This window comes from Pelobates fuscus, chromosome 5, assembly GCF_036172605.1.
Source record: "Pelobates fuscus isolate aPelFus1 chromosome 5, aPelFus1.pri, whole genome shotgun sequence".
NCBI classification, from domain to species: Eukaryota; Metazoa; Chordata; class Amphibia; order Anura; family Pelobatidae; genus Pelobates; species Pelobates fuscus.
The window spans coordinates 284,351,628-284,423,716 of NC_086321.1; the positions used below are offsets into that span (position 1 = coordinate 284,351,628).

The following is a 72,089-nucleotide window of genomic DNA, read 5'->3' on the forward strand; positions in this document are numbered from 1 at the left end:
TAACCAAAAAACGTTAATTGATCTAAAATACACAATATAAAATAACCATTACGCGTTTCACCAATATAGGCTTTCTCAAATTGTATATTTTTACATTACGATCAAAGCAGAGTATCTACCAGGCATCAACAACCTCACTGCGTTGCACTGGCGAGACAGCAGCGACTGGCGTCTGCACACATTGGTATTTGCCAGGCTGAGGGGGAACACGGGACTGCTACACATAGATCTTTTACGCACGGACGAACACAAACTGCCGAGGTACTACAGTTGGCTCCCAAACACACGTTGCAAGGCGATAGATGCTTTTCTTCAACCATGGCCACCGGAAGGAGCATATGCGTTCCCACCATTCTCAATGTTGGGGAGAGTCCTTCATCGTCTTCATAAAACCAGGACTTCAATGATGCGCATTACACCGTTATGGAGGAATCAAGCATGGTTCCTGGATCTGTTGGCCCTAGCTCAGGACCACCCGCTACTCTTTCCATCATTCCCCCGCCTTCTAATGAACACAAAAAGGGAACCTCCTCCACTGATCCTACAAGAACATTTGGAATTGGTGGCCTGGAGTCTTTGAGGAGAGCCTGGTCCGTCGAGGGCCTATCGCAATCGACTAGAGACCTACTATGGGACTCGTGGGCACGAGGTACTAGACGTAGCTACATATCAGCATGAATTACTTGGAATGGCTGGTGCATGGAAAGGAACTACGATCTCTTTATAGCACCTGACATTTTTTTGTCACGCCTTTTTTCATTGGGTCTGTCTTATCATTCCATTAAAGTGATACGTTCGGCGATCTCGGCGGCCCATGTTCCGTTTTGAGGCACTTCAGTCAGGCCCTCTGATATGTCGCTTATTGTGGGTTATCAAACTATCCAGATCCCCAGCTCTGAGGTATAATCGATTATGGGACGTAGATTTAGTTCTTCGTTTCCTTCGAGATTGGCTGGATAATTCGGATCTTTCACTCCGACAATTCTTGACCAAACTCACGTTGCTTCTATGTCTGGTGTCCTTTCGTCGAGTTTTAGACGTTCATGCGTTCGATGTGGATGGGTTTTCGGTATCCCCAAAAGGAGTCTCTTTTGCAATATCTCGTAGAACCAAAACGGACTCATCATCTGTGTCATACCCGTTTTTCCCAGTGGTACACCGTCTTTGCATAGTGAATACTTTGCTTCGTTATGTGGAAGTTACTACACCCCTTCGGTCTTCACTATCTGGCCAACTTCTGGTTTTCTATACCAAACCTTACAAACCAGTGACGACGACCACACTAGCTAGATCGGTACGTTGGCTGTTAGATCTGGCGGGAGTGGAAATGTGTTTTGGCACTCACTCTGTACGGGATGCGGCCACTTCTCAAGGTTTCACGGCAGGGGCCTCTCAATCAGATAATCTACGTACGATGGATTGGACGCGGGAAGACACCTTCAGAATCTTTTATTTCCACCAGACTTCACACGTGTCTTTTTCTTTTTTGCCACAGCGTTAAAATTGCAAAATAGGAAGCCTCCTGTCATGTAGTAAAATTGTAAAATTATGTTAATAATGTCATGAGGCGAGTATTTTCCCTCCCTGGATTTCCTTCCCCATACTCTTGTGATATTTGGAATCCATTGTTTCAGTTTATCAAGTTACTGTGTATTATTCTGCTAGTAAGCTTCTATAATGATAAGGATTCTGTTTTTGCTCAGGTTGCATATATTCTTAAACCTTTTATGTGATTTGGTTATATAGTTTAGTATTATTCGAATACGTTTTATTATAAATGCTCTAATATTGACAATTTAAATTACAATCAATATGTGGACAACATTTTATTTCCACCAACTTTCACTTATTTCTGTTCTTTTCAGTGTTATCTTCATTTGTAGCTCCGGAACTGGACAAGATGGACTCTTCCGTTCGAAGTTATGGTTATCACGTTATTCAAGACTTACGTTATGTTTCCTCATGTTTTCATAGACTCTTTTCTCATCAAAGAAAGAGGATGCCTATGTCAGGGCTTTATGCCTGCTATGCCTGTCAGGGCTTTATATGGATATGATACTTGTTTCTGATTGGTTTGTGCTGCTGGAGGCATTAATAAATAAAGTTATGCAAAATACTCACCTCCTGTCATTATTAAAATGAAGATTATAGGTACACTACATTCGCATAATCTACAATTCTGTGCAAATTCCAATGCACAGAATGGCAGTCATTGGCTGAGAGTGATCAGCTGATGCCAATAGCAACAGGATGGGCTTCCTTTTTCTGCAGCTCTGCTGAAGCTGGATGTGTGTTAATTGCCACCCCCAGCACCCTGCATTACTGGGAAACGGCACCAGGGTACTCCTAGCATCATAACCACTAGAGTGGAATAACCCTTTAAGTTTGGTTACTGCTTTGATCAAATTGCTTTATCCAAGTTGTGTGCCGAACTTCTTGAATTTATCACAAAATTAAAGTATAGATTTAATCACAGCTGTAATTAAATGGAAATTGTTATCCATGCTCGCAAAAACAGGTACAATGATGTAAAAATGACAAATGCAGTTGAGAAGAATGGGTAAATGGGTTAAAGTTGGTTGAGTAATGTAAAAAGGGTTGGTTTGGGTTATATGATTACACAAATCCTAACCAACATCAAATGTACCTGTTTGTGCACTGTCCTTATAAAGTTTAATAAAGTAGAAAACAACAGGACAAAATGAATGTAAATGAGTGCACAAAGTAATCTGATTTGGGTTCTAAAAGCAATGCACTGAATTGTTAACCTCCAAAAAAAAGTAATCAAACAGCAGTGCAGGGTTTAACATTTTCTATCTCTCTACTGGTTTTCCTTTATTAGCATTACTTTTTGTGTAGTGCATTCCACTTATTAATATTTCTGCCTTTTTTTGCACCTTAAAAGTATTCTAGAGTCTGATGTGCTCACCATTTTTTTTTTTTTTTTGGTTTAGAAATCAGAGCATTGATTAAAGGGTGAGAGAGGCAGCATAGCTTGTATAGATTTATTGTAAAAGCTATGATGTAACTGTGTACATTGTGCATTGTTTATAGAAATTCTATTAGCACAATGTACACAGTTACATCAAGTACAACTTTTCTTACATCTGTATTTGCTATTGATCCAAAAGAAGGCTAAAAAACAGTTTGAGGTACTTTACAATTTTGCAACAAACTACAAAAAAATTATTCTTCACCCCAGAATGGAAGACATTCTGATCTCCTTGGATCAATGAGCTGTTACCTCTCCTGTATGTTTTTGCAAGTATTTATCCAATTGCAGTTTAAACATCTGTAGAGACTCTGATAACACCACCTCTTCAGGCAGATAATTCCACATCCTTATTATTCTACTATATACTGTAAAAAAAACACTTTTCTTTGTCTTAGCCTGAATCTCCTTTCTTCCAGTCTAATTGCGTTACCTTGTGTCCTATGTATAGTCCTGTCTATGAATAGATTTCCAGACAGTGATTTATATTTTACAAAAATATTTGTATAATGCTATCATATCCCATCAGGCACCATTATTCTAAACTAAATAGATGTGAATTTGCTAACCTTTCTTCATAACTAAAATGTTCCATTCCTTTTATTAATTTTGTAGCTCTCCTCTGCACTTTTTCTAGTTCCATAATACCCTTCCAGGTGCCAAAATTTACACTGCATTTTCAAGATTTTTTTTTCTAGTTTTACTAGTGATTTAAAAAAGAGACAAAAATTGAATTTTCATCCCAAGAAAATATGCCACTATTTATACATGACAATACATTACTGGCCCTAGCAACTGCTAATTGACATTTGACATTGTTGCCCGGTTTGTCTATATCAATTCCAAATTTCCATGTATATATGGAATTAAATGTCATTTTTATGCAAAGTTGTGTTTTACGTAATAAAGGATCACTATAGGGTCAGGGCCACAAACATGTATTCCTGACCCTATAGTGCTAAACCTACCATTTAGGTGGCTTTCCCCCCCCCCCCCCCCCCCCTTAGCCCCATAGGCAAAGCATTGGATTGGCTAAAATCAGCACGGGGGCGGTGCCAAATGCCATTTTGGCCAATCAGGACCTCCTCATAGAAATGCATTAATTCAATGCATCTCTATGAGGAAAATTCAGCATCTCCGTGCAGAGCGTGGAGACGCTAAAAGGCACTGCGGCTTGCTGTGCAGCACTGAGCCAGGAAACACCTCCAGTGGCCATGTGAGGAGTGGCCACTTGGAGGTGTCCCTAGGGGCAATGTAAACAATGCCTTTTCTCTGATTTCGTACCCATACATTCTGCAGTGTTACACAAACACCTTGCAGTCTCACACATACTTATCTCAGTCTTATCCATACAGCTAACAGTCTCACACATACACCGTCCAGCCTCACCAATAACACCTGCAGTCTTACCCATACACTGCAGTCTCTCTCGTACCTCCTACGGTCACCTGCATACACCTTGCAGTCTCACCCATACCACCTGCAGTTTCATTCATACCATACATTCTGCAGTGTCACACAAACACCTTGCAGTCTCACACATACTTATCTCAGTCTTATCCATACAGCTAGCAGTCTCACACATACACCGTGCAGTCTCACCAATAACACCTGCAGTTTTACCCATACACTGCAGTCTCTCTCATACCTCCTGCAGTCACACCCATACACCTTGCAGTCTCACCCATACCAGCTGCATTCTCACTCATACACCATGCAGTCTCACCCATACCTCCTGCGGTCATTGCACCTATACCTCCTGCTGTCTTATCCATACCTCTTACAGTCTGAGTCTGACAATATGCCTTCAGTCATACCCATACACCTGCAGTCTTACCCATGCACCTTGCAGTCTTACCCATGCACCTTGCAGTCTCACCCATACACCCTGCAGTCTCACTCATACCACCTGCAGTCACACCCATACCACCTGCAGTCTCACACATACTCCCTGCAGTTTGCATAACACCTGCTGTTTCTCTCATACCTCCTGCAGTCTCACCCCTGCATGCATACAGTAAGCTCCATCCCGCAGTGAATCAGGGCATTGACTGCAGGTTACAGTCTCTTCCATAATGGTAACATTGTATTACTCTAGACACAAAGCAGGTCGGCAGTTCCTATTTAACACAGCTGATCACCCGGTCTGCTCTAATATTGGGTCCTGCGATCCCACGTGTACCCAGCCGCTGTGTGCGCCCCCTGCCTGGCGGCCATTGGTCACTGAGTGACCCTCTCCTCCCCCTCCATTCAAACGTGCTGTGAATGTCTATGAAGGTTGGACCATCACCCTGCCTGCCATCTGGGGCTATTCCTCTCCCAGGGACAACCTGCCACCGCCCCCCCCCCCTCCTGCCCGGGATGTGACAGTGTGCCCATGCTGTGCCAGCCTTGCTGTCTGCTCACATTCCCTGCACTGGGGATAGCTGTCTGACTGCACGCACAGAGCTCCTTCCAATGAGGGTTCACTGCCCACCCCTTCTTCCCAGGGAGACTGAAGACCCCACACCACCGTAGTGCTCCCCCCGACCCCCCAATGACAGCATCAGGATCTCCTTCCGTCTCAGCCACAATAATACTGCATCATCTCCCCAGAACCAGCACTGGAGAGGAAGGATCGGGGAGGGGCAGCACAAACCGCAATACTATCTATGCATCATTTAGTGTATGAATTGACTCAGTAGGAGCAGGTCTGAGGAAGGGCAGCTATTGACATGCAGTGTCCTTAAATAATCAGTGCAGTAAGTTTGACATACATCTGCATCATTCATTACCCCTCCTGCCAGTGCCAGGCCTTTTTTTCATGTAAACATAGACTTGTTATAACCATCTGCTTGTGAATATTTCCCTTTTTCAAGGCACCAAAGCACCAGCAAGACTTCACTTTAGCTGCTCATACAGGACGGTGCCAGAGATGGAGGCAGAGCAGAAGGTCCAAATTATAGGACTGTCCCCTTCCTTGGGTTACCTGGATCTTTTGCAGTTGAGTGGAGAAAGATTCCTTAATGCCCTGCGAGAATGCAAGGACTGTGGCTTGGGGTTATCCTGGAGTACACTGTGTGTACATGCCAGTATCACATGGACAGAAATACTGTACCTGTTACTGTGTACCCTAACATGGACTTACCTACGAAAGGCATTCACAACTTGGATTTTCCAGGTGAGTGCTACCAATCCCATGGGCAATATATGAATGTATAAGAATGGGCACCTCACAGATATAGAAAGACATAATAATACGTAAGATTTTAATACACAGGAATTACTATATATATATATATATATATATATATATATATATATATATATATATATATATATATATATATATCTCTATCTGTACTATTTAGCAGGTGTCAAATATATGGAGCTCACTTTCTCCAAACAGATTATGTCTTAATCTTTCTCTAAATTACTCTGGATGAGGGTTCTCTCTCTCTCTCTCTCTCTCTCTCTCTCTCTCTCTCTCTCTCTCTCTCTCTCTCTCTCTCTCTCTCTCACTCCATTTCCAGTGTTCTGGTTGACTGATGGTAGCACTCATGGCACAGGTAACATTGTGCATAATACTTCAATGCACTGGGAGATTTCACGGACACTCCAAGCCATGCTAGTTCATGGGAACAGGCTTAAAACCCAAATATATTGTAATCTACAGAATGGATAAATGGAGTTCTGAGCGATAAAAGCAAAACAATAGTTTGTATTGTAAAGCAGTGTAACTGTAGAAATCCTTATAATACAATCAGTTTAAGGTATCACTTTAAAGTATGTCATTTGATATCCAGGCACCCTGTAAGTACTTAGTAAATTGCACGATGAAGGATAGGCCCTGCATTTTCTAAAGCCAGGCATAGGCAACATTTGGCACTGCAGATGTTTTGGACTGCACCTCTCATGATGCTTTGCCAGCACTATGGGTGTAAGAGCATTATGGGGGATGTAGTCCACAACATCTGGAGTGCCGAAGGTTGCCTACCCCTGTTAGACAAACATAATCCCAGGGACATTTACATGTGAAATTCTTTATCCACATCCTTTAATATGTATTTAATATCTATCTATTCAGGTGACTCGTCTTAGTATAAGTCTTTGGAAATGTTTTGCAGTTTATGGGTAGTTGTTTACCTTAAAGGGATCCTATAATGCCAGGAAAACAAACCCGTTTTCCTGGCACTATAGGCATTTGGAGTGCCGCCCTCCCTCGTAACCCCCCCCCCCCCCCCGACCCCCCCACAATCCTGCGGGTTAAAACTCCTTCAGCATCTTACCTAAATCCAGAGCAGATGTCCCTCGGCACTGGGTCAGGCTCCGCCCACGCTCACGCATTAGACCTCCCCATAGGAAAGCATTATTCAATGCCTTCCTATGGGGAAAATCTGACGCTGGAGGTCCTCAATGAGAGCGTGAGGACGTCCAGCGCCAGATAACCGACCAAAAGTCTGTTTGGATTTCGTAGCCCTCGAGTGGCTGTCTGTTAGACAATCACAGAGGGCAGACTTAGAGCTGCAATGTAAACAATGTTTTACATTGTTTTACATTGCAGCACTAAGTGCAAAAGGGTCACAGCACCCAGACAACTTCAATTACCTGAAGTGGTCTGGGTGCCATACTGTCCCTTTAAGTCTTATAACATTCTGCGTGAATACTTTTATTTTTGCTCTGCAATGTCCTATTCTTCATGTGTATTTATACTGAAGTGGATGGGGAAACATTTCCCCTGTTTCCCTTTTTATTCTGTGTTCTGTTTAGAAATGTTATGAAAAATGTCCAATAAAAATAGTTAGAAAAGAATACGCACCTTACATGGTGCGGTCTTGAGTGAGACCGGCAAAGCCTCAATGTCTCTGAACGTTATCCTTCACTATTTCTAGTTGTACAGTGGAAGGTGCTGTGAAGATCAGGTTTGCCCAATTTAATGGTACTCAGTTTATCTATCTGAGAAGGATAAAGGGCTGAATCAACCCTGGCAGGATTTAAACCCGTGGAACTGATTCTTTTGTTGAAGCATTAGCTCACTGAGTTATCTTACCAGCCTTCATTTCTCTTTCATCGACACCAGTCACCTTCATTGTTTTCACAAACCATTGTGTCCCCGTATTCTGCTCTCCCTGTAAACCAGCATTTATAACTGCTCTCCTAATATGCCAGTCCCATTACCCTTCCCTCCTTGCATGCTAGACTCCTTTTCATCCCATCCCACCTTCTCAGTTCCCTTTTACCCCCTTCCTTCCAAGAAAGGTTCTTTATTGCTTTCCTAAAAGGAAATATACCAGTTCATTGTCCATGCCATTTCCCCTATCGTCTATAGCACGGGTAGGCAACTTTTGCCACTCCAGATGTTGTGCACTACATCTCCCATAATGCTAGCAAAGCATCAGGGTAGATATAGTCCAGAACATGTGGAATGCCAAAGGTTACCCACCACTGTCACTGTATGCGAGTTTCCTTATCTTCTTCTAATATATCTGTCACCATCCATGTTTCCATATATTCAGTTCTGTTTAGGGCAGCCCACCTTACTATGTTCACTCTGCATATCAGTACTTTTTCTCCCATTCAATTGGCTTATTTTTCAACCCTTACACTGTGCCTGCGTCTCATTCCACCCATCCATTTATTTTCTCCCTTTTCCACTCATTCCCTACTTTCGAGTACCCTTATATTTCTTCTCAATGATCTTACGATAAGAGTACTCTCCTACCTTCCTAAATAGAATCAGAATTGATACCCACCACCTCTCCCCCTAAATCCAGTATGTGTTCCTTCAGTAATGCAGGTGGCCCAGAAACTATATGACCTCTGTGTACTCACATGCTTAATTGTCTGCTTGCAGCTGGAATTCGGTTTTTACAATTATACAATATATTTGACATACTTCTCACCTAATTCACACAGATGCATAACTCATATTTTTCATTAATACTAAGACATGAATACATGTCTCAGAATGCACAAAAGACATGCACAATGTTTCCAATTTAACAAAGTTAAGCATATATGTAAGGTTGTGTCTGGCAGAACTGCATGTAATTACTGCAGTGTGTTTCCAATAGTTTCTTCTAATGTTCTTAATGGCCATTATACATCACTGTCTGTGTTTTATTATTAAGCCCCACAGGAAAAAAATTTTTTTTTAACTAAAACAATCTACAGTATTGTTTGCATAATATTCTCAAACCTAATGAAGAAAATGTTTTTAGAATGTAAGGGTAATTGGGGACACTTGTCTTTTTGGGAGGTTGGATAGAAGCAGAAGAGTTGCAGCTGCAAAATAGTTGCCCATAGCAACATCAGTATCCTTCTGTGTCTCCATAGCAACGACATCTCATTCTCTTGGACCACATTAATTTATCAAAAGAGTGGTTCAGTGTAACTATTTGCTAAACCTGTAAAAATGGACAATTCACTAGGCAATTTAAAATTGGAAGAAAAAGGGGTACAATATACCTCTAAAAATATATTCCCTTATTATTTCTTAGTCTAAGGCAGGGGTGCCCAAAAGTTAGAACACTCGATGTTGTAGAACTACAACTTCCATGATGCTTTGTCATTCTAAAGCATTCTAAAGGCATGCAAAGCATAATGGGATTGGTAGTTCTACAAACTCTGGGAATATACTTTTTGGGCACCCCTGGTCTAAAGGATGACAGAATAAAAGAAATGATAAAATAGTGTAAATCTAAATCATTTTCTTTTTTCACTATCTCAGATCAGCAGTTTGTGTACAAAACTGCCGTTTTAAACAACATATTTTTTGCTAGTTTCAAATAACTGTTATTCTAATACTGTATTTTGTAAAATAAAAAGTGATTGGCAGTGAAATTGTTAATCTTTGCCAACTTTGTACTTACCACTTCGTACAAACAGTACCTAATCAATTATTGCCGTCTCGCTAAGAATCATGTTACAGTACTGTGAATTTATGGAGATAACAGGGAAACGTTCTAGGGAGTTCTGTTTCAACATCAAAATCATTTGCTCTAAAGGGTTTTGGAATAGAATGCTAAGTTTCTAGAGCAGTGTTCACTTCCCTTGGCACTGGAGTGTCCTAGTACTCTGACATAATCCTGACATAATCTCACATCCATCAATCTCATCCCACCTTGGCCAAACTGTACTCTTGGTAGGATGTAATCACTAGGCTGGTGTTTGGAAGGGCCGCTAATTCAAGGACATTTTCTGCACAGAAATTCGGTTGGAAGAAAGTGATACATCATGTTTATTAATTGTTTCTAAACATAATATATTTCTGCCCCATTTTTCTTTTTTATGAATGGCAACACTGCTGTTATTTGTCCATAGATACCTGTGCTGACACATAACCGCTGCAGGTCTGCTCTGGGCATCCCAAAAAAGTGAAGCCTTTTCTTATTAATTTAATGATCGTTATAGTTCTTGTAGAAAATCAAGCCGACACTTGATTTTTAATCCACTGGCTGAGGCTCTTGTAAATTATTGTCATATATACTTTATCTAATTAAGATATTTCCTGAATTTTGGTTGAATCAGGAGGCAACATCATTTTGCGGTACAGCAGACAGGTTTATGGATTCAGTGTCTGAGTAAGAATAAGACTTCTGGTACTTCCATTGAGGAGAACAGGAGGGCCAGGATTGACTGATATCATACCTCCCAACATTCCAAGTGGACTTTAGAGGGACACTATAGACACCAAAACAACTTTAGCTTAATGGAGCAGTTTTGATGTATAGATCATGCCCCTGCAGTTTCACTGCTCAATTCTCTCCCATTTAGGAGTTAAATTACTTACATTTCAATTTACAGAGCAGGAGATAAAAACTTTTAAAGTACCGTATTTATCGGCGTATAACACGCACCGGCGTATAACACGCACCTCATTTTTAGAAAGAAATTCCAGGAAATTTCCCCCCCTCCCATAGTATTCCCCCCCCTCATCCCATAGTATTCCCCCTCATCCCATAGTATTCCCCCTCATCCCATAGTATTCCCCCCTCATCCCATAGTGTTCCCCCCTCATCCCATAGTATTCTCCCCCCCTTTCCATAGTATTCTCCCCCCTCCCATAGTATTCTCCCCCCTCCCCTCCCATAGTATTCTCCCCCCTCCCCTCCCATAGTATTCTCCCCCCTTCCATAGTATTCTCCCCCCTCCCCTCCCATAGTATTCTTCCCCCTCCCATAGTAATCTCCCCCCTCCCCTCCTATAGTAATCTCCCCCCTTCCCTCCTATAGTATTCTCCCCCCTCCCATCCCATAGTATTCTCCCCCCTCCCCTCCCATAGTATTCTCCCCCCTCCCCTCCCATAGTATTCTCCCCCCCTCCCCTCCCATAGTATTCTCCCCCCCTCCCCTCCCATAGTAATCTCCCCCCTTCCCTCCTATAGTATTCTCCCCCCCCTCCCATAGTATTCTCCCCCCTCCCCCCCATAGTATTCTCCCCCCTTCCCTCCTATAGTATTCTCCCCCCTCCCCTCCCATAGTATTCTCCCCCCTCCCATAGTATTCTCCCCCCTCCCCTCCCATAGTATTCTCCCCCCTCCCATAGTATTCCCCCCCTCCCCTCCCATAGTATTTCCCCCCCTCCCCTCCCATAGTGTATTTCCCCCCCTCCCCTCCCATAGTGTACTTTCCCCCCTCCCCTCCCATAGTGTACTTCCCCCCCTCCCATAGTGTACTTTCCTCCCCCTCCCCTCCCATAGTGTACTTTCCTCCCCCTCCCCTCCCCTCCCCTCCCATAGTGTACTTCCCCCCCTCCCCTCCCATAGTGTACTTTCCTCCCCCTCCCATAGTGTACTTTCCTCCCCCTCCCCTCCCATAGTGTACTTCCCCCCCTCCCCTCCCATAGTGTACTTTCCTCCCCCTCCCCTCCCATAGTGTACTTTCCTCCCCCTCCCCTCCCATAGTGTACTTTCCTCCCCCTCCCCTCCCATAGTGTACTTTCCTCCCCTCCCCTCCCCTCGTGTACTTTCCTCCCCTCCCATAATTACTTACCTGTCCTGAAGCGTGGGCCGGCTTCACAGCGCGCACCGCGGTACAGGAACTTTAATTTAAGGTTCCGGTTTCCGGCGGGACTGAAAGGAAGTGTGCACACTATTGTGCACACTTCCTTTCAGTCCCGCCGGAAACCGGAACCTGAAATTAAAGTTCCTGTACCGCGGTGCGCGCTGTGAAGCCGGCCCACGCTTCAGGACAGGTAAGTAAATATGGTATATCGGCGTATAACACGCACCCACGATTTTCCCCCTATTTTCAGGGGAAAAAAGTGCGTGTTATACGCCGATAAATACGGTAAGTTAACATCTGATTGAAAATTAAACCATTTTGTTTTCATTCAGGCCGTGTCAGTCACTGCCAGGGGATGTGTGGCTAGGGCTGCATAAACAGAAACAAAAGTGATTTAATTCCTAAATGGCAGTGAATTGAACAGCATGAGCTAAACACAAACACTGCTTCATTAAGCTAAAGTTGTTTTGGTGACTATAGTGTCCCTTTAATATTAGGGGTGTGAGTGGGGAAGTGGCAAGGGGGAGGCTGTTGTGAAATAGTTTAGGCGACTCAGTAATAACAATTTATGCTACTAACATGTAATTTAGAACATAAATAAAGTATCTTATATGAGCAGACTGATTTCTACACACATTTTTTTATTTTATTTTTTATTTCATTTTAATTTGGTTTTTTTTTTACAAGAATTAGACATTTGGACTCAACAACATCATTCAAATTACAACAAGCCACAAAAAGTATTAAGACATTGTAATTTAATTCCCCACTAATATTCCTCAAAATGGTAAACTTAAGTACCAGTATCTGATGGATTAATATATTCCCAAGATGAGTTGCTTATCCAAAGTTAAATCTACAGAAATAGATAATACATATTCTATACTACATAAATAGCACAATCTTGGCAGGGAAAAGATTTACCCAGATCGGCTTCCCACTTAGTAACAGTGTTAAGTTTTACACCCTGGTTTAAAACATCCAAGGCTCTTCTGATGGTTGAGGTTTTATGATAATTCTCCCCAAAAAGCATTTTGTCAAAGGGTGAATCTCTAATTATAGGTGTCTTATGGGGAAAGTCATGTATTCTTAGGTATGTAAAATACTCTGCATTTGATATTCCAATTTTTTCCTGCAGGGACAAAAAGCTACTAATCTCGGAATTACCATAAATATCTTGAATGTTTTTTCCCCATCTTCGACCAGCCAACCAATTAGGTTGAATAAATAATTTCAAGATTTTCAAAGGAGCATTTAAGGAGATTTGATTTTGGGAAAATAAATGTTTCTTTATCGGCTTTATAGATTGAAAAATATGAAATATGAGTGGGTAATCAATAAATATATTTTTTAATGGTTTCTTATCTACCCAAAAGAGGTCATAAGGATCAAAAGTACTAAACACTTTCCTTTCATATATATACACCATGCTTTCAACCTTGATTGACTGTTTTCCCATTCTAAAAAATGCGAGAACATTACAGTATCATGAGTATAAAAAATGTTCGGAAAAGATAAACCTCCTTCCGTTATTCTAGCTGACATAATTCTAAGGGCAATCCTTGGTTTCTTGTTGCCCTAAACGTAAGATACAAATAAAGAATGGAATAATTGAAGGATCTTTTTGGGGACTCTAAGGGGAATTGTGCGAAAAAGATATTCCAATTTTGGAAGTAAGTATGCTCTTACAGTGTTTATTCTTCCAAGCCATGATATTTGAAGTTTAGACCATTTTAAGATAGTGTTTCTAAATTCTTTAAGCAGTGAGTTGTAATTGTCAAAAGTCCACTCATCAATATTGAATTTGATAATTATTCCCATAGAGAATAAACAAAAAAAGAAAAAAATGCCATTCTACCTGTGTATGATTTACTGAGAAGATTATAGGCTTAAAAAGTAACTTTTAATAAATAAATCTAAAATAAAAATATATTAAAGAAAAATCATATGAACAACAAGAGTGGGTGGAGACTATACATGGGGGTAAAACTCTGACTACTTATACAAGCTATAAAAGTGTATACATAACACTAATGCTGAAGCAATACTGTTTTGCTACAATATAACATCAGTGTATTCCCAAGTAATAGAAGTGATACTATATTATATATCACTAATAGCTGTAACACGAGGTGGGGGGGAGGGGGATAAGACGACTGCTAAACCAGTGCTGTCAATAGTTAAAAGATTTATGGATAAGTAAATCCCTACATGATAGTACAACTAACAACATGGGTTAGCTCCACATACAATAATTGATAATGTTCTATGGTGCTTAACCTCAGAAAGATCCAAGATAATGGTTCAGCTAAGACAGATTTCTGACAGACGGCGATTAGCCAGTTAAATATCACAAAAGCTGCCTAGATCATAGCAGCGTATTGATAATAATTAAAGGTTGCTGTCAAGCAGTAAAGTGTAAAATAAGGGGTTGCTGACCTGGCTCCGTTTTTTCTGCAAGATACCTAGCAGTATATTCTAGTGTAACAACGGCTGCCTGCACTGAGTTATCTTATGCTTTACCACAGTGGAGCACAAAGTAGTAGCTCACCTGTGAAGGACTGCTGACAGGCAGCAGTTAACCGGTTAAAAGTTAACCGGTTAAAACCCTAAGGGGCGCTGGACACATACTGACACATTATTGGTGTCGGCACCTAACTCTCTGCTTATCAATTGCTAAATTACCTACATCAAGTTCTTTCATGTCCAGCATTTCAGGAGTGCATATTGGAGACTCTTAACCCCTTAAGGACCAAACTTCTGGAATAAAAGGGAATCATGACATGTCACACATGTCATGTGTCCTTAAGGGGTTAACATTAATTTAAGTGCTCTGTACATACTTTATTTCTCTTTCTTTTTCCTTTATTATGTTCATGGGGGGAGATTGATAAGACCAGGCATTTTATTAAGGGGTGCCCTCGAAGGCACAAGACTCAGGAATCTTTATTCTATACGCCTTCCTCTGTCACTGTCTGTATATTTTCTACTACCTAGGCAACCTGTTCAAAACTGTTTGCAAACCCTCTCTTTGACCTATTATTTAGATGCAGCTAGCACTTAGGCAACTTGTGTGACTTTTAACCGGTTAACTTTTTAAGCCTATAATCTTCTCAGTAAATCATACACAGGTAGAATGGCATTTTTTTCTTTTTTTGTTTATTCTCTATGATATTCACCATTTAGGGGTTTACCCCCCTTTTTTGTGCCCTCTCCCTTGTGATATCTCAATTTTGGCCCTAGATTAATTCTTTTCATTTTCTTTGTATAATGATAATTATTCCCATATAACAAAAATTTCCAATTTACTCTGTCAAAAGCCTTTTCGACATCAACAGCTATAAAAACTGTTTAATCTTCAAAATTATAATAGAAAATGAAATTTGGAAAAAAAATAAAACTGTACGGACAGATTTTTTAACAACTTCAATCATCATATTCAGAATTTTGCGATATTATCACTAGCTGATCTTCCTCTCGGGAAGCCAGATTGACCTAGATGGATTAGATCTGAAATTATCTGGGAAAGTCTGTCTGCTAAAATTTTAGAATATTTTTATGTCTAAATTAATAAAAGAGATCGGACGGTAATTGGATATATAATGTAAGTCTTTCCCAGGTTTAGGGATTGGGGAAATCGTAGCTTTTAACATTTCAGAAGAAAAGCTTTTGGAAGTTGTTTTATCTAAGAATGTTTTTAGTAAAAGAGGAGTTATCACGGTTTCAAAGGATTTATAGAAATAGGTTGTAAAACCATCTGGTCCGGATGCGTTCCAATTGCCAAGCTTAGCAATTGTTCGCTTAATTTCTTCAGGTTAACTAGGTTTTATTTTAATTTTCCAATTTACCAGTCTTTAGTTTAGGAAGATTAAGTTTATTAAGGAACGTTTTTAATTAGTTCTGAGAGAAACCATTTTCTTTTAAGTTGTATAACAATGTATAATATTTAGCAAAAGGCCTTGCCAATACTATGAGGGGATAGACAAGTTTTATCTCAATCTATGATTTTTTTTATTGAGTGCTTTATTCTGTCTGATATTAATTTTTGGGACAGACTTCCCTACTCTGTTGTTACTGTTATACCAACTTTGATTCAGGGATATAATTGTATTTTTAATTTTATCTTCTAAGATTGTCTTTGTTGTTGAAGTGTTTTAATTTGTGTTACAGATGGGCTATTTGAATTTACTTTATTACTAAGTTCAAGTTTGGAAAGTTGTATGTAAAGGTCTGCTAAGTTTGCTCCTCTAGATTTCCTAGTTCTTGCCCCCAATTGAAATTAAGTCTCCCTAGATACTTGTCCGTTATCATTTATCTTAACAAATTCTTTTGTCAGATTTTCGAGATGATTTCTGTTTTTTCGGATGTTATTATTGATTCGTCTAAACGCCACTGAAGTTTATGATTATATTCTTGATTGTTTTCCAAAACTACACTAATGGGGGCATGATCTGACCAAACAATAGGACCAATTTCAGAGCTTACAAACTTTCTCAGATTTACCATATCCGTTAGAAAAAAATCTATTCTAGAGTAGCTTAGATGGACTTTAGATAGAAAAGTAAAATCTTTTTCATTCGAATACTGTACCCTCCAGATACCAAATAACCTATATTCCGCTAGAAGATCTTGGAACCATGTATACCGCGTCTTATAAGGATTGCCTAATTTGTTAAGATCCCTAGATCTTCTATCTATTTTTGCATCCTGGATGGTATTCCAATCCCCTCCAATCAATAGTATTCCTTTTTTAACTCTTTCAATCTTCCTAAAAAGTTTCCTATAGAATGTTTGTGAGAATACATTAGGGGTGTATAAATTGGCCAAAGTGTAAATAATACCATTCAGTTTACAACCAAGGATTAAAAACCTTCCTAGTGGATCTTTTTCTATGTAAATTTGTTCAAGTTTGTTCAAAATAGCAACTCCTCTTTTCTTTTTATTTTCCATGCTAGCGTTCATAATACAAGAGAATCTAGAGTATTTCCAAAGATTTTTCTCGTTCTCTTTCCAATGTGTTTCTTGTACCAAACACAAGTCTATCTTATCCTCTAACAGCATTCTGTAAAGAAGTACTTTCGGTAACTAATGTCTTTTTTTAGAAAGTGGTTCTAACATTTTTAAATGGTCACGTCCCATTCTCAATGCATGACCCTACACATACTACAGAAACCACAATATAACATAAAGCAACAGCAATACACACCATAACAAGAGACACATATTTGCAGATGGCTACCCTGAGAGGTCTACACATACAAAACCTTAAAAAAAAAAATAACAAAAACATTTATCTCAGGGATAAGCAGTTGCTGGTGGCTGCCAGGAAATTAGATATTAATCCAGCCAATATTTCAATAAACCATAAAAGGAACAACTTCTAATTGCGATAAGGGCCCCTTAGTTATGCTGATATGTAAATATAAAATTATAAGAATATAAGAAGGAGAGAGAAACCTTGGGTAGACAATAAATATTGATATACTTTTAACTCTGTAGGGAGATGCACCATCCTCGAGAATAACCCGAGGGGTTCTTGAAGATATTTATATTAATAAAGTTAACAAATAAACTTGAGTATGTATCCCACCATTATCTAAAGTGGATAGTTTATATAGCCAATATTCAATAATATGAGTGAGTAGTTCCTCTAATTCGGTATTCAATCAGCTGTGGCTAAGTATATGTTTGTGCAAAAGTGTTTATTTCGAATTAACTTACTGATATATTTAATTGTGAAGTATTCTTCTTCTTTTTTTTTAATATACTATTCTTATTTTCTTGACAATCTTAAACGTGTTGAGTGCTATGTTTTATTTAATCTAGAAGTATAACAATTATTCAATTAGTGATATATTTAAAAATTTCCTTTAAGTGTATACTTTAAGTGTAAAATTTAGAAAAACTTTTTTATTTAGTGAATAGCAGTATCTATCATAAATTATTAAATACTGCACGAGTATTAGCTACAAGGATAAGTGGAAATTTTACCATATTATAAGTCTCCCAAAGATTTTCTATATTATTGTTTTATTTTCTCTCTCCTTCATGGCCTATATTTCATTTTCCTATTTATGTGAAGTTATTTACCTTCATCAATTAGACCAATATTCTTCAGTTTAGAAAGATCGTCTGTGGGGTCTTTAATGAAAAAACTTTTCCCATTATGGGAAATTACCAATTTGGTAGGTAAGCCCCATCTATAGCTGATATTTTTAGCTCTCAATTGTAGGTCTATATCTTTAAAACGCCCCCTGTTTACTCTGGTTGCCTGGGAAAGATCAGGAAAAACCAACAAGTTCTGAAATTATTTGAGTTTGGGTTAAGTCTAAGTTGTTTCATTAGGTCATCTTTTACTGAGGAGTTTAGAAATCTTCTCATTACATCCCTAGGAGTTGGGTTCTCGGTTTCTCTGGATCTAAAGACTCTATGACATCTCTCTATTGGGGAAGGCATTAGAAATGAAGGATTAACATATTGAGAGACAAATTCCGTAACATAATAGGTTAGGCTTTCTTGTTTAATATCTTCAGAGACACCTTTAAGTCTTACATTATTTCTGCGGGATCTATCCTCAAATTCAGTTCATTTTTGTAAAAAAAATTTTTTTTTAAAATTCTTTATTTTTGCAGTGCGTATATTGGTCACAGGCATACATATGGTACCCCAACGGCATTCCATATGCAGGTTTCAATACACTTTTTTTTTTTTATACATATCACGTAAAGATATCAAGCTAATAGATGTCGCTTTATGGCTCAACATGCGAGGTCAGAATTGCGAGTAATTATATTACAATAACAGGTTAGACAAGACATAGCAATGACATAGTCGTGTTCCATGCTTGAGGAGGGAACGAGTGTGCTGCCAAATACTGCTTGCTTGTTAAAGGCATGCAGCGTTGTTAAAAGAGGAAATTAAAATATTACCCAGGTCCCACCTAATAAGATGTGCTGTTGTTTGCTACTGAACACTATAGTGTGAGTTATTGATTAAGCACTAGAAAACAAAGTGAAAGCAGTTAGGTCATACACTATATTATCTGCAATGTAGTTGCTTATCCAGGAGTATTCTCAGGTTGCTCACCCGAGAAGGCAGGCTACATGTTACAGGTACAGGCATAGTGGGAGAACACATAAGTAACACTAAAGATTAAAAACATTTCAGTTGCAGGTTATGCATGAGTGAAGGTAGGTTAACTAACTCTGCTTTGTTAGGGTGCTAGCAATGCTATTAATTTTGTGTGTTATAACGAAAGGGTTTGAGATGGTAAGGCTCAGTGTCTAAACTTAAGCATGCCAAGGTCAGACAGCAATCTGCAAGCATAACATCACCCTGGCTGCTCAAAGTTCGTAGGTCTGCACACACTTCAGGGTCTGTCGGCATGGTGGGTCCGCTGCTTCGTGGGTGGTAGTGTACACATGGTCAGCCATTGCCTGCTCCAGCATGTCGGCGTGACCCGGTGTTAGCATCATTTTTGCTCTAGCAATGTCTCTCCAGGTGCATCTCAGGTGCGTGCCTCTGTTGGGCATCGGGAGGAGTGTTCTCTGAGGTTAACACTGAGTGTTGCTTATACTGGCGTGCTGCTGGGTGTCACTGTGTGGCTCTCATCGCTCGGCAACTGGTTTGTGAGTGTGACGCTGGTGTATCCGTCGCCTTGGCTCCAGCGGGCCTCCGCTGCTGCTCGCCAGCCTCGCGGCCAGCCGCCTGCACAGGTAGGAAATTGCTTGGTGAGCTGTGATGAAGTGTAGTAGCCAGCTTCTCTGACCCTGTGGGCCCTTATCTACCAGCTTTGCTGGGTGTTCCGAGCTCTGCTATTATGTGCTTCCCTCTGCTGACTCCAGCGCACGTGGCAGCCGCCATCTTAGGTGCTGGAACATGCGGTCGGGCCCTCGGGTGTGGCGGTGGTGCCCCTGTGTTCCGGCTGCCATGCCTCCGGGTGAGGGCTGCCTGGGCTGTGAGGCAGTCCTCCCAAAGCGGAATGCCGGGTAGGTAAGTATCCCGGGCGCTCCAGGGCTCAAAGCCGTTATGGCGTTCTATGCCGCTGCAACGGCTTTAAAGCCCAATTAAAGCGGGATGGCATAGAACGCCTTAACGGGTTAAAGGAGTTTAGTATTGAGAGTAGATATCTCTCTAATTACTGTAGAGATATTTTGATTTGGAAAGAAGAAATGAAAATAGCCCTCTGTAAGGGATAAATTGGAGAGGCAGGGAGAGCCACAGTAACCCAATGCCCTATGTATACACTTCAGTCCATCTGAGTAACTATTTATCACTGATCCAGCAATATCCTCTAGTGTAGCCACTTCTAGGAGCTTTAGTGTCTCCTTATTACATTTTGGCCTTTTCTCACTGGGGATATATTTGCACTCAATAATCAGTTTGAGCAACTAGTATACTCTATTGGTACTATTTACTGGGGTACGCATTCTTCCTCATAGCTGCCTCTCTACTGAATATTGATGCTATACTTATTAGCACACGCATTCTTCTTCCTTAGCTTCCCGAGCTTCGTTAGTCTCCTCTCCCCGCTATTTAAATGTGTGCATTTCATTTTATTATTATATATATTTTTTCATTTATTATTTCTCTTGTTCATGGTTATATATACCTATTAAAGATTACCTACTTTTAACAGACAACAGAGATTCATATCTCACTGGTGTTTCCCGGACTTTTTGTCCGTGAGTTACACCTCTCCTTTTCGTTGATATTTTGATTTGTCAGTCACAGCCAAGGGATGTGTGGCTAGGGCTGCATGAACCGAAACAAAAGTGATTTAACTCCAAAATGGCAGTGAATTGAACAGCATGAGCTATATACAAACACTGCTTCATTAAGCTAAAGTTGTTTTGGTAACTATAGTGTCCCTTTAATATTAGGGGTGTGAGTGGGGAAGTGGCAAGGGGCGAGATAGTTTAGGCGACTCAGTAATAACAATTTATGCAACTAACATGTAATTTAGAACATGAACAATGTATCTTATATGAACAGACTGATTTCTACAGACATTTATTGTAGTTTAAAGGGACACTATAGTCACCCAGACCACTTCAGCTCAATGAAGTGGTCTGGGTGCCAGGTCCCTCTAAGGTTAACCCTGCCTGATGTAAACATAGCAGTTTCTGAGAAACTGCTATGTTTACATCTGGGGTTAAGCCAGCCTCTAGTGGCTGTCTTCCGGACAGCCACTAGAGGCGCATCGGCAATGATTGAGGCATATTATGCCTCAATCACGCAGAGCGTCCATAGGAAAGCATTGAAAAATGCTTTCCTATGGACACTTTGAATGCGCGCGCGGCAGTGCCGCGCATGCGCATTCGGCGCCGGTGACGTCAGACAAGGATGCTGATGTCGGCGGGGGAGGAGAGGTAAGGGAGCCCGGCAGTGGGAAAAGGGTGAGTAGCTGAAGGGGTTTTAACCCCTTCAGCGCCGCGGGAGGGGGACCCTGATGGTACTATAGTGTCAGGAAAACCAAGCGGTTTTCCTGACACTATAGTGTCCCTTTAACCCCTTAAGGACCAAACTTCTGGAATAAAAGGGAATCATGACATGTCACACACGTCATGTGTCCTTAAGGGGTTAAAGACACGTGACTGTGAGTGTTATTGCCGTGGAGCTCTATTATACTCAGACACACCACCATAATGAACAACAAAAAGAGAAAAAGGCTGCGCCAAAATAAAACAGAATAAAATATATAAATAATAAAATTAGTCCCAATATATATAGGAAAATAAAATGTCTGTTCCACACGTTCCACTGGTAGAGTGTTCCCTCTTTCTTTGATACTTCAGATCCTCTCGTGATATGGAAAACACAAAGGGAAAGGACCAATCGTGCAGAGTGTATAAGATACGTGGCAATAAAATAATAAGATGTATCACACTCACATTTACATGAGCTATAACCAGCTTGGGGGTAACAGGTGTTCAGCAGAATAATCCCTGCTTGTAGGATATTACGAATGCTTTTCCTCTTTGGGTCTGATGGTGTCCAACTCTCAGGAGAAGGGAAGAATAGGAACAACAAATAGTGCTCTCTGATGGTATAATGTGGTATAAATAAAAAGAAAAGGAAATATACTCACAATTGAAGTGCAGATCACACTGCACTTGAGATATAGCGTGGGCGGTATAATCCCCACCTCAGGATATATAAAATGCCAGGAAAAGAAATAGTAAAAATGTTGTATGTGTAAAAATAATAAAAACCATATGAATGGCACAGTAGTATAGCCAAACTTAATTTATTATTTAAAATACACAATAAAATCCATTAACGCGTTTCACCACTGGGGTTTTATCAAAATGGAATAACATTAAAACCTGGCAAGAATAGAATATATATAGGAGCACTGTTACTTTAAAAATGGCACCAAAAGTAGCATCAATTAGCATAAGCCAATCAGAGTTAGGCATAATACATATTGGAAACAAGACTTTCAGTGATAATTAAAATAGAGATTGTAATAGGTGGAGTAAAAGTCTGTCATGTGACAGTCATAATCTGTTATGTACACATAAAAAACGAAGCTTCTAGCTAAAACGGTGCTATGTTAAACATAGATATAGCGGGTCACGTGACCCGCGCGGCATTGTGGGGAATGTAGTGCGCGGGTCACGTGATCGCACGCACACATGTATGCTGGCCGTCCTGGTAATGGGCGGTATGTGTGCGTGCCGCGTCACACAAGGCAGTGTAGTGCACGGGTGATCGGCGCATAGGCGCTTGGGAAGTGTAGTAAAACAACCGAAATGACAGAAATAGGTTATAAATGATTGTGGAAGTAACCTTATTAGAATATAATAGATACATATATAAAGAGGCAAAAAATAAGCATATTAATTAAAGAATAGGGGTAGTACATGACAGTAAACGTATTGGTGGCAGACATAAGAAGTATATACAGTAGCAGCATTATAAATAATCATCATAGTGATAAGAAATGTATATACAGTAGCAGCATTATTAATGATCTTCACAATAATAAAAATGTGTATATGTAATAGCAGCATATTATTGCGCATCCTATACAGAAAAATTATAAAACCAAAATATCTCAAGGGGCAACACATGATATATATAAACATATATAAAACCATGCATATATAGAAAAGAATAAATAGTAAATTCTTGAGTCCAAGAAAAGAGAGACATTAGAATAGAAGAGAGTGGCAGAGCAATTTGAATCGAAAATAGTGACAACTTGGAAGGTATGCCATATTGTTAGTCACTTCCTGGACCCTGTGGAAAGTGCAATAAACAAAGGAAATAGTAGTCTCTTTGTTTGACTGTTCTAATTCATGAAAACATGAGGGCTAACTAAATAACAAGTTATTTTTAAATAATATGTTATATATTATTAAGGTATCTGTAAACTGGAATGTAGCTTAAGGGAGGAATGTACCCACATTTTTAATGCACTGCATAGGTAATGTATTTAAAAAAATATGCATAATCAAATTTGCTAAAACCTTTCAAAATAATAAAAGATAATAAAGTGCCCACTTTTAATAAAGGAACATTATAGTGTTAGGAATGCAAAGCTGTATTCCTAACACTGTAGTGACCCTCTGCCCCAAGCCATGTAAAGGGTTAAATAACCCTTTAAACACCTGATTCCAGCACCAAGGTCCCTCAGCACTGTGAGGACATCCAGGGTTAGGACATCCAGGGTCATTTCACAGAGTTAAACTCTGTGAAACTGCAGGAAGCACCTCTAGTGGCTGTCTGATAGACAACCACTAGAACCAATCTTAACCCTGCAATATAAACATTGCAATTTCTCTAAAACTTGGGGTTAAGGGAACAGGTACACTGCACCCAGACTACTTCAATGAGATAAATGAGCCAATAAATATAGTGATTTACTTACATATAAATCTCTGGCACACTGATCTTGCCATGCTCTCCATGTTTCCACTGGCTGAGATCATCAGTGTGTGGTTGGAGATATTCTGGAGAGTGTTGCTTCTAAGTGTGTGGTTGGAGATATTCTGGAGAGTGTTGCTTCTAAGTGTGTGGTTGGAGATATTCTGGAGAGTGTTGCTTCTAAGTGTGTGGTTGGAGATATTCTGGAGAGTGTTGCTTCTAAGTGTGTGGTTGGAGATATTCTGGAGAGTGTTGCTTCTAAGTGTGTGGTTGGAGATATTCTGGAGAGTGTTGCTTTTAAGTGTGTGGTTGGATATATTCTGGAGAGTGTTGCTTCTAAGTGGGTGGTTGGAGATATTCTGGAGAGTGTTGCTTCTAAGTGTGTGGTTGGAGATATTCTGGAGAGTGTTGCTTCTAAGTGTGTGGTTGGAGATATTCTGGAGATAAACTGGAGGTAATCTGAGGTATTCAGGAGGATAAATAAAAAGTTAAGATTCGTTTGATTTAAATTATTTACCTCATTGGAATGGCAGACTTAGTTCAGTGTGATAGTTGCTATGCATTTGTTTCACGTTCCACTTTTTTGGAGGTTTGGTTGTTGTCTAATCTGTAGAAAGTTCTCTATCTTGCGGCAGGATATTGTATTTTTGAAGTCTGAGATTTGTAAATTATCTGGTAAACAAACTCGGGCTGGAACTGCTGCAAAGCCACTGCTACTACTAGGAATGGAAGATGGATTACTGTAGGATCTGGTAGACTTAGAGTTGTGGATAAAAGACATATTGCACTGTCTGTTTCTCTACATAATTCATTTTCTGCACTTTCAGAGTGTAATGGTGTCATGGAGACAGGCACTGAGGGTAATGGTGTTGTGGAGAGAGGCACTGAGGCTAGTAGTGTTGTGGAGAGAGGCACTGAGGCTAGTGGTGTTGTGGAGAGAGGCACTGAGGCTAGTGGTGTTATGGAGACAGGCTTGGAGACTATGGTGAGGCCTAATAGAAAGCAGTTGTTGTTGGGGGATTCCATCATAAGAGGTGTGGAGATGAACAATGGTGGTCTTGTGAGGTATCTTCCTGGAGCTACTGCTCACAGAGACAGGAGACGTATCTGTAATACTGTTAAGCAAGCAAAGCAGGAAGGGGAATTGGATGTACTTGTCCATCTAGGGACAAATGACTTGGCTTGCAATGAGGTTTCAGAGGTTTCTCAAAAGGGAACAAATGTTCTCAGTGAGCAGTTCAAAGGTTTTGCTAGGATGTATTTAAACTAGGAGGGGGGGCAAAAGGGTGATAAAACATCAATCCAATTGTCCACCAAAACAAGGACAGAAGGTGCCTGTAGCAAGTGTGTTAAAAAATGATAAGCTTAGAGTCATGTCTACAATGCTCGCAGTTTAGGGAATAAGATCCATGAACTTGTGGCAATAATGGCAACTGATAGTGTAGATTTAGTCGCTGTTACTGAGACATGTTATAATGAGAAAAATGACTGGGACATAGCAGTACCAGGGTACTCTTTATATAGAAAAGACAGGGAAGGCTAGAAAGGGGGAGCGGTGGCCCTGTATGTGAAGGATAGCATAAAATGTAGCCTAATAAAGGTTAGTGAGGCGAACATAGAGTCCGTTTGGGTTACGTTAGAATTTGGTAATCACACAGTAACTTGTGTAGGTGTGATTTATAGGCCCCCAGGACAAATTGAAGAGTTAGATAATCTACTAGTTGAAGAAATAGCTAAAATGACAATGAAGGGGAAAGTTATCATCATGGGTAACTTTAATCTTCCTGATGTGAATTGGAAAACAAAAATAGCTGCGTGTGCCAGGAGCACACATATTCTAAACTCCCTACTGGGATTGTCTCTAAAACAAGTCGTTGAGGAGCCAACTCGTAAAGAGGCCATACTAGATTTAATGGAGATTTGGTATCAGATATTACTGTAGGTCATGGGTCGTCAACCTGGTCCCTACCACCCACTAGTGGGCGTTTCAGGATTCCAGGTGGGCGGTAGGTATTTTCACATTTTTTTACAGATTGGGTGAGCGGGCTGGCGGGTGCGAGCCGGCGGTACCCCTGCGACCGGGTACCGCCATCACCACTTGCGGCCCCGGCGGCAAACCGCCGGGGCCGCATATGGAGGGGTCCATCGGGTGGCCCATGCTGTCAGGGCCACCCGATGGATGTGGATTGTGAAGGGGCCCGGTCAGCGCTGGGCGCTTTAACAGTGCGACCGGGCCCCCTGTGATGACATAATCTCTGCTGGGAGGAAGTGATTCCCCGATCACTCCTCTCAGCATACTGAGAGCCCGCGCGGGAGGAAGGAGGAGGAGGGAGTCAGAGTGGGAACTCTGACTCCCATCCACCTGAGCCACCAGTGGACCGCAGGGAAAGTCACCCTCCTGCATCTTAAAGGTAGGAAACAGGAGGGTGACTTAAATATAATGTGTGTTTGTTTGTGTATGTGTCTTTGTATGTATGTCTTGTGTGTGTCTGTATGTGTGTCTTATGTATGTGTGTGTGTGTGTCTGTATATATGTGTGTCTTGTCTTTGTATGTATGTCTTGTGTGTATGTGTGTATGTGTCTTTGTATGTATGTCTTGTGTGTGTGTATGTGTCTTTGTATGTATGTCTTGTGTCTGTATGTATGTGTGTCTTTGTATGTGTCGTGTGTGTGTGTCTGTCTGTATATATGTGTGTATGTATGTGTGTCTTGTCTTTGTATGTATATGTTTCTTGTGTCGGTATGTATGTGTGTATGTGTCTTTGTATGTATGTCTTGTGTGTGTGTGTGTGTGTGTGTGTGTGTCTGTATGTATGTGTGCCTGTCTGTATGTATGTGTCGTGTGTGTGTGTGTGTCTGTATATATGTGTGTCTTGTCTTTGTATGTATGTCTTGTGTGTATGTGTGTATGTGTCTTTGTATGTATGTCTTGTGTATGTGTGTATGTGCCTTTGTATGTATGTCTTGTGTGTGTGTGTATGTATCTTTGTATGTATGTCTTGTGTCTGTATTTATGTGTGTCTTTGTATGTGTCGTGTGTGTGTGTGTCTGTCTGTATATATGTGTTTATGTATGTGTGTCTTGTCTTTGTATGCATATGTTTCTTGTGTCTGTATGTATGTGTGTATGTGTCTTTGTATGTATGTCTTGTGTGTGTGTGTGTCTGTATGTATGTGTGCCTGTCTGTATGTATGTATGTATGTGTGCCAGTATGTTATAGTGGGATACCTAGCTCAGCCTTCCTACTGGGCATTGCCATAAGGAAGGTTAAAAAAAAGGGGAAAAAAAAGATGGGGAGGGGAATTGAGGAGGGAGAAGAGGGGAGCTGACGCACAGATGAGAAATCATATTATGCGCAAACAGAGAAGTCGTCTGAATATCACCGAAAGAGGTGATATATCTTACGAAAATCGAACCAGAAATCAAATATTTAGTCTTGCAGCATCAAACTCAAGGATCTCATTAATCACTAGTAAAGGTAATTTCAATTTACTTTATTGTTTTCTCATTAAACTTTATAAAGTTAAAAACATTATAAACATGCATTAGTTGGAAATAAAAAGATAAATGTACGTACATTTAATTTTTTTTAAAACACCCTCCTTTCGAAAAAAATATTTTGCACTTGCGCGAAAACTGGTGGGCGGTAAGGAAATTTTTTCAACCAAATAGATGAATTAGTGGGCGGTAGTTAGAAAAAGGTTGACTACCACTGCTGTAGGTGAAAGTTTAGGATCCAGTGATCATCAGTCAGTGTTGTTTAATATAAGAACAATGACTGAGTCACACCACACAAAAACAAAAGTTTTAGACTTTAGAAACACAGACTTTTCTAAAATTAGAATATGTGTAAAGGAGTCATTATCAGACTGGAGCAATTTAAATGGCGTCCAAGAAAAATGGGATTATTTAAAAGTTGCACTACTGAAGGCAACAGAAAATTGCATTAGGCTTGTCAGTAAAAGCAAAAATTTCAAGAAACCACTGGGGTACTCTGCAGATGTGGCCAAAATAGTAAAAAACAAAACGTTAGCATTTAGTAATTATAAAAAAAAAAAACAGAGTGAGGAAGACAGAATGATCTATAAGATTAGGCAGAAAGAGGCTAAGCAAGTTATAAGAGCTTCCAAATCACACACAGAAGAGAAAATAGCACAGTCCGTAAAAAAGGGGGACAAAACTTTTTTTAGATACATAAATGAGAAAAGATAAGTAAAACAAGGATTAGTTAGATTAAAAACAAAAGAAGGAAGGTATGTAGATGAGGATAAAGGTCTAGCTGACTGCCTCAATGAATATTTTTGTTCAGTATTTACAGATGAAAATGAAGGAAAGGGACCTCAGTTAAGAAAAATTATAAATGAGTCATTTATTACATGTGAGTTTACAGAGGAAGAGGTTCTATTTCAACTGTCAAAAGTAAAGACAAATAAGTCAATGGGACCTCATGGAATACACCCAAAGCTATTAAAAGAGCTTAGTGGTGTACTAGCAAAACTATTAACAGATTAATTTAACCAATCATTGTTAACAGGAGTAGTCCCAGAAGATTGGAAGTTAGCGAATGTTGTGCCCATTCACAAGAAAGGTAATAGGGAGGAGTCGGGCAACTATAGGCCATTAAGCCTTACTTCAGTAGTGGGGAAAGTGATGGAAACCATGTTAAAGGATAGGATTGTTGAACATCTAAAAACACATGGATTTCAAGATCAGAGACAACATGGGTTTACTTCAGGGAGATCATGCCAAACTAATCTTATTGATTTTTTTGATTGGGTAGCTAAAATTATAGATCAGGGTGGTGCAGTAGACATTGCTTACCTAGATTTCAGTAAGGCTTTTGACACTGTTGCACATAGAAGGCTTATCAATAAACTGCAATCTTTGAGTTTGGATTCCAATATTGTTGAATGGGTAAGGCAGTGGCTGAGTGACAGACAACAGATGGTTGTAGTCAATGGAGTATATTCAAAGCTTGGGCTTGTCACCAGTGGGGTACCTCAGGGATCTGTACTTGGACCCATTCTCTTTAATATTTTTATCAGTGATATTGCAGAAGGTCTTGATGGTAAGGTATGTATTTTTGCTGATGATACTAAGATATGTAACAGGGTTGATGTTCCAGGAGGGATAAGCCAAATGGCAAATGATTTAGGTAAACTAGAAAAATGGTCAGAGTTGTGGCAACTGACATTTAATGTGGATAAGTGCAAGATAATGCATCTTGAACGTATAAACCCAAGGGCAGAGTACAGAATATTTGATAGAGTCCTAACCTCAACATCTGAGGAAAGGGATTCAGGGGTGATTATTTCTGATGACTTAAAGGTAGGCAGACAATGTAATAGAGCAGCAGGAAATGCTAGCAGAATGCTTGGTTGTAGAGGGAGAGGTATTAGCAGTAGAAAGAGGGAAGTGCTCATGCCATTGTACAGGACACTGGTGAGACCTCACTTGGAGTATTGTATGCAGTACTGGAGACCGTATCTTCAGAAGGATATTGATACCTTAGAGAGAGTTCAGAGAAGGGCTACTAAACTGGTTCATGGATTGCAGGATACAACTTACCAGGAAAGGATAAAGGATCTTAACATGTATAGCTTGGAGGAAAGACCAAACAGGGGGGATATGATAGAAACATTTAAATACATAAAGGGAATCAACACAGTAAAGGAGGAGACTATATTAAAAAGAAGAAAAACTACCACAACAAGAGTACATAGTCTTAAATTAGCGGGACAAAGGTTTAAAAATAATATCAGGAAGTATTACTTTACTGAGAGGGTAGTGGATGCATGGAATAGCCTTCCAGCTGACGTGGTAGAGGTTAACACAGTAAAGGAGTTTAAGCATGCTTGGGATAGGCATAAGGCTATCCTAACTATAAGATAAGGCCAGAGACTAATGAAAGTAGTTAGAAAATTGGGCAGACTAGATGGTCCGAATGGTTCTTATCTGCCGTCACATTCTATGTTTCTATGTTTCTATTTATGGCATAAGTGTGTCCCAGCCATTCTTTAACACCAACAGGCTACATTTTAAAGCAATAGTACATTATGCAGAGAGTAGCACGGATAGCATTTATTTCTCCAATAATATGACAGTGCACTTTATGTTATATAGGGCCATCTAATCAGAGAAACACATTAAAACTTTCAAATGGTATTTTGCTTTTGATTGGTAATATTAAATCACTGACATTTTCTTTCTTTTTTCTTTTAAAAAGACTAGAAGGCATCACGGAGCTCTGCAAAATCCAACAGTTGTCAAAGTGTAAACATAAGCCAATAATATCCTGTTGGGGAAGCTGCTTACGGTTCCCTTAGTTAGGTGTTTGGTTGAATGTTTATATCTCCTAGTAGCTAGTTCTCTAATTTTAGACAGAGGTCAAAAGAGTAAAGTACTAAGAAATGTGAGAGTGTCATTACCTCCCACCCCAAACATAGACTCATGGCAGCAGAAAGGACCCATCTGAGTGGTGGTTTCCTCCTTTTCTTCTCACTTTATGGTGTCTGACATCATTATTTAAGCTTTCTTTATAATGATAATAACCAGTTAATTTCATTGAAGTGCCTGGGTGCTGCTGGCACGATCCTACTGTTTAATGTTAAAACGTTTTAAACTTCCTTTACAGAAGGCTTAATGTTAAACCATGTTAAGCTCTTTGTAGTGGTTATGGTGCCTGGAGTGTTTCTTTAACACTGAATAGTGGGACAGCGCTGATGGACCCCCACACACCATAACCACTTTCATGAGATGAAATAATTGTTATCTAGAATGTCCTTTAAAGCAACAGTCTAACAGTACAAAAAAAAGTATTAATGTAATGAGATTTAATTGTGAAGAAGTGATTATGTCAAGAGTGTCCCTTTTTTATTTTTAAGCTTAGAGGTTTTTTTTAAAAGTTAGATTCAGTTCATTCCTTTTTTAATATAAAAAAATAATACAAAATTAAAAAACAACCCAAACATTTAAACTTATCTGTAATCAAGTGGCAGAACAGATTCCTCTCTTCAGCTGCTTTTCCCATGATCATCATCAAGATTAACAATCTCTGGTCCAATCCAGCGCTTATAGGGAAGCATTAACAGTATTCTGCGTTTTCATGCTGTGCATGATGGCAACAAAAGTGAACACCTTTTAAAGTCAAACATTTTAAAGGGGCACTCTAAACACCTATAACACCTATAACACTTTAGCTTGTTGAAATATTTTGAAACGTGTGTCCTCTTTTTTTAATTTTACAAAAAGTGCAGATTTCAATGTAAACGGGCACTTTTAAAAATGAACTTTGTTACTCCCCCACCTGTCAATCAGACAACCAGCCCTGTTATTTCCTGGTTTGGTTAGTTCAGTGGAGCTAAACTCTAAAGGCAGTAATTGTTCAGAACACCTGCCTCACAAAGACATCTCATTGATCTGCATTGGAAAGTCTGCGAGACTGGAGGGGTATAACCTTTACACCTAAACCACTTCATTAGGCTATATTTGTTTAGTTGCTTAACCCCTTAAGGACACATGACGTGTGTGACATGTCATGATTCCCTTTTATTCCAGAGGTTTGGTCCTTAAGGGGTTAAAGTCCATTTAAGTTGCAAAGAAAGGAGTGAGAGGCAACAAAGATATTTATACTTCTGCTTGTGGCCCTGATAAAAAATAACATATTCTTGCATTCTTGGAGACATTGAATGTGTCCTTGTGTGGAGTTGTGCATGAATACAAAACAGAGTCGTGGACTGGCTTGTCCGCTCTTCCCAAAAATTTTGGATAGCACAAGAAATAGAACAGAATCTCCTCACAGTTTTGACTGGGCTATCTCACATTCAGTCAAATGAAGACTGACAGCCCTCTGATAAACACAAATTCCCGTCTCAGCTAACCACAAACCCCAACCCATTGACACCAATATTGTTTAATCCAGAGGTGGCTGGAGGTCTCACACACCCGAGACCTTAAGGATTTACAAATTTTAGACTGGACCTGTATTCGAGACTGGTGTGCCTCAGGACAGTAGAAGCCACTAACTGACACACATCCAGAAGGGGTGCCCAGTAGATTAGACCGCTGCCATTATTTTCAACTGCAAAATTATTACTCCTCAATCAAACTAAGACCCTTTTACACAGAGACATCACACAGTTTGAGTCGATTTGCACATCCATAGCACACCTCACTAAGGGAGTTTCAATGCTCTACATGATGCTGTTCACATGCAGAAGTAAAATCCCTCCCAAATTTATAGCCAGAAGGGAGAAAGAGACAGGAGTGACCCTAACAGACCAGGACTGGGACAAAATTTACACCTTAACACACAAATGCTCTATTGGTTCTAAAAACGTGCCACAAAATCCTGACATGTTGGTACAGAACGTGAAACATACTACACAGAATGAATAGCGAGATCTCTGGGGATTGCCGAAGATGCGTAGTGGACCTGAAAACTATGATGCACATCTGGTGGGAATGCCTTGTCATCTACCCCTTTTGGAAGATGATACATTCCCGAATTTATGCAATCGTGGACTCGGACCTAGCGCTTTAGCCACTTACCATGCCATTATACTACACCAATATTTCCCTGGCGACATATAAAAAATCACTCACTAGACATCTTTAAAATGCAGCTAAAACCCTGACCCCACCATGTAGAAACAGACGGGGGAGCCTACCCTATCTATCCAGCAATGGATAGATATGGTAGAGTAAATACATAACGTGGAGTCCATGACCGCAGACCTTACGGGTACCACAGACACACGTGCCACAACCTGGTTCCCTTGGCTGGAATTTGTCTCTAAAAGAGATGCAAACCTCAGGTCGGCAGATGTGCCAAGGGAGTGAGCTTTCCTTGACCCATCCCCCTCATCCCCGCCTGGTTTTTCTCCCCTTCCTCTCTTCCTTCTCTCTTCATTTCCTCTATTCCACCTCTTTTATAACCTCTTTTATAACTTTATGAATGTCTTAGTGCGTGATTATGCACATGACATGCCTCTGCATATTTGGCAAACAACAGACTCAATGATGGCATGAACAACTTCATATATTTATTGTACTACCCTCACAGGGGTTACGGACTTGGTTCACTACAACTAACACTAGTTCCCCAATGTCACCACCAAGTCTCGGGTTTAGCTTAAACAAAGCTACACTGAGAATTAGTACTGCAAACACAATGTGATTTCTGTTACACAAATGCATTTGTGTATCTTTTATCTTCAGCTGACCTATATTACTGTTGAATCTTTGATAAATCAAAATAAAGATTGTCAGGAAAAAAAATACTATTCCCAGCAGTATGTAGCAATCAAATACTGTCAGTTGATTATGACTAGTGATGTCCCGAATGGTTCGCTGGCGAATAGTTCCTGGCGAACATAGCGTGTTCGTGTTCGCCACGGATGGCGAACATATGCGATGTTCGGTCCGCCCCCTATTTTTTTTTTGTGGTCTTTCAGCCAAATTTACTAATACTAAGTAAAAATTACTTAGTATTAGTAAATTGTGCCCCTACTCGCAATACCGCGAGTAGGGGCATGTCTATTAAACCTGTGGCTGCTCACTGTAAAAAAAAAAAAAAGGGTCGAGGACCTATTGTCCTCCCCCTGGCCCCCACCGCTCAGGGGCGGGTGGGGGCCCTAAATACCAATGGGGGGGACCTATTTTCCTCCCCCACGGCCCCCACCCCTGAGCGGCGGGTGGGGGCCCTAAATACCAATAGGGGGGGACCTATTGTCCTCCCCCCCGGCCCCCACCCTTGAGCGGCGGGTGGGGGCCCTAAATACCAATGGGGGGGGGACCTATTGTCCTCCCCGCCCCGGCCCCCACCCATGAGCTGGGGAGACAGTAACAACTCGGTTCTGTTTCCACCCCTCCTCTTATCAAGAGAGAGACTAATATCAGTAACTACTGATTGCAGTAACTAGCCTGAAGTATATCTTTGTGTTTTCTAAGAAAAATGTATATATATAAATATAATTCGAATATAAAAAGAGAAGAGGCTGAAATTGGTTAACTAGAAAAAAGTGTCCCCAAAGTCAGTCTCTATACCCTTACAGGATAGTCGCTCTGTTAGTGTGAAGCAGCTAATATGCAATCACAGAGCTAAAGGAAAGAACTAAAGAAAAAAAAATAATACATTTTTAATACCCCCATTAGGGGAACAGCAAAATACAGTAACAGTAATAGTGTATAGATAATACAGCTAGTAATTAAAAGTAGATATAACAGCTAGTATGCAATAGAAGTGGTAATATTGCTCAGTGTCAGACTGCTATTTAGTGGTAATTTAGTATTAGTAACATATTGTGAAGTATCAATAGACCAGTGACAGAGAGGTTATTACAAAACCAAGACCCAACTTGTTGTAAAGAACAAGGGAGATAAAAAAGTATCTAGTTTGGATAGAATATACAGATAGATACAATACTTATAGTGATGCCTGAAGGGGGTAGCCCCAGTCTGTACCTATTCTGTATAGGGTTGGGAGGCGCCCGATAGCATAGAGCGAAAAAAGGGATAAACTAAGAAGTTTAGACAGATAGCTAGTCAACAAGAAACCCCATCTAAGTGCTGGATAGTGATCCTAGTTATATTCGGACTAGGAAAACACATGGGAGTAACGTGAAAAGTGAACCTAATAGGTGAAGTCCTGCCGGACAAAAGAAAATAAAGAAAATAATAGTATAAATCTAATAGGTTCACTATTGTCAAAAACCTGCATAAGGAATAGGGAGCGGATAAAATAGTAGGATCCAACAAAGTAGGCTGAATAACGCAATGGCTAGTCTATATAGTTGTTAAATAGAACAGAGTATCAGATTACCTGCCACTAAATAGCGTAGACCCAAAAATCAACTGCTAATTCAGCCAAGGGAGAAAGTTCTCCCCCAATCCAACCCTAGAGATTAATCAAATTGGTATGCACAAGAGCAAAGAATATTTAGGTACTAAAGTACATAGTGTACAGCGGATTGCTCAGGAAGAAAGTTTCCACCCAGTTTCCACCCAGCCCAACCCTAGAGATTAATCAAAAAGTATTGCACAAAAGCAGAATATATTTTTAAATTCTAAAGTACATAGTGTACAACGGATTGCTCAACGCGCGTTTCGGCGCTCGCATGCGCCTTTGTCAAGAGCTGAACTCACTGTGTGTTTGGCGCCATCATTTAAACCCCCTTAGTGCCGGCCTCCGTCGGCCGACGTCATTATGACGTACCAGTAGTGGACGGGGCTTATAGCGATGTAGGGAACATGGAGACACGGCATGAAGTGGGAATAACCCCTTCAATGCCGAAATGTAGTATGATCGTTTCGAAAGTGAGTGAGATCAATCTATTCCGTGGAGGGAAAGTCTATTCATAATTGTAGAGTCAATGTAGCAAATGGTACTAAATGGAATATCCCTGTGAAGGGAATAGATGAAGATAATTAGTTCAAAGGAGAAAAACAATTATACTGATCAGATGCCATAGTCGATGTAGAAAAATGATAATGATAATAGGGGCATGGATCACAAGGTATGATATAGGTATACATGAATGTATATGCCCCAAACTTAAAAAAGACCTAACCAGAGATTGTACTGTCGATATTAGAATTCAGTACAAGAGGGTAGGAGACTCTAAAGTGTGTACAATATTTATTAACCATAGGATCCTAAGTAATCAGTCTACATTAAAGAGATCCCATAGGGGACAGACTTGGAGATGGCAGTTACATATGTATGAAAGATAGGTGAGAGTGTCATTTAAAGTAGGTTGGACATCAGAATCAACCAAAAAATAAAAAAGTGATAAAATAAATAGACTGAGTCCATATGCCATAATTGGAGTGAACAAGTCACTCCTTGGTAGCTATTAGTTATCTCCTAGGTAGCAATTACTCCACCAAAATTGAGATGAGTTAATATATCATGAGGGGAGTGAGCAAGTCACTCCTAGATAGCCATAAATGGTCCATACATGGTGGAGATAACATAGATAGTTTAGATGAAGGGTGCAAACAAGAAACCTTTGTTTAACCCATTTGGTTGTAATGTGTTCAGTCTATAAATCCAAAACCTCTCGCGTTGCCTTAAGAACTTGTCATAATCACCCCTTCTTTTATCTCGTTTAACGAGTTCCAAGCCTCGCGGACGCCTAAATCGCCTCAGGGCACCCACATACACTGCACCCATGTTGCCCTGCCACCCACATTGCCTGCCCCCTACACTGCCCTGCCCACCACGTACACTGCCCCTACGTTTCCCTGCCAGCCACATACCCTGCCCCCACATACACTGCCCTCACACTGCCCACCACATGCCCTGCCCCCCACATACACTGACCACCACATACACTGCCCCCCACACCGATGACCCCCACATACACTGCCCCCCACACTGACCACCACATACACTGCCCCCCACACTGACAACCACATACCCTACCCCAACACTGACCACCGCATACACTGCCACCCACACTGACGACCACACTGACAACCACATACACTGCCCCCACACTGACGACCACACTGACAACCACATACCCTGCCCCTCACACTGACCACCACATACACTGCCTCCCACACTGACCACCACATACACTGCCCCCCGCACTGACCACCACAGACACTGTCCCCCACATACACTGTCCCCCACATTGACCACCACATACCCTGCCCCCACAATGACCACCACATATCCTGACCCCCACACTGCACCCCACATACCCTGCCCCCCACACTGACCACCACATACCCCACACTGTCTCCCACACATTCTGCCTCCTCCACTGACTCAATCACTCTCACACACCCTGCACCCCACACTGTCATACACACTGTCTCTCACACAGTTTCTCACACAACATGCCCCCTCCACTGTCACAAACACTACCCCCTCCACTGTCTTCCACACACTTTGCCACCCACACGGTCACACACCCTTCCCCCCTACACTGTCGTACACACTGCCCCCTCATGCTGTCGCACACCCTGCCCTCTCTACACTGTGTCCCACACACCCTGACCCCCCACACTGTCACACACTGTCACACACTGTCACCATCCTCCACACTGCCACCCCACACTGTCATCTTCCTCCTCACTATCACCCACTCACACCCTGCCCCCTAAACTGTCACATTCCTCTACACTGCTCCCTCACCCTGTTACCCTTTCACACACTTGCACCCCATATTGTCGCCCCAACACTGTCACCAATACATACAGTCACTCCCCCACACACTGCCACTGCACACACTGTCACCCTTTTCAACACTGCCTCCCACACTCTCACCTACCCACCATCACAATTCCACACACATACAGCCACCCCCACACTGTCACCCCCCACATGCTGTCATGCCCCCTTCACCCAGCCTCGCTCACATTAACCTCTCCTAATCTTGTTGCTCTCACCCTCTCCATCCATACCACAATTACCGGCCCTCGCTCTTCCACACTCACCCTATCACATTAACGTCTCCTATCCTGTCACTCATCCTGCCTAGACATGCCACGCTCACCCTGTCACATAACCCTCCCTCATCCTGTCACTCTCACCTACCCTCACCCTGGTACACTTTCTCCTTCAACCGTGCCACACTCACCCCAACAGTGAATACAGAGAGTAAATCTCTGTATCCAGTGCTGCAAGCCTGTCATTCAATATAACAGCAGCTCATTATACACACGATGCAACCCCTATATGTTTTTTTTACTATGAGTGTTAGTGGGGGCCTCTTGTTTGACTTTCGCCTAAGGCCTCATAAAGTCTAGAGCCGCCACTGCTGTCTTGTATGGGAAGGAGAAGCTATGGGGTTTGGAATTACTGCTTTATTACGTGCCTGGAGTCTGTATGTGCAGCATTTCACTTTAAAACTTATAAAGTTTAACTCCTCTACTGCCAGAGGTTTAGAGTTCCGAGCTGGCCCAAATCAATTTTGTGCATATTGGATGTCTGACATCAGGCTACAGGCATCCGGTGGCAGCCCAATAGACTAGGTGTTGTGGGATTTGTATATCACCTAGTGGTGTAGTGGCTCAGCCTTCCATCCATACATTTATTTTACTTTGTTGTTATATTTTATGGTTTGTTAAGTTTTATTCCATTGTTCACACAAATTCTATTGAACTTGACATCATCAGTTAAAAACACGTCAAACACAATCTGGATGTTCATTGAAGTTGAGGTGTTCCTTCCATCAAGTGACTATGAACATATAGTAGTGAACACAGACGTTGCTGTGCCAGGATTGTGTTGAAAAGGTTGAGGGTAGCATGTGGCTGTACCGGTTTGTACTTAGATAACAAATGCCATCCTACACAACACCATAGTAGTTAAAAGGAGATTGTGCGAAGACAGATAGCACAGGAATGTAACAGTATTTGCAACTGTAGTACTGTTAATATGATGTTTTTAAAAGTTATGCTAAAATGTTTCCTCAGTGTAAAACCTTAGAAAACAGCTGATTGAAAAACAATTACTTTTGAACCATGCATGACAAGGGGTTGGTCAAATCTCATTCCATTTCGAACAATAAAAAACAAAAAAAAATAATCTTCACTGAAATCGGAACATTTCTCTTATGTTAGACTGGAAAAATAAATGTTTGTTCCAGTTCCTGTAAAGTTCTTATGATGCTCTTGTGAAGTACTTGTGAAGCTCAGTGGTGAAACAGACACTGGTGTTATAAGGTCTTCTTCTATGTCTACAGCCATTTGCAGAGTGGTGCCAGCTGCAGCCCAGAGAAGCTGATAAATTTCCTGAGAGTGCCTGGAAACTGTTCTTCTATTCCTTCAGTTGGTCCTACAGTGTCTACCTCTTGTTCTTCACTGAATACACCTTCTTCCATGACCCCTCTTCTGCCTTTCATGGTATGTCCAGGAATATCTTTAGCATAAAAAATAAAAACATGCTATTAAGAAGTATCTATCCTAATGCTAGAAATGCAACACAATCCATAATTAAAAGAAAAAAAAAGAATGGATTTTAAAATACAATCATACAAAATATGTTTCATTTATGGGAACAGCCTTCATTCATTCCTGAAACATAACTCAAAAAGACTGGGAAAAATGGAAAACCAAAATATTTGTTATTTGCATCAGTGTGCCTTGACCACTTAAGAATGGAGGCAATTGTCCAAGTTCTGAACTAAAACAAAACCTATTTTATGTTTTTTTTTTCTTTAAGTGCCCCATACATATTAAATTTTGTTTTCAAAGAACATGAAGGGCTTTCTTTTAGAATCCCATATGTATTCCTAACATTAAGTGTAAACAAAATGGACAAAATAGGCGCCTTGGACCTTTCTTTTAACTCTATATCTAAAGTAAAATATATATTTTGCAATAGACATAATGAGCCTGCAAGGGGAAGCCTAAATGTAACCTTCCTCCCTTTGTTCCTGCAGCTCGTCCAGCCTCCCAATCAGCGTAGCTAAAAACAAATAAAAAAAATCTGATTTACAACCGCACTCCCATGCACTCTAAGTGATTCCTATAAGAAGCCATAATGAGGGGGCATGGAAAGCCAGTTAGGCTACAGAGACATGTTCCTGAAGATCACACATTACGCCTATTATTCTCCTCTATCTCACGCTAGGAAAGACACCCCGACTCGTTTTAAAGGACCACTATAGGCACCCAGACCACTTCAGCTTAATGAAGTGGTCTGGGTGCCAGGTCCATCTAGGGTTAACCCTGCCTGCTGTAAACATAGCAGTTTCAGAGAAACTGCTATGTTTACATTAGGGTTAATCCAACCTCTAGTGCCTGTCTCATTGACAGCCGCTAGAGGCGCTTCCGCGCTTCAATCACAGTGAGAAGACGCCAGCGTCCATAGGAAAGCACTGAGAAATTCTTTACTATGGACCGACTGAATGCGCGCGCAGCTCTTGCCGCGCATGCGCATTCAGCAGATGACGTCGGAAGAGGGAGGGAGCATCCCCAGCGACGAGGGAGCCCAGCGTTGGAGAAAGGTAAGAATCCTCCCCCTTTAGCCCTTGCACTATAGTGGTCCTTTAAGTGTGCACATGCAAAACTGACCTATATCACGGTCAGTGGGAGCGCCACTTTATTAAAACTTTTTGAAGAGGGCTCTAGTCCTACCTGGAAGTCACCACAATGCCCACCTTACTATTTAATCCAGATTTTCTTTTATTGGAATCTCTCCCCCAGATAATTCCATACTTCACAAAGTAATTTTAACTATTATTGCTGCCATAGGGAACAAAACTATTGTTTAAGTTTGTAACCAAATGGGTGCACCACCTTTGCATTTGTTCTTAACTAAGACTCAGTTTTCTGTTTAAAATGGATTGGCTAAACACTTTAACAAACAAAGAAGCCTTAGCTAAGTATATTCCTCGCTCATGGAAATGTTATATTCCTATCCTGGATTCTTCTTCCCAATTAAGACTTATATGTCTAAGATCATAATTGTTTGCCTTTGCATAACAAACTGACTACACTACCTGCATTAGCTTCCTCTGACACACCCGATGGTGGCCTGGTTTCCTGGTGGGACGGTGCAAGGAATTCTGCCACAAATTGTGAACAAATTGTGGAAAGCGCTTAAGTATACAAAAAATATATAGATTGTAAAAGTTAAAAATCAATCTTCACAAACTTATGTATGAAAACCAGCAGCACTACACTACAGTGTAACAAATAGTGACAAGAATACCAAAGAAAACAAACAGCGGTGCTCTAGAAATTATACTTAGCAGAAAGGTTTCCTCAAAATCCCATCTGCAAATAATAATATAAGAACATAATAGTGCAGACCATTCAATAATAAATATTGATAATATAGTAAAAAACTAAACATTTTGATATCTGAGGTACCCACTCATATTTAGCCTATTCCCAAAACCTATTCCACCATGGCTCTGGGATTTTATGGCTTCACTTGAGAGGGATATATCTCACACCTTGCACACAGCTCCAGCAGCACAGTGTCATCGACTAAGGAAGATAAGAGACACTTGGACTCAAAGGCGAATTAGCAACACACTTTTTTAGTATACAAAACATAAAAACCGCATATTAAAATCTTATGTGAGTTTCCCAGTTGGGTACCCACAATCACGCATAGACAGTATAGCACTATACATCCACCAAACAGTTTTTTAAAAGTTCCGGATTGCAGTCCGTAGAGCTTCCTGGAACACCTCCTTGCGATGTCACTAGTGTGACGTTTCACCCACCTCCCCTGGGCTTCTTCAAGAGGAGGCGAGGTTACAATCATAACTCTATTGCTCTTTTAGAAAGCATTGTAAACATCAGTATTACCAGTTGTGTGTCAGGTCACTGTGCTAGGGTAGCTCCTTGCACTATAACCGGTATAGTTGTTATGATGCATTAGTTGTCACTTTAAAGGGGCACTCTAAGTACCATAAATACTACGGTGCATTAATGGTGCAAGGAGACCCCTATGTCTTTGTTTTTGAACAGTTTTACACTTAGCCAAGCCCTCAGCTATCTCTAAGGATATCACTAAATCAGATGTTCCTAGTTTCACATTACAACACCTGCTCTATTAGATGATAAAGGTAAAATCCCACGCCCAACAGTTGTTAAAGGGACACTGTAGGCACCCAGACCACTTCTGCCCATTGGGGTGGTCTGGGTGCCAACTCCCACTAACCTTAACCCTGCAAGTGTAATTATTGCAGTTTTTTATAAACTGCAATAATTACCTTGCAGGGTTAAGTCCACCCCTAGTGGCTGTGTATTAGACAGCCACTAGAGGGAACTTCCTGCTCTATAGCACAGGTTTTCTGGGCTAGAGCGTCACTGGACGTCCTCACGCTGTGTGAGGACCTCCAGCGTCGCTCAATTCCCCATAGGAAAGCATTGAAAATCGTTTTCAATGCTTTCCTATGGGGTGCGCTAATGCGCATGCGTGGCAAATGCGCATTAGGTCTCCTCGGTCGGTGGGCGGGATCAGTCTCGCCCACCGGCCGACGTAGGCAGAAGGTGGAGCGGTGGGGGAGGACCAGGCAGCGACGTGGGACCTGTCGCTGCCTCAGGTAAGTCACTGAAGGGGTTTACAACCCTTCAGCAACTGGGGATTGGGGGGTGGGAGGAAGAGGAATCCTGCAGTGCCAGGAAAACGGATTGTTTTCCTGGCACTGGAGATTCCCTTTAAAAATAGCACTGACCACATTACATGAGTAATTACTGAAGTATAGTATTTAAAGGTAGATTTTTGCTTTTGCAATTGTAGATTGCAAAACTTCAATAACAATGCTTAATTTATAACCCCACCTAAACTGCGTAATTAAAGCGGTAATGCCACTTCTCCTATTTCTTCACGCCAGCACATGCCCTTTCATTGTTTACTGGGGTGAATCAAGCAGTAGAGGTAAGTAAACAAAATGTACCCATTGCACTTCTGCATTGGGGTGGGTACATCACCCTATGAACCCTTGTGCATGTTCATGCACTCTCTACATTTGTTTGTAGAAGTGTCGGACATGCACATGCGTCATTCGTATAGAACTGCAAAGTTAACAAATTTCCATAGTTTCCTTCCTGTTTCCTAGTAAAGTTTGTAAATTAGATACAAAATCAAATATTTTTCCAGCTAACTTTTTTTGTTCCAAAACATAAAATTCCCAGGTGATAGAAATAAAATTACAAAAAAAAATAAATAAAAAAAAACAGAATGGTTTATTTACTAAATACATAAGGTATGTTGAATTAAAAGCTGAATTGAATTTTTTTTTGCACCATAAACATAGCGCTGGGATTTTCCAGTTAAACTACTTTTCCAGTTTCCTAAATGTTGCTGTTTATTTTACAGTTCACTGCTTAATTCATAATCCATTTTTTGTTTTTCCTGTATTACTCTTTTTTTGCTTTTCTCCTGTGCAATTTGTTTGACCTGTGACATGTGAGAAGATTTATGTTAATGGCTTACTCCAAGCACCATGATCACTTCAATGATTTGAAGGGGCCATGATGCCCAAAGTCTGGATGTGCAGAGACCAGCTATGAAACACTTCACATACCAAGTTTAACCCCTTTGCTGCCTGAGGAGTAACTCCACCTCTAGAAGCATCATTAACTCTAATGTTAAATTGGAAACAGATTTTGGCTAAGAGCAGTCACCTGACACACTGGGCCAAAGAATGGCAATGGCCTTGGCTTCTGCCGGAAGCGTGTCACCGGACCACCAGGGAGCCTTGGAGCCCTGTGAGGATCTAGGTGAGAGGGAATACCATTGCTTGGAGTAACCCTTTAAGATAGTAACATCCTGTAAAACAAATACACTTTTATTCCTGCTTCATACACTGTTTCTCTTTAAACTTGCCTAATTTTGCCTCTAATTGTGTTCTTTGATGCAAACACAGGCTGGAAGTCCGGAGTGGAGGTCCCTGGAGATATAGCTTTAGCTTGTCTCATCCAAGGTAGTTATTATGCGCACTCTATATACGCCACCCTCTATATGGATGCATGGAGGAAGGACTCTATTGTCATGATATTACATCATATAGTCGCGGTCACACTGATCACTTGTTCGTATGCTTTCAGGTTAGTTCTGATTGTCTCCAGTCTGTGAAAACCTTGTATGAGATAAATGAACAGTCTTTTGCTGCTTACCTGCAATCTTACCTGTGGCACTCAAAAACACATTAGTTACATTCCTTCCAAAGCAAAATGATGTCATGAGATTGCATTGTCTTTTCTCATGTGGTGCTAGGTCATGCCTGATGTTATAATAAATTCTATATCCTTGTCATATCCTGTTTGGGACTTATCCATCAAACGTTGCCCCAATTCTGCCGAGTTCCCACAAGGTATGTTTTGATTGCATTCATAATTAGAGTTAGGGAGTGTTCTCTAAGCATTGAAATGTATGACTTTTATGATTAAGGCTGCAATCACAGAAAGGCTTATTGATTGACATAAAACAGCAAGAGCAAAGCTTAATAATGCAGCAAACCAAATATAAAATCAATGTAAATGAGTGCATAAAGTGATATTCGTTTTTGCGTTCTTAAAACACTGGCTTGTTTAAATATGTACCAGTGCAAAATAAATATTTTAAATCCCAACATAGGTAGATCAACAGAACATCCGCTTTCCTGAAAGTTATTGTTAAAGGAAAACTCCAAGCACCATATCCACTACAGTGTGATGTAGTGGTTATGGCGTCATGAGTGCCCTGGCACTCTCCCAGGTAAGTAGTCAAACCAATTGAGAATGGTCTGAAAAGTTACTTTGGGTTGCATCCTCTTTATATAGAGGTTTCTGGAGCTAATGGAGGAGTTGCTTATGGCAAGGTGCAATTAAAGGTGCACTCTAAGCTCCATATCTACCAAAGCCCATTAAAGTAGTTATGGTGCTAGGAGGTCACAAGTACTGCCTCCTAGTTCTATGTCAAACTGTTTTTGAGCTGTATGACGAAACCAAAGGTGCCGCCCTCAGGCATTGTGACCCAGCTGCTTGCTCTCCATATTTTTAAAGCCAATGTTACACTGAGCATTAGCAATGTCACTTTTTTCCATATTTGGATGTCAATGATACACCAAGAGGGTAATGTGACATTTGGACAAAACAGACACTACTAATACATGCTCTAGTGCTTAGAATGCTTAGAGTGCCCCTTTAAGGAACATGCATTTAGAGCGTTCCAGTGTTCCAGAAATCTAATCAGATTTACTTAGCAGATTTTCTAATCGTCTATCCCACAATGGAGATCATCAGTGATTTCATAGGGAAGCATTGTGGGGGCTACTATGCATGCCCGGCAATGTCTGTGTTGCATCAATCAGAATCTCCTCATATACATTAGCTGAAAATAGAACAAAGAAAGCAGGACCACAACAGGAAGCTCCTCTGGTGGCTGTGTGAGTGGTATATTTTTCATTAATAGAAGATATATATAAAAAAATGGACATTCAGTAGATAGAGTTAGAGAACATAATAGAGAACATAAATTCGGACACCAAATTCCGAACTGTTGATGGAATTCATCAATGTCTGGATTATTTAAACTGGCCTGAATTGGGTGCAGATTTAAGGTGAGCTGAACCCTGCCAAAGCTGAATCTAATTCATTAAATCTGTGCCTGCAGGCTTCAACCCCGGGCCTGGATTTAGAAAGAAATCCAAACTACGGGTATTTGCAGCACCAGCAGTGAGTGGGCAAACAGCGCTAGCTTACCAGCCACATTACAAAAGCAAAAATAAATAAATAAATTATAATAAAAAATTCAAATCCTATGTGGGGAAATAAGACCCCCATATTACTATAATGGATGTAATGTACCTACATATACCCCCACCTGCCACCTGGTATGTTTACTAAACATATAAAACTTTAAGAAGCCTGTGATTGGACTGTGCCCGACCCCAGTGACGCCAGGAGGGGCGTGGAAGAGCAGGGTCAGGAGCTTCTCGCGGTGCTGGATTTAATAAATGAGAGGGGGGCATTCCCTAATGGGGCATATTATACCAGAAAGGTCTCATAAAGTACCCCTTTAACTTTCAAATTCACTCTGAATTCACTTGAATTCTCACTTCAGGAAATAAACCTGTGTAGTCTCCTTAGCTGCCCTCTTCAGCAGGCAAGATTGACTCATTTTAGAAGAAATCTTTTGATTTTATTAAATGATGTACGTTTAATACAAGCTCCTTTAGCTTGTTGGTATGGAAAAAGTCCATTACAATTATTCCCCACAAGGTGGCACTTTTACAATGTTGCAACCTTAAAATCTAATATTTGTTTAGAAAACATTAGGGCTTTCTTTAAAAAAAAAAAAAAAAAAAAACCCACAGGAGATGTGTATATATAAAATGATAAACAACATCAAATACAGCAGGCAAATCATGCATTAATAAAATGATAGTTAAGTCAGATTGCAGATATTTTTCCTCTTTTTTTATTTTTTTTATTTCATGGAGTTAATTCACTCTCAATTTAGTGAGATTTCAAATTGTATTCAAAATGAATTTCACATTTAAAGTGAAAATTGCCAAAATGGAAACATTCTCCAAGTCAGCTACTTATTTACTACAAATAATTATTTAATCATAAATACAATAATGTATTGTGTTAATACATAGAAATATTTTTTTAAGGTTGTAGGGACATTGTACCCAGCATAGGTATCTCCACTTTTCCTTCCTCAAAGCTGAAAGAAGCAGTATAATAATCCACGACAATTCCTCCCTCCCACCAGCAACTAGACCAGTGTTTCCCAACCCAGCCCTCAAGGCACACCTACCAGTCCAGGATTTAAGGATTACCCAGTTTCGTCTAAGGTGTTTTTAGAAAAAAAGAGAAAAAACACCTTAGACACAACTGGGTCACCCCTAAATCCTGGACTGGTAGGTGTGCCTTGAGGACTGGGTTGGGAAACACTGTAGTAACTAGACAACACATAGTTCTGGGAGTCAACTGATTTTATTTTGGCCACACACGGCTTGTATGCACATACTCCTACATGGGGTCTCTTATACAAAAATACAGTGTTTTTCCTCCCAAGATCCTCTGTGCTTGAGAGATAATTGCGTGAGAAAAATCTATAACTCAATTATCTCTCAGGTACAGAAAAATCTACAATATTTTAAAACACACCAAAAATACATTTTAATACTTCAGAACCCCATAAAAGTCATATCACCGAATAGCTTGGATCTGAGTGCACACTTTGACGAAATATCACTCAGATCCCTTTGGTGGTTCGGGAACACCATTCGAATTAAGTTTTGACCAGTTGGCAACGAGGTGATGCCCCAAAACTGTTCCAGAGAAAACAAGGCAACAACCAGTCATCATAGGGGGTTCTCGCACGAACACTGATGAATCTATCCTCTGGCTGTTAGGATACGAATGCTCCCCCTGTTCGGTAGTTTATGCCTCCCGAACGCCGTTCTCCTAACTGTTCGGGAAGTTGGATGAGCAGCGGTACCAGTTTACCAGGTGTTCACGGGATTGTGGATCCAAAATTAGTTCTATGCTGTCGACGACCATGTAACGCTGCCTGCGTTCAGGAGACAAATTAGTCGCCAATTGTTTGAACGCGTGTGTTCGGTTATACAAATGGCGGCCACACAGGAGAACACTTGAACTAATAACCAATTTGTGGTTAACAGCCAGGGGCGGTCGGTAATTAAAAGGTGCAAACAAGGGGACCACACAGAGTTGATTTGGTAAACGAACTGGACCGTATGGACAGCCGAACAAAAGGGAATAAAAGTGTAGCTAGTTCCTTGTGGTAATCAATTGTTTGTTAATCTTTCTATGGCTGAACGCATTTTTCCAAACATCTTTTTTTATAATGTATCCTGTAACTTAGATTCTATTAAAGTAGTTTTTTTTTTTTTGAAGTTTGCAAGTTTACATACTTAAACTCATTGTGACTTATGCGTGAATAAGTATGTAAATCATTTTGTGTGAATGTGGTACTTATTTAATCTCGCACATCTTAACACTCTAAGTCAGCAGTGCTTTCAGATGAGATACTCTGGCCTTAAAGGGACACTATAGTCACCAGAACAACTACAGCTTAATGTAGTTGTTCTGGTGAGCATAATAGTTCCCTTCAGGCTTTTTTCATGCAAACACTGCCTTTTCAATCCTTAGATGGCCACTGAAGGGTGCTTCCTGGGTCAGTGCTGCCAAAAAAGCAGCCCTGATGTTCAGCGTCCCCACACTCTGCATGGAGACGCTGAATTTTCCTCATAGAGATGCATTGATTCAATGCATATCTATGAGGGGTACCTGATTGGCCAAAACTGCATTTGGCCACGCACTGGTGCCGATTTTAGCCAATCCAATCCTTTCTCATTGGCTAAAAATTAGCCGTTTTGATGTTGTCACAAAGGGGGGGCGGAGCCAGCGCCGGCGGACCCACGCGGCGCTAGAAATAAGGTGAGTTTTAAACTTTTATGGGGGGGGGGCTAAGGGTGGGTTAAAAACTATAGGGTCAGGAATGTTTGTGTTCCTGACTCTATAGTGTTCCTTTAAATATGACATTCACTTTAAAGGAACATTATAGGGTCAAGAACACAAACATGTGTTCCTGACCCTATAGTTTTAAAAACCACCATGCCCCCTAAATATAGCAAAATCTTACCTTTACTCCAGTCTGCTACTGCTGACTCTGCCATGCTCTGCCTGCTTGGCTGACATCATCAGAAGTGGTGTTTTGAGCCAATCACAATGCTTTCCAATAGGAATGCATTGCATTGGCTGAGCTTGTCAAGGAGGCAAATCAGGGGCAGAACCAGCACAAGTCAAACACAGCCCTGCCCAGTCATGACCTCCTCGTTGAAATGCATGGAATCAATGCATCTCTATGAGGAAAGTTCAGTGTCTCCATGCAGAGGGTGAAGACACTGAATGGCAGTAATGCACATTGTACAGCACTGCCTCAGGAAGCATCCCCTAGTAGTCATCTGAGGAATGGCCAGTGGAGGTATCCCTAGGCAGTAATGTAAACATTGCATTTTCTCTGAAAAGACAGTGTTTTCTGCAAAAAGCCTGAAGGGAATGATTATACTCACCAGATCTCCCCTCCCCACTTCCCCCCTTCCCACCTTCCCCCCCCGTAGAGTCAATACACTGATAATAATAAGTGATCCTGAGTTAGTATTTTAGGATAACTAAGAAAATTGTTCACATTGTGATTATTATCTTGCAGATATCACAACATTGCGATCCTAGTCTTGTTTCTACATGACATTAACGACATTCAATTAGAATTCACGAAAATCAATGTCTACTTCAAGACGCGAGGTGGCAAATATCACAGAGTGAATGACATCCTTTCAGATATTGGCTGTGTTGTCTTTAGTTGTAGTTGGTAAGTGCTGGTTCCTATACAACTATGCTGTGACCTCATCCATGAATTTGTATTTATTACATTTCAAAGTGAGAATATCAGGCACAAATCATGTGGATAACCAGTTCATATTCAGATAACTATTGACAAATTCCTATGTGAAAGCTAGCACTGAACATTTCACCTAGAGTAAGCATCTCAAAATCTAGCCATCTACTGCATGAAAAAAAATTGTGAATTTGTAGCGTATCAACATCTGAAAAGGAGGGTGGGTCAAGTGTGACCTTCCTGACTTGGTATGTAGATATATGGATGGAATTATCAGGCTAAAAAAAAACTTTAAAGGGCCATTGTAGTCACTAGGATCATTTCATTTCTTTGAATTGGTTGTTGTGCCTGCAGTCCTGTGGCAGTGCTCTCATTTAGCATTTAAACATAGAAACATTAAAAACTGTTTAATTCTGAAGGAAATGACAGTACCAGGTGACTCCAGACACTGTAACCAGTTTAATGAGATTAAGCAGATATAGTGCCTACAGTGTACCTTTAAGTGGGTCAAAATGTTGTCTGGTTCAGTCTTAATTGTAGAATTCACTTCTGATCAATTCATGACAGGTGCAGTTTAATAAGCCCTATTTTCCAAATCTTGTTGGCTTTTTTAAAGCATATTTTGCAAGGTAGAAAAATGTTTTTAATATCATACTTTCTGGATTAGAACAGAAATAAGGTAAAGATAGGCAAAATATTTTCAAAAAAAAATTCATGAACCATTTAATGTTTTTTTTTTTGTAATATTTTAGGAACACGCAACCAAATACTACAATGGTAGTTAGTTGTTCAGCATATGTCGAAACAATATGTATTAAGGCCTGCAAATTTAACAATCTGTTAACAGAACAAGGAAATTCATTTGACATTTGCAAGTATGAAGCAACTGCATATTTTGTGGGTGGCTTTGTGCTGTGAAATGTGCAGTTGATACTTATTAGACAAAAGAATGAATCATTCAGTATTTTGAACATGGTTAATGGAATTCATAGTGTGTTCAAAGCTGAATTTACATGTCACGTGCCCCTCTGTAACTGTTCCTGCCGGTCTGCTATTAAGGCTGGCTGGACTAGAGGACACAGACCAAGGCTCCTGGTTGGCTCCCCACCAGCTAATTCAAGCTCAAAAAGGCATATTATAAGTGCTGAAAACAGGCGCCCTCTAGTGGTCAGGAAGATCCATCACGGAGTATGTTTGTACACAGTCAATTTTCAATTAGAGACTCATACTATCTGTTTTCCTGTGTTTTCAGGTTCTGGTTCAGACTCTACTGGTTTCCCCCAAAAGTTCTTTTTGCCACCTGCTATTCCAGCCTTGAAATGCATCCCAACCTCCCTTTGTATTTTCTTTTCAATATTTTGCTATTTGTATTGATAGCAATGAATATATACTGGTTTATGGTGAGTACTTACATGTATAATTAACCACCATAGTCTGTTAAACCTAAGCCACATACAGGAGATTGAAACATAGAACTTTCTCATCCTGCCCTGTTATTGGAAGTTGGATCTTAGAACTTTTGCATGATATAAACGTTGCCATTGATAACATTGTGGGGATATAGTAAAAAAAACAGGGAGTGTTCAAAGGACCTGATATGTCCAAGGGAAGGGCATGCCTCAACTATTGTGTGGTGGGTTAGGAATTCGAATGCAAGAGAGTCTGACAGATCTTCTGACTGTTACAGTTTGGAAGCAGTAAGGTAAACATTATTGGTACCGGCCCATATTCAAATACTTTGTATGGCATTTATAGTAACACAGGCTGAAAAGATACATGCATCCATCAAGTTCAGCCTTTTCCACATCTGTTTTTGCTGTTGATTCAAAAGAAGGCAAAAAGCTCAGTTAAAGCACTTTCCAATTTTGCAACAAACTAGGAAAAATGTCATTCTCGACCCCAGAATGGCAGTCAGATCTCTCCCTGGATCAAGAAGCTGACCATTCAGACCTTTTCATTAGCACAGTAAGTATGTTCAGTGTGATTTCTTAAACTGGTCCACAAATTCGGTAGACAGAAAATCCATATTGAGGCTTCACATTAAATGCAGATATTTTCACAGAATTTTCACAATGCACAAGTCAATTAGGACGCTAGTGAACAATGTTAAAAGAGAGGTGCATACTTCCCAACAGTCCTGGTTTAGGCTTGACAGTCCACAGAATACGCAGCACAAGCACATCATTTGAGTGCTCCAGGTGCATTGAGGCCATGGGCCCTTCAGAAGCGTTCTGTGCACATGCAGCTCGTGAGGCTGGCCAGAATGCAATGCACAGCAGGCTCTGTTTTTTCACATCATGGCTACATAAACACTTGGGCCCGGCCCCCTCTCCCAAGTTCAAGTTTAGAGGATCTGGATACTGGTCCTGTATAGGACAGATTTTATTGATGATCAATTACTTGAGCAGAGAGCAGCAAATAAAGGGAAATGAAAACCACATTGCAATACTTGCAATTGCAGATTTAAAAAATAAATAAATAAATCTCTGCTTTTCTCACACCTTTGCGGTTTTAGCCTATATTTTGCAATTTAGCTTATTTTTACTACTATTCAGTGATTAGTTAATAAACTCCAAACTGCCCAAATGTTTTTTTTCTGACATCTTAGGTTTATCCATAAATTCTGATCAGTGGAACCATGCCCTGCCCTCGTTTCTTTGTTTTTTGCTGTTTTTTCTTTTCCTTTTCTAATGTGTCATTTTATGTCATTTTAGTACATCGTCATTTTTGTTGGGAAGGTCCTCACGGGACATATTCAGGAAGTGAATGATGTGAGAGACTATGAAATTGATGCTGATGGTCAGAATGCTGGGATTCCAGTTAACAGCAGGAAATCTGAACACAAAGAAATTTTGAGAAACGGGTGAGTAAAATAAAGCACAAATCTATCACATCCAAAATGGTACCAGAGGTGAAGTAGAAGCCAGGATTTCTGACAAGTGAAATGTGGATGGCTATCGAAATAGTATGGATGGGTGGTATTTTTTTACCCTAGAGCCCAAAAGATTTGTCTCAGAATGTGCAATCCTTGAAACTGACATTGTCTGGAGCCTGTGGTCCTACTAGTCTTCACTGATATGCGAAAGCAGTTGTTCATACTTTGGCATTAGCAATATAATTTTTCTTTCTTTCTTTTTTTTTTTTTTTTTTTACAACTTTGGTTTGACAATGGTGTCAATTTGTAAACATTTGTCAGCTTCCCAGGGGAAGGTACAAGGGTACTCCTGACATCACAACCAACACAGCATGCTGTAAAGCGTACCCATTTAATTATGCTACATTTGAAAAATGCATCGTTGTGTTAATGTTTCCCCAGAATAATTGGTTGCCAATCTAATGCCATATATTTAATTTGGGTCAAAAAATAACCACTGCTTTACTTTAACAACTATGTATGTGACTGATTTTTTTGGCCAAGAAAGGTTAAATTTCATATTTCTTCACCACCAACTTAAAAAAAACATTATGACCAGAATGTGCACTTTTTTTGTTTTTTTTTTCTTCAGGCAATCCTTGACAAATGGATATATGAAGAAAAAGCGAACATAGTCTTGCGGACAGACTGACACCTCCTCGTTATAAAATATCATCCAGGCAAATTCTCTTTCATAGCACCCTGAACTTTGTCAGTAATGTATCATGACAACGGTGAAGAAAATAATTTTCATTTGATCACTTTTCATGATAAACCTTTGGATTACTAGACCATTCTACAGCATTTTATTTCTTTAATGTGCTACCTCTCTTGCAAAAATCTCTATAATACAAAACTGCCAGCTAATATATAATGGTTGTAGATAAATACAGTGATATATTTCTTAAGAGTAACAAAGAACGACAATTCTTGCCCCAGCCTGGTTGGTTGTTGATTTTTACAGAGTAAACTAGGTCAGAACTGGGAATAACAAAAATATTGGGGGGAAAAATTGAAAAATTTGATCTTGATTAATGTTGAAGCTTTGGCAATGACAACATGTACATTATGAGATGGAACTGCACTAGATCCCCCAAATAATCTGAGTCTGGGTGCAACCAGGCCGGCTCCAGTGCCAAGAGACCAGTAGATTAGTATAAAAATAGAGAGGTCCAGGCACTCCAAATATCAGTGAAATAGGCAGCTTATTGAACTCTCAGCCAAAGCAACGTTTCGACCAAACTGGCAAAGATCAGTTGTTTTGGCTGCGAGTTCAATAAACTGCCTGTTTCACTGATATCTGGAGTGCCTGGACCTCTCTATTTTTGTTCTAACATGTACATTAGTCTCCTATCAAGCACCTCCGATTTACAAGTAACAAAAGGAGAGACGGAACTCGTAAAGTTTTCGCCTAAGCCCAATTGGTGGATATAATATATAAAAAAGTGTCTAATTAAATGTATTTGTTACATAAGCACACTGTATAAGGATTATACAGACCTGTGATACAGTGTTGTGGTGCTTTGAAAACCAACTTGTAAAATGAAGTTTTAAAAAAATGCACAAGAAAAAGAAAATACCACATTCTCTCACTTACGGATTGTATACCACCTTACTAATCTTGCCTACATTTAGCAAGTTGGCTTTCAGATCACCACAATTTCCTTTCTAGTAATTCAAGATCTTGCTCATCAAGGAATTGTAATGACAAGGTCAACTCCAAGAACGAATGCATATTGTGCAGTAAGAGCACTGCTGATCTTTGGTACACTTGGGAAGGCATCATAGGGAACCACAATGGAATAAAATGTTATAGAGGTTAAACTGGCTGTTTTACCTCTACGATGTTGTAAAAAGATTTTACCCACTGTGAACATGACTGGTTCCTTGAAAACACTTCCACTTGCATATGTATCTGTTACTAGTACCATTCGGTGCTACAGAAACAGGTCTACTTCAGTTGGAGTGGTTGTGATTATCTGGCCCTTAGCCCTTACAGTATTAGAGACAATGGCACATACAGGTCACTAACATTAATATTCAGTCCTTGTTTGATCTTTTCATGTTTACAGATATAATGCCTGCCGCCATTTGTTAATCTTAACAATTGTTAATAAGTATATTAATTTATTTGCTAGCAAATCAGCAACAGATCAGACCCCTACTAGTCATAATCACTGATGCTATGTGACTCAGCCTGAGCACTACCAATGAACTGATTCTTTATTATCACTTATTTATTTGTATATTATACAATAATGTGTTTGTTTTGTTGTTAACACAACCTTAATAAAATGCAAATGCTATTTTATATGTTGTCTAATCTGAAATTTCAGTAAGGTAATTTCACAATTGTTAACCATTGCCATATTGTGATTGCAAGTGAATGAAACCTCAAATCTAATTAGAACAATGTGTTTAATTGCAAATTCATCTGTTGACTAGGAATGTAGGATATCAGAGCTGAAGGCAGTGAATTGTGAGTGTGTGTTAAATTTATAGAAAAGTGAATGGATGTGTTGCAGTGATAGGCAGGTTTGAAAGTGACACAACCACAAAGGACTTGTACAGCAAGGATTGTTAGGGTTATTCAGCAAACATTGAATTTTGTTGACTGGATTTGTAACCCTTTGTTACTAAAGCCAAATATGCTGGACATATCTGGTTTAATAGCAGTCATTTTCGTATGTGAATCCTACATAAAGTACAAATACTGAGTGTTAAAACAGATCTTGAATAGAAACAGGCACATACAGTATCTCACAAAAGTGAGTACACCCCTCACATTTTTGTAAATATTTTATTATATCTTTTCATGTGACTACACTGAAGAAATGACACTCTGCTACAATGTAAAGTAGTCAGTGGCGGATCCAGAAGCTAATCTCGGGAGGGGCACTGGCAGATTATTTTAAGAAACAATCCAGGCACAATAACCACTACAGCTCTCTGTAGTGGTTTTGGTGCCAGGAGTTGCTGTGGCGCCCTCCCAGAGTAAGTAGTCAAACTGTTTAAAAAAATGTTTGATAACTTACCCATGTCTGCCGGGATAGGGGTTGTAGTGTGTATGCGTGTGAGGGGTGCAGTGTGTGTGAGGGTCGCAGTATGTGTATGAAGGGGTAGTGCGTGTGTGAGAGGGGTGCAGTGTATGTATGGGGTAGCAATATGTATATTGGGAGCAGTGTGTTTGTGTGTAAATGGTGCAGTGTGTGTATTGGGAGCAGTGTGTTTGTGCGTGAGTGGCGCAGTGTGTTTTTGTGTGAGGGGTGCTGTGTGTGTGTATGGGGGGCAGTGAGTGTATTGGGGGCTATGTGTAAGGGGGGCTGTGTGTGTGTGTGTAAGGGGGGCTGTGTGTGTGTGTAAGGGGGGCTATGTGTGTAAGGGGGGCTATGTATGTAAGGGGGGGCTGTGTGTGTAAGAGGGGGGGCTGTGTGTGTATGGGGGGGCTGTGTGTGTATGGGGGGGCTGTGTGTGTGTAAGGGGGGGCTGTGTGTGTAAGGGGGGGCTGTGTGTGTGTAAGGGGGGGCTGTGTGTGTGTAAGGGGGGGCTGTGTGTGTGTAAGGGGGGGCTGTGTGTGTGTAAGGGGGGGCTGTGTGTGTGTAAGGGGGGGCTGTGTGTGTAAGGGGGGCTGTGTGTGTAAGGGGGGCTGTGTGTGTAAGGGGGGCTGTGCGTGTAAGAGGGGGCTGTGTATGTAAGGGGGGTGTGGGTAAGGGGGGGGACTGTTTATGTAAGGGGGGACTGTTTATGTAAGGGGGGGCTGTGTATGTAAGAGGGGGGCTGTGTATGTAAGAGGGGGGCTGTGTATGTAAGGGGGGGCTGTGTAGGTAAGGGGGGGCTGTGTAGGTAAGGGGGGGCTGTGTAGGTAAGGGGGGGCTGTGTAGGTAAGGGGGGGCTGTGTAGGTAAGGGGGGCTGTGTAGGTAAGGGGGGCTGTGTAGGTAAGGGGGGCTGTGTAGGTAAGGGGGGGCTGTGTAGGTAAGGGGGGCTGTGTAGGTAAGGGGGGGCTGTGTAGGTAAGAGGGGGGTTGTGTAGGTAAGGGGGGGCTGTGTATGTAAGGGGGGGCTGTGTAGGTAAGGGGGGGCTGTGTAGGTAAGGGGGGGCTGTGTAGGTAAGGGGGGGCTGTGTATGTAAGGGGGGGCTGTGCAGGTAAGGGGGGCTGTGTGGTGCAGTGTGTGAGGGGATAGGGGGGCAGATAAAATATATATTTTTTTGTTTTCATTATTAAATAATAATTAAATAAATAAAGCTAATGTCCCCCCTCCCTTCTTACCTTTGCTGAGGGAGGGGGAGACATTGCTTTCTCTTCCATTCCCTAGTGGTTCTAGTGGGGGAGTGAACTCTAACCTGCAGCTCAGGCTAGAGTTCACTCTCGCGAGAACGGAGCATTGCCATGGTAACGCTCCGTGCTCGCGAGAGGAGAACCCGGCGGAGCTGCAGGTAAGAGCTCCCCCGGGTTCTCTCTCTCACTCCCTCCCCTGCCGGCCGCTCAGCAATCTGCCTGTGTGGGCCGGGGAGGGAGATCACTGATCTCCGGTACGTGCAGGCAATCAGCAGGGCTGGTGCTTGGATAGCACCAGCCCTACGTGGGCCGGCAGGGGAGAGCCTCAGGCAGCAATATTTTCTCGGGGGGGGCAATTGCCCCGTTGCCCCCCCCCCTGGATCCGCCAATGAAAGTAGTAAGTGTACACAGCCTGTATAACAGTGTAAATTTGCTGTCCCCTCAAAATAACTCCACACACAGCCATTAATGTCTAAACCGTTGGTAACAAAAGTGAGTACACCCCTAAACAAAATAACCTCCATTTGATTAAATATGCATAGGGATTTGGAAAAGCTAACTTTTTCTTAGTTTTTTTACTGTATGTATTGTATTGGGGCTGATGTGTACTATGGTCGTTGCTGCCACCCAGGAGTGATGGGAGTTTGATATGGGGAAAATCCAGAGGCATATCCTTGAGGGGGGCACATAGGGCTTGGTGTGCTGGGGCGTGACCGGGGACTACTCATCCCCTGTTTTTTTTGTTTTTGTTTTTGTTTTTCTTCTTCCCTCTCTTCTCTCTCTCTTCTTCTCCTTTCCATCCACCCTCTCGCACCCGACCTTTAAACCCGGACCCGACCCATCCTGACTCTGACCCAGACAAAACAAGACAAACTCCGATGGGAGCTCTCAGTCATACTCCACGAAAGTGTACCCATACCTTTCACTCTACACAATCCCAGGGGACAGTTGACGAGAAGCAGAAGAGTTACCAACCCCACGCCACAGAACACAATCCCATCGCCTAAACTTCATCACTTATCCAAGCGAGCATACCGCTAACACTGGCAACCACGCTACTCATTAGCGCATATGCTCATTATCAATATGTGTAAACCACACCAACTGCTGTAACCATGTCTCATACTAATGCAGTACCTCTCCTGCGTGGACAACAGGTTTAATTTCTTGGAAACCGTCATAACTGCTTTACCAAATTCATAGCCTCTGCGCAGGCAAATGTTACTGTATCACTGCTAAATTTACACCACAACATATGCTGTTCAGTGTTTATTGAATGCAAACTGCATCCCCTGCATGGGAAAATTGTTTCCTGAACTGTTATCAATAAAAAAACGGATTTAACACAAAACAGGTCTGATGCATCAAATCATGGACTCCACAAAAACGTGTCCTGTGGTATCTGACACCAAGACATTAGCAACAGATCCTTTAAGCTCTGCAAGTTGCGAGGTTGCCTCCATGGATCGTATTTGTTGTTCCAGCACATCCCAAAGATGCTCAATCAGATTCAGATCTGGGGAATTTGAAGGCCAAGGCAACTACTTAAACATTTTGTCATGTTACTCAAAGCATTCCTAAACAATTTTGGCAGGGTGCACTAGCCTGCTGAAAGAATCCACTGCCATCAAGGAACACCATTGCCATATAGGGGTGTCCGTGGTCTTCAACAATCTCTAGGTAGGTTGTATGTGTCAAAGTAACATCCACATGAATGCCAGGACCCAAGGTTTCCCAGCAGAACATTCCCCAGAGCATATCATTGTCTCTGTCTGCCTTCTTCTTCCCTTAGTGCACCCTGTTCCTATCTCTACCCCAGGTAAATGACACACATGCACCACACATGATGGTAATCCACCTGACCTAAAGTAAAATGTGATTTATTAGACCAGGCAACCTTCTTCCATTATTATATAGGAAAAAGGGAATCAAAAGGAGTCATCCACCATTAATCCTTTAAATGGAGCGCTGTGTAAAACCACGAAATAGGGGTATCAATGAATCCAATAGATTTTCTGTTTTCTTTCCTCCTATACTCAAAGAAAAACACAGAGAGATTGCTTCTAGTGTAGTAAGTCAGGTATTATTTGTTAGTGTATATAACAAATAGTTTTTTTTTTTTTTTAATTCTTTATTTGTGGTGTGCAGAAATGTACATACACATATGGTTGGCCACGATAGCCGAGAGAAACATTTAACAGGTGTATAGAGGATACAGCATCACGGCATATAAAACAAGAGTATACAAAATTCTGCACAATTTTCAATTAAAATAAACATGTTGAACTAGTCATTCGTCAATTTTAAGTTATGAGCATGCTGGTGTTAGGTGTGGTAACCATACAGATGAAATATGTTCTATATAATTATACCCACACTCATAGATCTGGTAGGGGCTGTCTATGTCCAGAAAACATATTTATAGACATGAGAAAATATACACTCTACGTATATAGCAATCTAAACTTATCCTGAAACGGTCTATGACTGTAAGTAAAACAGAAACTAAACATGGGCCCTCAAACCTAGTGTCGGACATCTCATTTGTTAGCTTAAAAGTATGAGTATGTGTGGAGGTAGAATCATCAGTGGTCTTCATCTCGCCCTGCCCTGTAATATAATATAGTAGAACGGTTCTGGTGTACCTAATGTACCACACAGGAGAGAGGGAGACGGACTAGCACTAAGCTGCTCGAAAACTGGTAATGATAGGGATTCACTAAAAACCTATATAGAGCAAGGGAAAATAACTCTCTAGAAGAGTGGGAATACCAGGAGCTGGCTCGGTGACTAATGGCTAAAATACTACTAAATAGAGAATAAAAATATAAAAATATAAATATGTGGTACTGTGCCTTTAAATCTGGAATAGACAAAGTATCCCTATAAATGTGCAAAAATGTGAATAAAGGTGCTATGAGTGGAGATCTCAAATAAACGTAATATCCCTTTAAATGTGCAAAAATACAAAGAGAATACTGCTATACCTTTAAATATCCTTTAAGAATGTGCAAACATGCAAAGCAGTGCTATATAGGGGGGTGATAAATAGAAAAAAATCATATATACATATATATATATATATATATATATATATATATATATATATATATATATAAATAGATACAAAAATACAAAAAGGTAAAAATGAGAGACCAAATTCTCTGCTGGATGACCAACAAATATGTATGAAACTGGTGTCTATATCCCAAACAACATGAGGGATAAATGATACCTGTTGCAAATAATATACTTAGTAAAAGATAGAAGTAACAAATAAGCTATACAGTACAAGGAACTGTTAGCTTTAGGCAATAAAAATGGAAACAATATATCGCTGGAAAACTGAAGCATAAAACTGGATCACTTCATATAAAAAATGTCAGTTTATTGAATATATTAAAATAACTTGGAAAAAGTTAAATATAATAAAAATACAGGTCACACTAGATTCAGAAGTGCATTACCAGACTGATGCATAGAAAAATAACAGCAAGGACCTTCGGATTGTTAAGGATGGATATGGATTGTGATGATTCAATATACAGCTGCCGGTGAGGATGGCTTGTGTCTGTGAGCACGTCCCGAGCAGGAGCCTCACTTCAGGGGACGTGCAGGACAGATGCCTCCGGTGGCGGTACTTTCCAAACAGGTCCTGCGTGTGGAGATTAGTGGTGCTGCTGGTACATGCGTCTGATCCCGTGTGTTGCTGGGACGCCTGTCTTACGCGTTTCGTAGGGAATGGGCCCTACTTCATCAGAGACATAATAGTGTCTAGTGCTTCAGTTCTTCTTTATATACATTGCCTAATTATCAATCATACGTTTAGGTGTTTAAACCAATATATTCTATACTAATAAAAACAGTATTTGTACCTGCATAAAATGATACATATATATATATATATATAAAATGCAAATCATTGCCACTAGGGTAAAAACAATATTTATAAAATCTCATAAAATGTAGACAAATACATAGGACCGGTAAATGCAAAAATACAAAAAAGCAATATATGAATGTTCCAAATGAAAGTAACATATATAATGAATTAATTAGAGATGATAAAATGCTGGACATAAAATGCTGGACATAATTATATATACATAAAGATAGGTGGATAAAATCATAATAGTATATTAACTACATATGGATAACCAATACTAGATAGGTACCATATAGGTATAGTGTGAATCCATCCTTCTAGGAGAAAACAGGAGAAAAATAATAATTAATGATAAATAATATAATAATATACAAAATAATAATAAATAAATAATCCCTGGTGGTGGTCTATAACTATAAATAAAGATGGAGAAAAAAAAAAAAAAAAAGATAGGGACTTTAAATAAAGATTTAAAAAAAAAATTTAAAAAAAAAAAAAAAAAAAGGGGACTTTAAATAAAGATGGAGAAAAATAAATAAAAAAAAATAAATAAACAGACATAAAAAATAAAGAAAAGATATATATAATTTAACAATTTAAAACATTGATTAAAAATAGGGGGGAGAGGAAATGATCAATGAACAGCTGGACAAAAATAATATTATAGGAAGGCATTAAGCTCAAAATCTACATTGAGTCCCTTAGGGGCCAAAGTCCCTAACTTAAAAATCCACTTAGCTTCTGTCTGATCTAGAGCCTTATCAATGCTACCTCCTCTCCAGTGGGTATTCACTTTCTCAATAGGCATAAATGCAAGTCCTGTGGGGTCTCCCCCATGTATCTCTTTAAAGTGCTTGGAAAGATTATGAGTTGGAAGTCCCTTCTTAATATTTCTAATGTGTTCAGCAATACGTATTTTGAGGGGTCTTTTTGTACGTCCAATATATTGTTGTGGGCATGGACATGTTATTAAATAGATGACTCCTGATGTAGTACAGTCCATGTTGGTCTTGATATCATATTCCTCTTGAGTAGTGAGGGATTTAAATCCAGTGGTTGTGTCTTCTAATGATGGATTATTTCTACATGCTAGACACTTCTTGCATCTTGTGAAGCCACTGATGGTACCTTGATCCAAATCAGCACTTTCAGGTTTAGTGGTCGGTTCCAATATAAGTTGCAGGTTGGGTGCCCTAGTAAAAATAATCTGAGGTTGATTGTCGAGGAATTTAGATAGCGTTGGATCATTCTTAAGGATCCCCCAATGCTTCCTTAGTGTCTTCTGTATTGTATGAAATTGATTATTATATTTAGTGATAAAGGTGGGTGCTGAATTGTATACTTCTGAGGTACTGGGTTTCTTGCATAAGGTATCCTCTCTTGGGGTGGTAAGTGCTATATCCATAGATTCTTCTAATAGCGTTGGGGGATAACCCTTTTTCAGGAATCTCTGTTTCATTTCTTCCATTTGTGACTTGCACACTTCATTATTCGAGCAGTTGCGTCTTACCCTCCTGAACTGGTTCTGAGGTATGTTTCTTAACCATGTTGACTTGTGATGACTGTTAAAAGGAATAAAACTATTACAGTCCACACTCTTCTTAAAAGTCTTGGTGTAGATTTGTCCCTCTTTGATGTAGATATCCAGATCTAAAAACTCAATGTGTTCTTTAGAGTGGTTTGTGACGAAGTGCCCTTCGCCACTTTGTCCTGGAGAGGCCTGCTTGCCTGCCTCCTCCCCTGCGACTATGGTCCTGGACTATATTGCACTGTAAACCCTGTATTCAGGCATATGGGCTTGTATTAGACTGTCTTTTTCCCTTTATCTATGCTGTAAGTTTGGACTACTAATATAACCTAACAGCCAGGAGATTTAGGCGAATATATTGCATAAGAATAACATTACTGGAGAATACAGCCGTTCGCATGATTTCATGCGAATTCTTTGTGCTCTGAATAGGTGGCCGCCATTTCGGGACTTTTCCACGTGTTCACGGCCATCTTGCGTGCGAACAGCGGTGTTTGCCTGTGAACGCATGGAACTGAAATCGGAAGCGCAAACAGGCGAATACCGCTAAGACCTCCAGACATCCAGAATTACGCACGGAAACTACCGAACGACCGGCCGTTCGGTAGTTATACTTAACTTAGTATGGGGATTCTAGCGACCACAAAGATGCGAATGGATGGCAAGAATTTCGTCTATTTTACCGTGCGAACGGAGACCGACCGCAAGGCCAAAACTCATGGAACTATTTTCGGCTAGTTGGTCTGTGCGGTCGGTCAAAACTTTGGAGCTCTGTATCTCCCGAACCATCCATCCGAATGGGCTGATTTTTGGACAGACTGTTCCCCTGAACAAGGGCTATTTGGGGATACCAGATTTAAAGCTGTACCCCCTGTTTTTGGGGTACATCCAGAACTTGGGTAAAATAATGTATGTTTTAATTGGGTTATGTGTTTATCTGAGGGGAGGAGACGTGGGGGTGTTACCATGCATGTGATTGGTCAATTTCATCCTCCCCCTGGGAGTGTCCTGTATGTACCTGATCCTAATAAAAAGCAGGCTGGGTGTTCCAGTCCTCAGACCTCTTCTGACCCTCAATACGTAGCCGTGTCTCGTTATTGGAGGGAACTGCTATATCTCACTGGGGACTGCTATGCGCTGCATATTCCCCTGAGCTCTTAATCACTTAGCTCTTTTAAGAGCTTGTTCCGGATACGCTCTCCAGGAGGAGAGATCTTCCCCACACGGTCCTGAATGCTGAAGGTTCATCCCAGGGTGGAAGGAAGACGGCGCGGCTCCAGTTAAGCTACGGCGGTTGTGGAGCCTGCGGTGGTTGTGGTGTCGTCTGCAGTGCTTGGAGTCCTCTGAGAGCGCTAGGAGCATCCATCAACGGAGGGTACTCGGTCGGGGTACACGGAGCTCCGTTACAGTGGTGGCAGCGGTGGGATGGCGTCCTAGTGCGAGGAGAAGCAGCTCAGAGACACTGGTAACGTTTGGAGTTACAATTGAGGGCAACGCTAGCCATTGGGCAGCGCCCCTGGCTACAACAGGATGGCTTCCCTAGGGCGAGGAACAGCATCCTGGGAACACCCAGCAAAACTGGACTATTGGTATAGTCACGTACAGTTTGACGCTATGCTGAAGCGGCGGTTGGATGTCTACGGGTCCCTTCTAACCGAGGAAATGGTACCAAGAATAAGGAGAGAACTGGCGGAGTATCTGCAGATGGAAGCAGAATATCGGGCAGTGAGGGCAAAGTATTCCGTCCCTGCGCCCCAACAACAGCGTGAGTTACAGGGGGCCGAAGGGGTCGTCCTTTCCCCCCAGCAGCCGTGTGTCCTACAGAGAGCAGAGACAGTTGGTCCCTCTCTACAGCAACAGGACCATGGTAAGGGAGTGGAGACAGGCGGTCTCCCTCTCCAGCGGCAGTGTGTACCCCAGGGGGCCGAAGGTGCCGTCCTTCCCCCCCAGCAGCAGTATGTCCTACAGAGAGCAGAGACAGTTGGTCCCTCTCTACAGCAATAGGACCATGGTAAGGGAGTGGAGACAGGCGGTCTCCCTCTCCAGCGGCAGTGTGTACCCCAGGGGGCCGGAGGTGCCGTCCTTCCCCCCCAGCAGCAGTATGTCCTACAGAGAGCAGAGACAGTTGGTCCCTCTCTACAGCAACAGGACCATGGTAAGGGAGCGGAGACAGGCGGTCTCCCTCCCCAGCGGCAGTGTGTACCCCAGGGGGCCGAAGGTGCCGTCCTTCCCCCCCAGCAGCAGTGTGTCCTACAGAGAGCAGAGACAGTTGGTCCCTCTCTACAGCAACAGGACCATGGTAAGGGAGTGGAGACAGGCGGTCTCCCTCTCCAGCGGCAGCCTGTGTTTCCAGGAAAGGAGCACAGCACCCCCTCTCCCCAGCGGCAGCTTTCCCCAACAAGGGGAGACACCAATCCTCCAGACGGCGCAGATGGGACCGTGGTCTCTGTGCCTGACCTACAGGGATGCTGGACAGCCTTTCCAGATCCCCAACTACCCTCACCGGGACACCCAGAGGAGGGGGTAAGTACAAATTCCCCTCCCCAGCTAACTCCTAGCGTGGCACCAGGGTTAACGGAGGCGATGCTAACCCCTCCTGACGTCCATGTTCCCTTGACTACTGAGCCGGACTATGGTCTCAGTACCCCAGCGGAAGAGGTGGCAGCTGGACAGAGCGCAGTTGGCCTCTGCCCTACCGTTGTCCCTGATCCAGAGCCTGATGTCCTGCAGGCTACCCCAGTGGAAGAGCTGGCATCTGGGCAGAGTGCAGTCGGCCTCTGCCCTACCTTTTTCCCTGGTCCAGAGCCTGATGTCCTGCAGGCTACCCCAGCAGAAGAGCTGGCAGCTGGGCAGAGTGCAGTCGGCCTCTGCCCTACCTTTGTCCCTGGTCCAGAGCCTGATGTCCTGCAGGCTACCCCAGCAGAAGAGCTGGCATCTGGGCAGAGTGCAGTTGGCCTCTGCCCTTCAAGTACCCTCGGCATGTGGCCTCATTACCACAGCCAAATACCCAGGTGCAGTGACTGTGTGTTGCGGGTGGGCTGTTCCTGTACTTTGATGTTGTGGGGGGGCTACTCGGACATCTGTTTATTGTGGGTTGGTGGATCGACTAACGGAGGCACTGACCGACAGAAGGTCAGGTGCCTGGTTAGTCTTCCCCCCAAAGGGGAGATGTGTGACGAAGTGCCCTTCGCCACTTTGTCCTGGAGAGGCCTGCTTGCCTGCCTCCTCCCCTGCGACTATGGTCCTGGACTATATTGCACTGTAAACCCTGTATTCAGGCATATGGGCTTGTATTAGACTGTCTTTTTCCCTTTATCTATGCTGTAAGTTTGGACTACTAATATAACCTAACAGCCAGGAGATTTAGGCGAATATATTGCATAAGAATAACATTACTGGAGAATACAGCCGTTCGCATGATTTCATGCGAATTCTTTGTGCTCTGAATAGGTGGCCGCCATTTCGGGACTTTTCCACGTGTTCGCGGCCATCTTGCGTGCGAACAGCGGTGTTTGCCTGTGAACGCATGGAACTGAAATCGGAAGCGCAAACAGGCGAATACCGCTAAGACCTCCAGACATCCAGAATTACGCACGGAAACTACCGAACGACCGGCCGTTCGGTAGTTATACTTAACTTAGTATGGGGATTCTAGCGACCACAAAGATGCGAATGGATGGCAAGAATTTCGTCTATTTTACCGTGCGAACGGAGACCGACCGCAAGGCCAAAACTCATGGAACTATTTTCGGCTAGTTGGTCTGTGCGGTCGGTCAAAACTTTGGAGCTCTGTATCTCCCGAACCATCCATCCGAATGGGCTGATTTTTGGACAGACTGTTCCCCTGAACAAGGGCTATTTGGGGATACCAGATTTAAAGCTGTACCCCCTGTTTTTGGGGTACATCCAGAACTTGGGTAAAATAATGTATGTTTTAATTGGGTTATGTGTTTATCTGAGGGGAGGAGACGTGGGGGTGTTACCATGCATGTGATTGGTCAATTTCATCCTCCCCCTGGGAGTGTCCTGTATGTACCTGATCCTAATAAAAAGCAGGCTGGGTGTTCCAGTCCTCAGACCTCTTCTGACCCTCAATACGTAGCCGTGTCTCGTTATTGGAGGGAACTGCTATATCTCACTGGGGACTGCTATGCGCTGCATATTCCCCTGAGCTCTTAATCACTTAGCTCTTTTAAGAGCTTGTTCCGGATACGCTCTCCAGGAGGAGAGATCTTCCCCACACGGTCCTGAATGCTGAAGGTTCATCCCAGGGTGGAAGGAAGACGGCGCGGCTCCAGTTAAGCTACGGCGGTTGTGGAGCCTGCGGTGGTTGTGGTGTCGTCTGCAGTGCTTGGAGTCCTCTGAGAGCGCTAGGAGCATCCATCAACGGAGGGTACTCGGTCGGGGTACACGGAGCTCCGTTACATGGTTAAAAGGGAAGTTCAGATGATATGGATTGTTGTTAAGATAAGTTTTAAAACTCTCTAAGGATCCAAGGTCTCCTTTCCATATGAAAAAGCAATCGTCGATATATCTGAGCCACAGGGACAGATTTGCACCAAATGGGCAATGGGTCCATATAAATTCTTCTTCCCATTTGCCCATAAATAAATTAGCGTAACTTGGCGCAAATCGTGTCCCCATGGCCGTGCCTTCAATCTGTAGATAAAATAAGTCATCACACCAAAAATAATTATGCGTGAGAATAAAAACGATACACTGGATGAGGAAATCAATTTGGTCATTTTTTAAATCGGAATATGTTGCTAGGGAGAATTGTGTGGCCTCACATCCTTGGAGGTGTTCAATTACTGTATAGAGAGAGGTAACATCAGCAGTGACTAAAATCATCTCATCTTCCCACGTAAAATCAGATAAAATGTTTAAAATTTGAGTGGAATCTCTGAGGTAGGATTTTAAACATGAGACCAAACGTTGCAGATATTGGTCAACGTATTCAGAAAGGTTTGAGGTGAGGGATCCAATTCCTGATACGATTGGCCTTCCAGGAGGTTTTACCAGTCTCTTATGTATTTTTGGTAGATGGTAGAATACCGGTATCCTTGGGTATTGGACATACAGATATTTGTATTCTCTTTCATTTAAAATCCCTCTATCCTTTCCGTAATTCAGTATTTCCTTAAGTTCGTCTTGATATTGGATAGTGGGATCACCTTTCAATTGCAGATACGTATTAGTGTCTCCTAATAATGTCTGATTTTCCTCCCCATAGTCGCTGGTATTGAGAATAACCAATCCACCACCTTTATCCGCTGCTTTTATTGTGATGTCTTCAGATCTCATGAGTTGTTTAAGTGCATTCCTTTCTTTTCTGGTCAAATTATCTTTCGTAATTTTCTTGGTGATCTTGCTCCTAAAATCTTTCTCGACCATTTTTTCAAATACTCGAATGGAGTCATTTTTCATGTGTTGTGGATAAAAAGTGGAGGTTGGGTGTAGCCCAGTATGAGTGTAATCCAAATCTGTTTCTTGTTTTGCCATGTCTTTTTCAAGGAAGAATTTCTTAATTGATAACTTCCGTATAAATTTGTGTAGATCTATAAAAACGTTAAAATCTGAATTTTTAGATGTAGGAGCGAACTTAAGGCCTTTTTTCAAAAGAGATGTTTCATCGGAGGTAAGGATCCTATTGGATAAATTGAAGATATTTATTTCCTCCTTTTCTGTTGTGTCTGCTGTGTCTGTTCTTCGTGTAGTTCTGCTTCTTCTTCTAGATCTCTTAATGTTCTTTTCTTTCTCACATCCGGAGACATGAAATCTTCCACTGAAAATCTCTTGGGGGGAATCCTCCCCCGTTTCTCTAAAAAATCATTCTCAGTGTGGATACTGGAGATATGTCTTTGATTATTCTCCAAGTTAGTCTTTCTGTGATCTGGAGGAAGGATTCTAGGGCTTGGGGATGATATTTCCTTAAAGTCAGACGATTTTCCACTTCTAGGTACAAAGAAGGTCTGTCTTGGATATTGTTGGTATCTTCCTTGATCTCGGTACTCTGTGTTTCTGTGTTCATACTCTGTCTTTCTGTGTTCATATCCTTGATGGTGTTGGTTATATGTGACACGTTGTTTCCTGTTCTGTGGTGGTCTGTTGTATGTCCAGTCATTAGTAGAATATTTTCTAGGGGTCTTCTGGGATAGTAGAGCATCCCTATAGGACTGATGGTATTGGGGTCTAGGTTCTGTTCTATGCTTGATAGGAGAATTGTGAAATCTTTATTTAAAGTCCCTACCTTTTTTTTTTTTTTTTTTAAATCTTTATTTAAAGTCCCTACCTTTTTTTTTTTTTTTTAAATCTTTATTTAAAGTCCCTATCTTTTTTTTTTTTTTTTTCTCCATCTTTATTTATAGTTATAGACCACCACCAGGGATTATTTATTTATTATTATTTTGTATATTATTATATTATTTATCATTAATTATTATTTTTCTCCTGTTTTCTCCTAGAAGGATGGATTCACACTATACCTATATGGTACCTATCTAGTATTGGTTATCCATATGTAGTTAATATACTATTATGATTTTATCCACCTATCTTTATGTATATATAATAATGTCCAGCATTTTATGTCCAGCATTTTATCATCTCTAATTAATTCATTATACATGTTACTTTCATTTGGAACATTCATATATTGCTTTTTTGTATTTTTGCATTTACCGGTCCTATGTATTTGTCTACATTTTATGAGATTTTATAAATATTGTTTTTACCCTAGTGGCAATGATTTGCATTTTATATATATATATATGTATCATTTTATGCAGGTACAAATACTGTTTTTATTAGTATAGAATATATTGGTTTAAACACCTAAACGTATGATTGATAATTAGGCAATGTATATAAAGAAGAACTGAAGCACTAGACACTATTATGTCTCTGATGAAGTAGGGCCCATTCCCTACGAAATGCGTAAGACAGGCGTCCCAGCAACACACGGGATCAGACGCATGTACCAGCAGCACCACTAATCTCCACACGCAGGACCTGTTTGGAAAGTACCGCCACCGGAGGCATCTGTCCTGCACGTCCCCTGAAGTGAGGCTCCTGCTCGGGACGTGCTCACAGACACAAGCCATCCTCACCGGCAGCTGTATATTGAATCATCACAATCCATATCCATCCTTAACAATCCGAAGGTCCTCGCTGTTATTTTTCTATGCATCAGTCTGGTAATGCACTTCTGAATCTAGTGTGACCTGTATTTTTATTATATTTAACTTTTTCCAAGTTATTTTAATATATTCAATAAACTGGCATTTTTTATATGAAGTGATCCAGTTTTATGCTTCAGTTTTCCAGCTATATATTGTTTCCATTTTTATTGCCTAAAGCTAACAGTTCCTTGTACTGTATAGCTTATTTGTTACTTCTATCTTTTACTAAGTATATTATTTGCAACAGGTATCATTTATCCCTCATGTTGTTTGGGATATAGACACCAGTTTCATACATATTTGTTGGTCATCCAGCAGAGAATTTGGTCTCTCATTTTTACCTTTTTGTATTTTTGTATCTATTTATATATATATATATATATATATATATATATATATATATATGTATATATGATTTTTTTCTATTTATCACCCCCCTATATAGCACTGCTTTGCATGTTTGCACATTCTTAAAGGATATTTAAAGGTATAGCAGCATTCTCTTTGTATTTTTGCACATTTAAAGGGATATTACGTTTATTTGAGATCTCCACTCATAGCACCTTTATTCAAATTTTTGCACATTTATAGGGATACTTTGTCTATTCCAGATTTAAAGGCACAGTACCACATATTTATATTTTTATATTTTTATTCTCTATTTAGTAGTATTTTAGCCATTAGTCACCGAGCCAGCTCCTGGTATTCCCACTCTTCTAGAGAGTTATTTTCCCCTGTAATATAATATGCCTGTTAAAAGCAGACTCTGGCTGCCCGTGTAACTTAGGCCCTCCGACCCAAGGTCGTTCAGGTCGTTGGTCGTCTAGAATACGTTAGTATAGGTGCAACCCTAGGCCTCAGTGGTTTGCGTCTTATCTCGTCTTGCAGCACGTGCACTCTATTTCAGGGGGCAAGCATACCTAACATAGACATTCTATGACTGCTAGTACAATCTAGGCGTTCATTTCTAGGGTCAAGCCAGACACTAACTGTCCAAGCACACAAGTATAAGTGAAAGCAGAAATATACGTATAACAAATAGTTTTTGCTCACCTTTTCCAGAGCCAATATAATAACCTGGCTCTGGTGGAAAAATCCTGTTACCCACTAAAGGGGCGGAGGGGGGGGGGGGTTAACTTTCTTTTGGAGGTAGATGGAGTCTGCAGCCAGTGGGACTTTAAAAATCCAGAAGGATAAATTAATGGATACTAACCTAACCCAATTATCTCCAAGCACGGGAAAACATACAATTTTATGAAACCCTACCTAAAAGTACCTTAAAAACACATAAAATCCCATTAGTTACATCCCCTCGGTCGGTGCCTGAGTTAGTCGACACAACAAACAATTACTGGACCTTGTGACTCCTGTATGACCCCAAGGGCTACATGGGCCTCTGGTACTCTCATGTCCTTTGTTGCTCTCTGGCTTGGGGGTGTAGTTACTCGGTGGGCAGACACCAGCGGTGCTTTGTCCTGTAGCCAGCGTTGCAGCTAGGTAGTGGGGTGAGTTCCTAACTCCTGGATCAAGGACCAGGGGAGGGCAGAGGCTAACTGCACTGCCGCTGGGAAGAGAGACCGCTTGCCTCCTCTCCCTGTGCGATGCACTGCCGCTGGGGAGAGAGACCGGTTGTCTCCTCTTCCTGTAGGATGCACTGCCGCTGGGGAGAGAGACTGGTTGTCTCCTCTCCCGGTAGAATGCACTGCCACTGGGGAGAGAGACCGGTTGTCTCCTCTCCCTGTAACTCAAGCTGCCGCTAGGGATCTGGGCCTTCTGCCTGGCATCCCTGTAGGGCCGGTAGAGAGACCTCGGTCCCATCTCCACCTGCCTGTTGGGGTTCCTTACAGGACCAGTCTATGAGGTCCCCTACTTTGGCTACCTCCGGCTGCCTCTGGGGAGAGAGGCTAACCTCCTTTCGTTGGAGACTTCTTTTCCTCGCTTTAGCCAGCAGGAACTCTTGGTCCCTCTTCGCTTGTCTTTCGACATTTACCTGGTTCCAGATCGCCCGGAAGGTATCCATGGACACATACGAGGCCACTCGCTGCATCACCTCGGCCAGAAAATCTTCGCTGGAGCAGAGTATGCCATACTTGCCTGCTCCAAGTCAATGGACACCTCTGCTTTCAGGGGCGCTGCATGAATTCAAGCGTTGCCCCGACTACATTACCAGTGTCTCCAGGATGCTTCTCCTCACAATAGGACACCATCCCGCTGCTGCCACCAAATGTGACGGACCACCTGGCACTCCAACCGAGTGCCTCTGCCAATCGATGCTGCTAGTGCTCACCGAGGAATTCTAGCACTCCACCAGACACCATAAGAACTGAAGACCCCACTTCCAGCGATGCAGCTTCACCGCGGTCTCGCCATCCTTCATGCACACTGGACCCAAGACCAGGATACAGCTTCCAGTGGGCAAACCTCTCCTAATCCAAGAGAGCATAGCAGGAACAGCTCTTATGATGGGGCACAGGGTAACAATGTTATAGACCAATAACAGTATAGTTACAACATGTGACACTCCCACTCACAAACAATAGAATCCCTCCTCTGTGCTTGGGAGATAATTGTAGATTATGCTAACGTTGTGTACCTATAATCTTAATTTTAATAATGACAGGAGGCTTCTTATTTTGCATAACTTTCTTTACTTATGCCTCCAGCAGCACAAGTCAATCAAACTTTTTAAATCAATCAGAAACCAGTATTACATCCGTATAAATCCCTGACAGCCATCTCACTTCCTCTTTCTTTGATGCGAAAACAGTCTATGGAAACATCAGAAACCATAATGAAAATCCTGGATGGCTTGAATAACCGAAACTTGAACCGTAACGTGAAGGGATCCTGCTTGTCCAGTTCCTGAAACCTGCATGTCGATTATGCTGAAAAGAACAGAAACAAGTGAAAGGTGGTGGAAAACAACGTGTGTCCACATAGTAAGCTTAATATATTTTAAAGCTTTTAATAATTCTGAATATAATACAAGTTAACTGACATAGACTATCTATACTTAAACACTACAACTTATGGTAATAACCTGTAAGACAAACATTAACTAACATCAATACAAATTAAATAAGCGTCCTTGCTATGCAATTTATTATGATAATGTAGGAACTGTAAACAATACCTGTAAAACATAACCAGAGTATAGAGAGGGAAAACCCCAGGGAGGGAAAATACTCGCCTCCTGTCATTGTTAAATATAAGATTATAGGTACACTACGTGTGAAGTTTGTTGGAAATAAAAAACTCTGAAGGTATCTTCTCTGGTCCAATCCACCATCCGTAGAATGTCGGCTAGGGATGCTCCCGCCGTGAAGGCCCGAGAAGTGGCCGCCCCTCGAACCGAATGAGCCCCGAAACACGACTCCACTCCCACAAGGTTGTAGTGGCCGGCTTGTACGGCTTGGTATAAGAAACCATTAGTTGACCCGATCATGACAATCGAATGGGAGTAGTAATCTCTACATAACGAAGCAAAGTGTTCACGACACAGAGACGGGGAACCGCCGGAAAAAATGGGTATGACACGGATGATGAGTCCGTCTTGGTTCTACGAAACACCGTAAATGTAACCCCGTCCGGGGATACTGAAAAACCATCTACAGCGA

The 72,089-nt window shown here is 41.2% G+C and overlaps 1 protein-coding gene across 2 annotated transcripts; it reads left to right on the top strand.

Moving 5' to 3' along the window:
• Positions 1–5,265: 5,265 nt before the first annotated feature.
• CERS1 (ceramide synthase 1) lies at positions 5,266–54,429 on the top strand. Of its 2 annotated transcripts, XM_063455389.1 has the most exons (8): positions 5,266–5,733; positions 5,851–6,152; positions 38,551–38,710; positions 43,198–43,378; positions 48,498–48,659; positions 49,939–50,086; positions 51,401–51,549; positions 52,193–54,429. In XM_063455389.1, the coding sequence occupies exons 2-8, from the start codon at positions 5,907–5,909 to the stop codon at positions 52,233–52,235; spliced, it is 1,089 nt and encodes a 362-aa protein (XP_063311459.1). In that variant the 5' UTR covers positions 5,266–5,733; positions 5,851–5,906; the 3' UTR covers positions 52,236–54,429. The 2 variants fall into 2 exon arrangements, with proteins under 2 accessions (XP_063311459.1, XP_063311457.1); XM_063455387.1 differs by having other exon boundaries at positions 5,266–6,152.
• Positions 54,430–72,089: the final 17,660 nt, after the last annotated feature.

Excerpts from the sequence above, each read along its gene's own strand:
- CERS1 (XM_063455387.1), top strand. The coding sequence starts at position 5,907 with ATGGAGGCAGAGCAGAAGGTCCAAATTATAGGACTGTCCCCTTCCTTG. Across the intron at positions 6,153-38,550 it reads TCACAACTTGGATTTTCCAG|CCATTTGCAGAGTGGTGCCA; the intron begins GTGAGTGCTACC and ends CTATGTCTACAG. Across the intron at positions 50,087-51,400 it reads TGAATATATACTGGTTTATG|TACATCGTCATTTTTGTTGG; the intron begins GTGAGTACTTAC and ends ATGTCATTTTAG.